The sequence below is a fragment of the Oncorhynchus kisutch genome, linkage group LG2, assembly GCF_002021735.2.
Source record: "Oncorhynchus kisutch isolate 150728-3 linkage group LG2, Okis_V2, whole genome shotgun sequence".
In the NCBI taxonomy this organism is placed as follows: Eukaryota; Metazoa; Chordata; class Actinopteri; order Salmoniformes; family Salmonidae; genus Oncorhynchus; species Oncorhynchus kisutch.
The window spans coordinates 59,078,047-59,148,975 of record NC_034175.2 but is presented as its reverse complement, the minus strand read 5'-3'; the positions used below and the strand labels follow the sequence as shown (position 1 = coordinate 59,148,975).

The 70,929-nt window shown below is 43.5% G+C and overlaps 5 protein-coding genes across 15 annotated transcripts in view; 3 read left to right on the top strand and 2 right to left on the bottom strand.

Moving 5' to 3' along the window:
* insig2 (insulin induced gene 2) overlaps window positions 1-1,969 on the bottom strand; it is a 5,812-nt gene extending 3,843 nt beyond the window's left edge. The window contains exons 1-3 of one of the 4 annotated variants that reach the window (XM_020458926.2): window positions 1,785-1,969; window positions 645-910; window positions 441-534 (exon numbers count right to left, since the gene is read on the bottom strand). In XM_020458926.2, the coding sequence (XP_020314515.1) occupies window positions 441-534; window positions 645-818 (268 nt within the window). In that variant the 5' untranslated portion in view covers window positions 819-910; window positions 1,785-1,969. Of the gene's footprint in view, window positions 1-440; window positions 535-644; window positions 1,073-1,784 lie in introns of those variants that run through there. The other 3 variants (XM_020458934.2, XM_020458940.2, XM_031798698.1) reach the window with 3 other exon arrangements.
* A 10,392-nt stretch (window positions 1,970-12,361) lies between these two features.
* LOC109869064 (coiled-coil domain-containing protein 93) lies at window positions 12,362-21,773 on the top strand. The gene is given in 23 exon segments (XM_020458915.2): window positions 12,362-12,694; window positions 12,874-12,987; window positions 13,100-13,194; window positions 13,291-13,402; window positions 13,498-13,596; window positions 13,739-13,795; window positions 15,775-15,875; window positions 16,538-16,574; window positions 16,795-16,896; window positions 17,008-17,058; window positions 17,155-17,241; window positions 17,367-17,480; window positions 17,614-17,750; window positions 17,871-17,952; window positions 19,600-19,674; window positions 19,779-19,850; window positions 19,993-20,014; window positions 20,017-20,094; window positions 20,179-20,261; window positions 20,560-20,597; window positions 20,711-20,795; window positions 20,949-21,053; window positions 21,251-21,773. Coding segments are annotated over 23 exon segments (1,923 nt in total). The 5' UTR covers window positions 12,362-12,574; the 3' UTR covers window positions 21,308-21,773.
* A 154-nt stretch (window positions 21,774-21,927) lies between these two features.
* On the top strand, window positions 21,928-40,997 carry LOC109869025 (uncharacterized). Its single transcript, XM_020458851.2, has 13 exons — window positions 21,928-22,085; window positions 26,836-26,981; window positions 32,296-32,377; window positions 32,590-32,725; window positions 32,853-33,055; window positions 33,175-33,311; window positions 35,195-35,336; window positions 35,468-35,749; window positions 35,931-37,205; window positions 37,378-38,153; window positions 38,316-38,732; window positions 38,966-39,924; window positions 40,269-40,997. The coding sequence occupies exons 1-13, from the start codon at window positions 21,963-21,965 to the stop codon at window positions 40,271-40,273; spliced, it is 4,683 nt and encodes a 1,560-aa protein (XP_020314440.1). The 5' UTR covers window positions 21,928-21,962; the 3' UTR covers window positions 40,274-40,997.
* A 45-nt stretch (window positions 40,998-41,042) lies between these two features.
* On the bottom strand, window positions 41,043-48,328 carry zgc:152951 (Thioredoxin_like and DUF547 domain-containing protein). 7 transcript variants are annotated; one of them, XM_031798694.1, is made up of 11 exons: window positions 48,209-48,328; window positions 46,008-46,247; window positions 45,688-45,811; window positions 44,814-44,966; window positions 44,531-44,710; window positions 43,974-44,047; window positions 43,685-43,882; window positions 43,462-43,599; window positions 43,218-43,307; window positions 42,966-43,109; window positions 41,043-42,883 (listed from the first exon to the last, which is right to left on the bottom strand). In XM_031798694.1, the coding sequence occupies exons 1-11, from the start codon at window positions 48,239-48,241 to the stop codon at window positions 42,755-42,757; spliced, it is 1,503 nt and encodes a 500-aa protein (XP_031654554.1). In that variant the 5' UTR covers window positions 48,242-48,328; the 3' UTR covers window positions 41,043-42,754. The 7 variants fall into 7 exon arrangements, with proteins under 7 accessions (XP_031654554.1, XP_031654555.1, XP_020314460.1 ...); XM_031798695.1 differs by lacking the exon at window positions 48,209-48,328 and adding an exon at window positions 47,827-48,112; XM_020458871.2 differs by lacking the exon at window positions 48,209-48,328 and adding an exon at window positions 47,164-47,276.
* lg2h3orf38 (linkage group 2 C3orf38 homolog) lies at window positions 47,141-50,617 on the top strand. 2 transcript variants are annotated; one of them, XM_020458891.2, is made up of 4 exons: window positions 47,141-47,310; window positions 48,888-49,063; window positions 49,163-49,401; window positions 49,552-50,617. In XM_020458891.2, exons 1-4 carry the CDS (start codon window positions 47,169-47,171, stop codon window positions 49,916-49,918), a joined length of 924 nt encoding a protein of 307 aa, XP_020314480.1. In that variant the 5' UTR covers window positions 47,141-47,168; the 3' UTR covers window positions 49,919-50,617. The 2 variants fall into 2 exon arrangements, with proteins under 2 accessions (XP_020314480.1, XP_020314489.1); XM_020458900.2 differs by having other exon boundaries at window positions 47,174-47,477.
* The last annotated feature ends 20,312 nt before the right edge of the window (window positions 50,618-70,929 follow it).

Below are 70,929 nucleotides of genomic sequence, written 5' to 3'. Positions count from 1 at the left end.
TAGACCCAGGGGACAACAATTCAATAATGATAGTAGTCAAGTCTGGCAGCAAACACCTGTGTCCCTTCTAGCGCTGACTTTGCTGATAGCTACTTTGAGGAAAAGTGTACTTACTATGCCTGTGATGTGGTTGTCCCACCTAGCTATCTTTTTTTTTAACCCCTTTATTTAACTATGCAAGTCAGTTAAGAACAAATTCTTATTTTCAGTGACAGCCTAGGAACAGTAGGTTAACTGCCTGTTCAGGGGCAGAACAACATATTTGTACCTTGTCAGCTCGGGGATTTGAACTTGCAACCTTTCAGTTACTAGTCCAACACTCTAACCACTAGGCTACCCTGCCGCCCCAAGGCTATCTTAAGATGAATGCACTAACTGTAAGTTACACTTGATAAGAGCGTCTGCTAAATGACTAAAATGTAAATGTGTGTGTGTCCTACCTGAGGCGGTCCCACAGCAGGGCGGCACCCACCAGGCTGATGAGAAGATGCTACTAATGACATCAGGCGGGAACAGAGTGACGTTCCTCTGTACCTGCAGTGAGAGAAAACAAATATTAGCTACTTTAGTACTCTTAGTCATATCTTCCCCTTAAATGTTTCCCCATTCAAGATATGTATCATTAAAATACAAACATAGCTCACCTGCAGCAGGTTGAGCACCAGAGCCAGGAAAACTCCTATAGAGAACAGCATGAACCCACGGATCACCAGGGTGGTGCTTCTGTTGGTGATCACTGCAATGTATGTTCCTCTGGAAGGATTGGTTTGCCCGGACCCAGACCGCTGCTGGTCGCTGACTACTGTGGAGTCGGCCATGGCGGCTGGGGCAATCGTGGACACCAGGACAGAAGGGGAAACGCTAACTCTATCCTCCAGTGATCACGCTGTCCACTGACATCACCAATACCCTAAAACACAGGAACATGTTTAGGTATTCAGATGCGGCTACATGATCATCCAACAAAACAACCACAGCCCAGAGGTGTGAAGTCAGTGGACAAACACAGATGTGTGTCTAGTTCAGGGATGGGCAACCCCAGTCCTGAAGGGCCTGATTGGTGTCACACTTTTGCCCCAGCCCCAGCTAACACACCTGACTCAAACAATCAACTAATCATGATCTTCAGCTGTGTTTGCTAGGAATGGGCAAAAAGTGTGACACCACTCCAGACCCTGAGGACGTCCCTGGTCTAGTTAGTCAATGTTCATGTCTCAGCTTACAAACACTAGTCAAATAATTAAGAGTAGCTAGCTATGCCTAATGTTGATTTCTTTGTCTCAAGAAGAGACAATAACTCTTCAGTCATTTGATCAAACCACGTTATGCTCAGCCTCAGCAAATGAATACATCACATTTGCCAGATGGCTCGCTACTTTTGACCTAGTTAGCTACCTACAGTGACGTTTCATCTACTTCGAGATTGGAAGCTGATATAAGAGCAACCTGTGGCAGTATTGGCACTGCCAGAGCAACGCAACGTTATCGAACTAGCTAGCGAAGGTCATTGAAACCAGCTAAATTAGCTAACGTTAGAAGATAGCCTGCTAGCATAATATCAAGCTAGCATAATAGCCTATATTAATACTTTGAATACACTGTTGGATACAAACAATAGTTACCAAACGTTAGCTAACTATATAGTGTAGTGTTAAATAAAACGATAGTTTTTGTATATATGCTAGCAACCGTTGATTGCTGATAATCAGCAAACACATCTTGTTTATTAGCCTAGCTAGCTAGCACACTTCGTCAGCTGATATTTACAGTAACACGCCATTTACCTTGAATTAATTATTACCTTCCATGTTTATATAGTATTTTTCAAAAATGGTAAAAGACACATTTTGCTTATTTTTTTAGGTAGTAGCAGGAGTTTGAGAACTAGCTTCGAGGGGAAAAAAAAACTCGCCTTCTCGCTAATTTCGGATGAACAGTTTTGGCACTGGCTACGTGGCCAACCAATCGGCTTCCAAAACGTAATCTCATTGCGCAAAACCAACATTTTGCCCAGGTAGAATAAATGCAACATTTTCTTTGATATTAAACATTAGAAAATGCACAGAAGTGGTTAAAATACATTAATTTATAAACATATTGATAAAATGGCTGAGTTGTTTGGCAATTGGTTGTCAAAAGGTATAATTGGATTCTTATTTACAATGACGGCCTAGGAACAACGGGTTAACTGCCTTGTTCAGGAGTAGAACAACATATTTTTAATTTGTCAGATCAGGGATTCATTCTTGCAACCTTTCAGTTACTAATTCAACGCTCTAACCACTAGGCTACCTGCCACCCCGTTATATAAGAATGTCTTTAATGTGGATCACATCTGTCATTAGTGTAGGCCTATTGTAATTTTTGGTCTATCCATTGGATGAAATCCAGAGTTGCTGTAAACATAACAATAAATCCAAATAGGCTGAGAAAGTGTCAATGGTCTGTAAGACTTCGAGAAGGCAAAAGTCTGAATACTGAATACCAAATCAAGTGGAAATGGGAATGGGGATTATCTGTGATCTACTCCACACTGACTGCCTCACCTCCATAGCATAAGCCTATTAGACCACATGCTGGGGCAAAATGAATGTCTTGACTGAACAGTGGTAAGAGACTTAAGGGAAGCAATTCAGCCATCATGATTGAAAGATGACAGGAGAGAGAATGGGATCACATTTTTGTTTGAATATACAGTGAGAAGCAGGACAGGGATATTGAGCAGCTGTACTTTTGAGGGACACAAAAGTTTTTGAATTATTTGGCACAGAGATAGTTGAACTATTAAGGGATATTTCCATTTCTTCTGACATACAGTAGGATGAACTGTCACTAAACTACTTCCCAACACACCAGTGAAAACACCTTAGTATCCATTTACACTGGATGACTAGGACCTAAAATCACATAGCAGAGGAGAAGAAGAATAGTGGTGGTGAAATCATTTAGAACTGTTATCACCTTGGGTTTTTTGGATTCAATCAGGACACTGCAAATCCCATCTACTACAGCAGTACCAACAATCCCCGGGGAGATGTCCTTAACCCTAATAATCAGAGTGATAGAGGGAGCCTGCTAGGTACAGGCAGGATACAGAAGGGGTTTCAATTAGTTGTCAAGGGCTATTTGGAGGCCCCCTGGCGCTAAGAGAAAATGGTCAGGGACCCAATTCATCATCCTGACTGGCTCAATGTTAAGGGCCTTTTCATTACCAGCCCCGTGTTTCCCAGTCAGACAGAACCCTGGTATGTATGTGACTGATGGGGAAGGTGCAGGGTGAGGTGTGTTCTAGTTAAAGTCAACCCCTATTGGCCTGTTACAGGTCTCAGCTCACACATAATAGGTCCCCTGACCTTTCTGTTGTCTCTAATTAACCCCTAAACCCCTCCCCTCTCTGACTCGCCCACCAATCCCCAGACAGGGATAATAGATGCTTTTTGCTGTGCCACTGGAACTCTCCACCTCTCAGAGGTGTTATTTAAAACTAAAAACCACTGAGGGCAACAAAGGAAAATGGCTGAGTATGTGTTTCACTGGGGCTGCCTGTACATCATGACCAATAAATACCTGGAACATTTTTTATGCCGTTGCGTGTCATTTCTGTTGGGGACAACGGTGGTAGTCTTCAATCACTTATAAAGCTGTTGTCTAAATGCCATAGAGAATTAAGAATAGTTTTCTAACATAAACTCATAATATTAATGAAATGCCTTATTTGAAATTCCACCAACGCACATCTGTTTGCACGTTCTAGTGTGCCCCCTGGTCCACAGGGCTCATAGGGTGTATCAGCAGGGCTTGACATATTTATTGTCTCTCTCTGCTTGACTGACATGCTGTGAATCTGCATGAACATCTGTAATGTGTTGTGTTTACAGCAGCAGAGGATGGCCAAGCAGAAGATAAGCCAAGAATTAATAAAGAACCATGCAAGTACCTCCCTCAGAAAGTATATTGGAATTTAATGCAACAATAAAATACCAACAGTCATATTCATGGTATTGCTCAATGAGTAATAATGGAAAGTCAAATGGCCCATAATTGCATGATTAGACATTCCATGTGGTATTTAAGGAGCACAGCATTCAGGCACACAGGGACGCACACTTATGTCTATAATTCAAAATAAATTAGAAAGAAACACTGTATGGACAATAATATATATGCTGGAGCTTTAGAAACAGAGGTTAGTCTACTAGTTCATCATTGTCTATGAAAATTCTTCAGCGTATGAGGTAAAATGCTAATGTAATTTAGCTGGCCACACGGAAGCACCAATACCAGCATGTGTGTGGCATCTTGAATGATAATGACAAAGCACGCCATATCCCTTGTGAGCAAGTCTGTGGAATGCTGATTACAGATTGGCCAGTGTGTCCACACCCCCAAGAGGACCAGGATTCTAATGCTAATCACTGTTGGCTCCCATTGAAATGTATTTTCCCATGTAGCTCTAAAGCAGGGAAATAAAATGGAATACACCATTTACACCATTGTACAGAACGCTGCGTGTTTTGCCATTTTTAGCCCAACTGCATTTTATACCCCACTTGCTCACTGTCAATCTTAACCTATTGCACCATCTACTGGCACCATCATAGAACTAGCCTGGTCAACCTATCAAGTCAAAATTACAAGCTCAGATGTGCTTTATGGAACCCATTGTTTCTAACGGGAGGAAAGAGAAGACAATATATGAGGATGTTTATTCACCCCTACAGTATATTTATCAGTCATCATACAGGTATAATCAGTGCACTCTCAATTTAAAATGGCCTACATAGGATTCATCATCAATTACAAACCGAGAAACACTCATCAAAAAATATCAGTCAGCAGACACTTTATTTTCATTCAGGAAAGAGAAATATGTCGGAGCCGAGCCCAGTGAAACTCAGTTACGCATCCAATATAGGTGAATTGAAAGGAGGGAGATTCAGGGCATGTGTTCTCATTGGCTGCTCCTCTGTAGCAAACTGTCATCTCTTAAACTGCGGCCACGGCTTTCAGTGAGGTGAGACCATTGCTATTCAGGACCAAACAGAAGACAAATCATTTGTACATAATTAGTGCTCAGCAAGGTTACAACTGGCACAAATTTCCATCTTAATTAGGAGGGAAATTTGTTCCATTAATTTAATTTGGTGCGCATGAGCAGGTTAGCACCTAACTACGTTAATCTTACAACTGTCAGTGCGGGCGAGGAGAGGGCTTTGGATCACGGGCAAACAGGAAAGACTTCTATGAAACAGGCTTTATTTCATATGTAGGACACCATTGTGAATGTCTTCTGTTTTCATTACAGTTAAGGTAATAGTATACCAAACGCAACAAAAAAAACAAAGAAACATACCTTTTCAGGACCCTGTCTTTCAAAGATCATTTGTAAAAATCCAAATAACTTCACAGATCTTAATTGTAAAGAGTTTAAACTCTGTTTCCCATGCTTGTTCAATGAACCATAAAGAATGAATGAATATGCACCTGTGGAACGGTTGTTAAGACACTAACAGCTTACAGACGGTACGCAATGAATACTTATGATACTAAAGAGGCCGTTCTACTGACTCTGAAAAACACCAAAAGAAAGAAGCCCAGGTTCCCTGCTCATCTGCGTGAACGTGCCTTAGGCATGCTGCAAGGAGGTATGAGGACTGCAGATGTGGCCAGGGAAATAAATTGCAATGTCCGTACTGTGAGGCGCCTAAGACAGCACTACAGGGAGACAGAACGGACAGCTGATCGTCCTCGCAGTGGCAGACCATGTGTAACATAACCTGCACATGATGGAGGGTCCATCATGGTCTGGGGCAATGTGTCACAGCACAATCGGACTGAGCTTGTTGTTATTGCAGGCAATCTCAATACTGTGTGTTACAGGGAAGACATCCTCCTCCCTCATGTGGTACCCTTCCTGCAGGCTCATCCTGAAATGACCCTCCAGCATGACAATGCCACCAGCCATATTGCTCGTTCTGTGCATGATTTCCTGCAAGACAGGAATGTCAGTGTTCTGCCATGGCCAGCGAAGAGCCCGGATCTCAATCCCATTGAGCACGTCTGGGACCTGTTGGATCGGAGGGTGAGTGCTAGGGCCATTCCCCCCAGAAATGTCTGGGAACTTGCAGGTGCCTTGGTGGAAGAGTGGGGTAACATCTCACAGCAAGAACAGGCAAATCTGGTGCAGTCCATGAGGAGGAGATGCACTGCAGTACTTAATGTAGCTAGTGGCTACACCAGATACTGACTGTTACTTTTGATTTTGACCCCGTTGTTCAGGGACACATTATTCAATTTCTGTTAGTCACATGTCTGTGGAACTTGTTCAGTTTATGTCTCAGTTGTTGAATCTTGTTATGTTCATGCAAAAATGTGCACATGTTAAGTTTGCTGAAAATAAACGCAGTTGACAGTGCGAGGAAGTTTATTTTTTTGCTGAGTTTATAAACATACAGTTGAAGTCGGAAATTTACATACACCTTAAACTGAGCATAAATGTATTTGTCTTTCACAATTCCTGACATTTAATCCTAGTAAACATTCCCTGTCTTAGGTCAGTTAGGATCACCACTTTATTTTAAGAATGTGAATTGTCAGAATAATAGTAGAGAGAATGATTTATTGTAGCTTTTATTTCTTTCATCACATTCCCACTGTGTCAGAAGTTTACATGCACTCAATTAGTATTTGGTAGCATCGCCTTTAAATTGCTTAACTTAGGTCAAACGTTTCAGGTAGCCTTCCACAAGCTCCCCACAATAATTTGGGTGAATTATGGCCCATTCCTCCTGACAGAGCTGGTGTAACTGAGTCAGGTTTGAAGGCCTCCTTGCTCGCACACGCTTTTTTTTAGTTCTGCCCACAAAATTTCTACAGGATTGAGGTCAGGGCTTTGTGATGGCCACTCCAATACCTTGACTTTGTTGTCCTTAAGCCATTTTGCCACAACTTTGGAAGTATGCTTGGGGTCATTGTCCATTTGGAAGACCCATTTGCGACCAAGCTTTAACTTCTTAACTGATGTCTTGAGATATTGCTTCAACATATCCACATACTTTTCCCCCTCATGATGCCATCTATTTTGTGAAGTGAACCAGTCCCTCCTTCAGCAAAGCACCCCCACAACATGATGCTGCCACCCCCGTGCTTCACGTTTGGGATGGTGTTCTTCGGCTTGCAAGCCTCCCCTTTTTCCTCCAAACATAACGATGTTCATTATGGCCGAAGAGTTGTATTTTTGTTTCATCAGACCAGAGGACTTTTCTCCAATAAGTACGATCTTTGTCCCCATGTGCAGTTGCAAACCGTAATCTGGCTTTTTTTACGGCGGTTTCGGAGCAGTGGCTTCTTCTTTTCCTTTCCTGAGCGACCTGTCAGGTTATGACAATATAAGACTAGTTTTACTGTGGATATAGATACATTTGTACCCGCTTCCTCCAGCATCTTCACAAGGTCCTTTGCTGTTGTTCTGGGATTGATTTGCACTTCTCGCACCAAAGTACGTTCATCTCTAGGAGACAGAAAGCGTCTCCTTCCTGAGAGGTCCCATGGTGTTTATACTTGGGTACTATCGTTTGTACAGATGAACTTGGTACCTTCAGGCGTTTGGAAATTGCTCCCAAGGATGAACCAGACTTGTAGAGGTCTGCAATTGTTTTTCTGAGGTCTTTGCTGATTTCTTTTGATTTTCCCATGATGTCAAGCAAAGAGGCACTGAGTTTGAAGGTAGGCATTGAAATAAATCCACAGATACACCTCCAATTGACTCAAATGATGTCAATTAGCCTATCAAAAGCTTCTAAAGCCATGACATAATTTTCTAGAATTTTCCAAGCTGTTTAAAGGCACAGTCAATGTAGTGTATGTAAACTTCTGACCCACTGGAATTGTGATACAGTGAATTATAAGTGAAATAATCTGTCTGTAAGCAATTGTTGGAAAATGTACTTGTATCATGCACAAAGTAGATGTCCTAACCGACTTGCCAAAACTATAGTTGTTAACAAGAAATTTGTGGAGTGGTTGAAAAACGAGGTTTAAAACTTCTTAGGGCTCGGCGTCCCTCTAGAGGGACAACTTCCGGTGAAACTGGAGGGAGCACAATTCAAATAAATAATTATTAAAATTATGGATATTAAACATTTAGGTAAATGTAAGTGTCTTATATCGGTTGAAAGCTTAAATTCTTGTTAATCTAACTGCACTGTCCAATTTACAGTAGCTATTACAGCGAATGCATGCTATTGTTTGATTGTTTGAGGACTGTGCCCCACATCAAAATATTTTTCCACCGGCACAGGTTACATATATTCACAAATAGCGATTCAATATTTACTTACTTTTAGAAAATCTTCCTCTGATTTGTCATCCAAAGGGTCCCAGCTACAAAATGTAGTGTCGTTTTGTTAGATAAAATCCTTCTTTATATCCCAAATAGTCTGTTTAGTTGGCGCCATCGATTTGAGTAATCCACTCGTTCAACATGCAGAGAAAGGAATCCAAAAGATCTACCCCTAAACGTTGTTATATCAAGTCAAATGCATTTCTATATACTCCTCAGATACCCTAAAATGTAATCAAACTATAATATTTCTTACGGAAAGAAGTATGTTCAATAGGAAACCGTTCTTTCTTCATGTCGCGCCAAACACGAATTTCCAAGACTATATCCCTGTACTAAAATTGATATTTCTTCTTTGTTTTCAAAGTTACAAGCCTGAAACCTTGAACATAGACTGCTGACACCCTGTGGAAGCCATAGAAATTGCATCCAGGGAGCTAATTTCCTGTATGCCCTTATACTTTCCATTGTAAGAGCACGGTCTCTCTCAAAAAAATAAGTCTGGTTGGTTTTTCTTTGGATTTTCCTACCATATCTATTGTGTTATATTCTCCTACATTATTTTAACATTTCTACAAACCTGCATATCCTGGCTTCATGGCCTGAACAACAGGCAGTTTACTTTGGGCACGTCATTCAGGCGGAAATTTAGAAAAAAGGGGCCTAGCCCCTGACTCCAACATTAGTGTATATAAACTTCCGACTTCAACTATATATATATATACTATATATATATATATATATTGTATCATTTATGCATACTATATATACTATATATATATATATATATATATATATATATATATAGTATGCATAAATGATACAATAGTGGTCACAGTAAGCTATAATATGGCAATAATAATATTGTAATCACCCTAAGAAAAACCTTCAGCCTATTCTGTTATAAATAACTTGTAATATGGCTTCAATTTATAACAAAAACCTATAGCCCAAAACCCTGTTTTGAGATGGCTTCAGTCTATATACTTGTCAGGTGATGTTCTGTTGTAAGCCTCTTATGCTTGAGTGAGAGCCACTGTGTAATGGTTTCAGCCGGGTGGGCATTGATAAGTCCAAGGACTAGGTCTCTTTTCATTGTTGAGGAGGCCGAGGAGTAGAGAGTTTATGAAGCTGTAGTAATTACCTGAAAGAGGCAGTTCAATACACACTCAGAGAGAGAGATAGGGGAGAGAGAGAGAGTGAGCGAGAGAGAGAATGACTGATTTAGGAACTGTGAGTCTAATGGAATCCTCCACTGCCTCCTGGGTGCTCAACCTGACTACCATTACCTGCACGGATGCATATTCCATTATGGGATCCTCCACTTTAATAGTGTCCATCAAATCAAATTTTATTGGTCACCTACACATGGTTAGCAGATGTCAATGCGAGTGTAGCGAAATGCTTGTGCTTCTAGTTCCGACCGTTCAGTAATATCTAACTTGTAATCTAACAATTTCACAACAACTACCTTATATACACAAGTGTAAAGGAATGAATAAGAATATGTACATATAAATATATGGATGAGTGATGGCTGTGCGGCATTGTCAAGATGCAGTAGATGGTATAGAGTACAGCATATACATATGAGATGAGTAATGTAGGGTATGTAAACATTATATAAAGTGGCATTGTTTAAAGTGACTAGTGACACATTTATTACATCCAATTTTTAATTATTAAAGTGGCTAGAGATTTGAGTCAGTATGTTGGCAGCAGCCACTCAATGTTAGTGATGGCTGTTTAACAGTCTGATGGCCTTGAGATAGAAGCTGTTTTTCAGTCTCTCGGTCCCAGCTGTGATGCACCTGTACTGACCTCGCCTTCTGGATGATAGCGGGGTGAACAGGCAGTGGCTCGGGTGGTTGTTGTCCTTGCTGATTTTTGGGGGGCTTTCCTGTGACATCGGGTGGTGTAGGTGTCCTGGAGGGCAGGTAGTTTGCCCCTGGTGATGCGTTGTACAGACCTCACTACCCTCTGAAGAGCCTTACGGTTGTGGGCGGGGTAGTTGCTGTACCAGGCGGTGATACAGCCCGACAGGATGCTCTCGATTGTGGTTCTGTAAAAGTTTGTGAGTGTTTTCGGTGACAAGCCAAATTTCTTCAGCCTCCTGAGGTTGAAGAGGCGCTGTTGCGCATTCTTCACCATGCTGTCTGTGTGGGTGGACCATTTCAGTTTGTCCGTGATGTGTACGCCGAGGAACTTAAAACTTTCCACCTTCTCCACTATTGTCCCGTCGATGTGGATAGGGGGGTGTTCCCTCTGCTGTTTCCTGAAGTCCACGATCATCTCCTATGTTTTGTTGACATTGAGTGTGAGGTTATTTTCCCGACACCACACTCCGAGGGCCCTCACCTCCTCCCTGTAGGCCGTCTCGTTGTTGTTGGTAATCAAGCCTACCACTGTAGTGTCGTCTGCAAACTTGATGATTGATTCGGAGGTGTGCATGGCCACGCAGTCATGGTTGAACAGGGAGTACAGGAGAGGGCTGAGAACGCACCCTTGTAGGGCCTCAGTGTTGAGGATCAGCAGGGTGGAGATGTTGTTTCCTACCCTCATCACCTGGGGGCGGCCTGTCAGAAAGTCCAGGACCCAGTTGCACAGGGCGGGGTCAAGACCCAGGGTCTCAAGCTTAATGATGGGTTTGGAGGGTACTATGGTGTTCAATGCTCAGCTGTAATCGATGAACAGCATTCTTACATAGGTATTCCTCTTGTCCAGATGGGATAGGGCAGTGTGCAGTGTGGTTGCGATTGCGTCGTCTGTGGACCTATTGGAGAAGTAAGCAAATTGGAGTGGGTCTAGGGTGTCAGCTGGATGGAGGTGATATGATCCTTGACTAGTCTCTCAAAGCACTTCATGATGACGGAAGTGAGTGCTATGGGGCGATAGTCGTTTAGCTCAGTTATCTTAGCGTTCTTCATGTGAAATACAGAGACATCAGGTGCCTGCCAAAGAACTCACACCTATGTGAAGGTCTAACCCCCTCTGTAATGGCTGTTCTTTTACACAATGGCGCAGTATTGCTTATAAATATGGTAAATCTATTCTTTGTAACAAAAAGCATACTGAAGACAAAGGCAGAAGGAATTCAAAAATACAAGTTGTTAAATGGGAGCGTTCTATTGTCTCTCTCTCTCTTTCTCTCTCTCACACACACACACTCCTCTAGCATGCCATCAGCTAAATTATATTTTAAATCCCCCCCAAAATGTATCCTAATAAAAATGGTTAGAAAAATACATCTAGCTAGTTGTGCTAGACATTTATAGATAAAAAGATACCTGGCATATTGTTTTTAAATGTGTGCATGCTTTTCACCCATCTTTGAAAATATATGTTTCAAAGGGTTTGTGGCAGATTTTAAAACTCTTCCATGTAGGATACACTGGAGCATCCTCTGCCAGAAGATGGCAGTCGAGGAGAGGAGCAAACTACTCTCTGTTCACCTATTAACTAATTGACACTCTCCTACATATGGCAACCACTTATCGGTTTTCGGGGTCACGTTGGAAAGGAGGACAGATGAGTTGAGGAGAGGACGCACTTTTGCCCCATTGAGAATATCTCCCCATGACAGATGAACACTGGATCTGAGAGCAGAAGAGGGTTGATGACACACACACACACACACACACACACACACACACACACACACACACACACACACACACACACACACACACACACACACACACACACACACACACACACACACACACAGCAAATAGATTTTACGTTTTGTGTGACAAACTGATGGTTTGCATTATAGGCCTATGGCAGGATCATTGGACAGGATGTGTACTTGATGGTCCTGCTTCCTTACATCACTTCAACAACTGAGGATCATTAATCACAACATGCATGATTTATTTGTTTCCAGGAATACTGACAACCCTGTTCAAACGAAAGATGCAATGATGTTGGAAAGGCTTCAGACCTAGAGAGCTTCATCATGTCAGCCTTTCTATATAATCTTTAGTGGCATTAGAGCTCTATCCAGTGGACGAGAGTGGTATTGCAACGTTTAGAACCGCTGCAGCGGTTACTGCAGCGATTCACATGCTTTTGTTTTTCTAAATGTTAACTCAATACTCACTTTATCGACTCCCATCACTCGACAGTGGCCGTGTTGCAGTCGACATCTAAGTGAGGTTAGCTTACTTTTTGTATAAAAATTACAGCTACATCTTGAACGCACAATTTTTCAAGAATTAAGACCAAAGTCATATGCTTTCGTCATGCGACTACACACCACAGTCCAACATGGCGGCCACGTCTGTTTTCCACAGAGCGAGAACAGGTTCGAAAATAGGAGCTCAATATGATCAAGAGGGAAATCTTATTCAGGTAACATCATTTTTAGTCAGTAATTTTTCCTAATATAGTGCGGTTTCTATCATAATAAAACAACACAACATTGCAATGTAAACATTCCTGGGTTTGCCACTTGGCTAGATAGCTACTGGAGCTAGCGAATTCACAGTTTGCTAAATAAAGCAACTGATGTTAGCAACTGTGGCTTGCAGGTTGAAACAAGGGAGGACGAGGAGCAGAGTGTCAAGCTAGCAGAAATCCTGGAACTTCTTCTTGCTGCTGGATATTTCAGAGCCCGAATAAAAGGACTGGGACCTTTTGACAAGGTGAGAACCAAGTTACATTACAAACCTGAAGATCTGCAGGCTTTTGATTCCTGGTTTACCATCTCATTGCTACCCTTTCTAATTCCATTCACTGAACCATGTCTTTTTATAGGTGGTTGGAGGGATGACATGGTGCATCACAACATGTAACTTTGACATTGATGTGGATCTGCTGTTCCAGGAGAATTCAACTATTGGACAGAAAATGTAAGTAGCTAACATATAGCATCATTTTATTTACTGTTAGTGATGTTGCTGGACCAGTGTAACTGATGTTGGATGAACTTGTGTATCTCTTTGCAGCGCTCTCACAGAGAAGATTGTGTCTGTTCTGCCCAAAATGAAGTGCCCTTATTGCCAGGAGCCTCATCAGATCCAAGGGCTGGATTTCATCCATATATTTCCAGTGATACAGGTGTGTATTCCTAGACATTAGAGTTTTGTAATAGGGTACCACACTTGGTTTGTGACCTCATGTCTGACTCATTGCCGGTGTTGTATGATCTTCAGTGGCTGATGAAGAGGGCCATAGAGACGAGGGAGGAGATGGGAGACTATGTGAGAGCCTATTCTGTCTCTCAGTTCCAGAAGACACACAGCTTCCCTGAGGTGAGTGCTGTTATTGTAGGGTGGCTCCATGGCAGCGATATTCAACTCCAACTCTACTCATTACATTTCTAAGTGCAATGTTCTGAACTTTTCATTGAATAAACCCCTGTCTTATGCACCCTGTATTGGCCCTCCATTTTAGGAAGAAGACTTCCTCCAGAGGAAGGAAAAGGCTGTGAAAGCAGTCCTAGATGTATTGGTGAGTGACTCCCTGACATGAAGCTGACATGCCATGTCTGGGTCAAATTATTCCATGAGCCTTTACAATAAAGATGCCATAAAGATGGTGCTGCAGGGGATAGCAGCCGTTTTACAGGCTTCTGACCAATTCCGCTTCTCCACTGCTCAAAAAAATAAAGGGAACACTTAAACAACACAATGTAACTCCAAGTCAATCACACTTCTGTGAAATCAAACTGTCCACTTAGGAAGCAACACTGATTGACAATACATTTCACATGGAATAGACAACAGCTGGAAATTATAGGCAATTAGCAAGACACCCCAATAAAGGAGTGGTTCTGCAGGTGGTGACCAGACCACTTCTCAGTTCCTATGTTTCCTGGCTGACGTTTTGGTCACTTTTGAATGCTGGCGGTGCTTTCACTCTAGTGGTAGCATGAGACGGAGTCTACAACCCACACAAGTGGCTCAGGTAGTGCAGCTCATCCAGGATGGCACATCAATGCGAGCTGTGGCAAGAAGGTTTGCTGTGTCTGTCAGCGTAGTGTCCAGAGCATGGAGGCGCTACCAGGAGACAGGCCAGTACATCAGGAGACGTAGAGGAGACCGTAGGAGGGCAACAACCCAGCAGCAGGACCGCTACCTCCGCCTTTGTGCTAGGTGGAGCAGGAGGAGCACTGCCAGCAAAATTACCTCCAGCAGGCCACACATGTGCATGTGTCTGCTCAAAGGGTCAGAAACAGACTCCATGAGGGTGGTATGAGGGCCCGATGTCCACAGGTGGGTGTTGTGCTTACAGCCCAACACCGTGCAGGACGTTTGGCATTTGCCAGAGAACACCAAGATTGGCAAATTCGCCACTGGCGCCCTGTGCTCTTCACAGATGAAAGCAGGTTCACACTGAGCACATGTGACAGTCTGGAGACGCCGGGGAGGACGATCTGCTGCCTGCAACATCCTCCAGCATGACCGGTTTGGGGGTGGGTCAGTCATGGTGTGGGGTGGCATTTCTTTGGGTGGCCACACAGCCCTCCATGTGCTCGCCAGAGGTAGCCTGACTGCCATTAGGTACCGAGATGAGATCCTCAGACCCCTTGTGAGACCATATGCTGGTGCGGTTGGCTCTGGGTTCCTCCTAATGCAAGACAATGCTAGACCTCATGTGGCTGGAGTGTGTCAGCAGTTCCTGCAAGAGGAAGGCATTGATGCTATGGACTGGCCCGCCTGTTCCCCAGACCTGAATCCAATTGAGCACATCTGGGACATCATGTCTCGCTCCATCCACCAACGCCACGTTGCACCACAGACTGTCCAGGAGTTGGCGGATGCTTTAGTCCAGGTCTGGGAGGAGATCCCTCAGGAGACCATCCGCCACCTCATCAGGAGCATGCCCAGGCGTTGTAGGGAGGTCATACAGGCACGTGGAGGCCACACACACTACTGAGCCTCATTTGAACTTGTTTTAAGGACATTACATCAAAGTTGGATCAGCCTGTAGTGTGGTTTTCCACTTTCATTTTGAGTGTGACTCCAAATCCAGACCTCCATGGGTTGATAAATTTGATTTCCATTGATAATTTTTGTGTGATTTTGTTGTCAGCACATTCAACTATGTAAAGAAACAAGTATTTAATAAGAATATTTCATTCATTCAGATCTAGGATGTGTTATTTTAGTGTTCCCTTTATTTTTTTGAGCAGTGTATATACATATCTTCTTCAATTACCTCATCGACTCGATACGGTTTGTCTCCAGGCTGTATTACAACCGGCTGTGATTGGGAGTCCCACAGGGCGGGGCACAATTGGCCCAGCATCGTCCGGGTTTGGCCGGTGTAGGCCGTCATTGTAAATAAAAAGTTGTTCTTTAACTGACTTATCTAGTTAAATAAAAATAGACTACACCTGTTGTTTATAAATTTAAAGGCCCCCTTTGTTATAGTATAGAGACTTTAAAACCACACAGCATGTTGTTTTTCTCCTCTGGTATTGACAGGAAGTGTATAAACCTCATAGGAAATACAAGAGACAGGTTGAAGCAGGATCGCTGTTGGACGAGGAGTACAGGGTTCCCTCCACTCTATTGGAGTACGGAAGGTAGGCTACCTGTCTCTCTCGCTCTCTCCATCTCTCCAAATTCAGTCCTCCATATCCAACTTTCTCCACAGTTCATGTTCACATTAAAAAAAATATATATATGTTTTTACCTTTTATTTAACTAAATGGGTCAGTTAAGAATAAATTCTTATTGACAATGACGGCCTAGGAACTGCCTTGTTCGGGCAGAACGACAGATTTTTACCTTGTCATTGAGAATCAGAACCAATGTGATCTCATCCCATTTGACAATTGTGTTCCTTTCATTGTCCTATTATTTTCCTGTGTCTCATCCATCCTTATATTAGAATGTCAGATTACCTTCTGTAAGTATGTAAATGGACTCGTTCACTGCAAGGAGTGAGTACAAATTTCAAACAAGCATGGAGTGGGTGTGTGTACATACATGTGTTATGTGCTCCTTTCATGTACCAGTATCCTAACAGCAGTGGAGGCTGTTGAGGGGAGGACGGCTCATAATAATGGCTGAAACGGAGCAAATGGGATGGCATCAAACACATGGAAGCCATGTGTTTGATGTTGTTGATACCTTTCCACTATTACGCTCCAGCCATTTCCACGTGCCTGTCTTTCCCAATTAAGGTGTAACCAACCTCCTGTGCCTAACAGTGATTTAAGTACTTATTACACCTGTGTTTTAGACAGTATGGATTCAGCAAGCAGACAAAACAGGACCAGGTAATTTATTGAAATTACTGTCATATTTGTAAAGTTAATTGTAGCATTATATGAATTCAAAGCCTATAACTACAGAATGATGAAGACAGGGACAGGAGGTTGATCATTACAAACAATATTACAGGGATGGAGACTTGTGGATCATAGGTATTCTGTGAACTGTAGCTTTAGTAGAAAGTGAAACCACGATGAAAGATGGTAATCCCCCTGTTCCCTACAGGCAGAGGAACGGAAAGCCTTGTTAATGCCAGGCTCTCAGGCCACACCCCCAGGGATTACAGAGGGGTCGCAGGAGGAGGAGGACCTGCAGGCAGCGGAGGAGGTGAGGTCACATCACATGTGTATCGCTCTAAAACCAACCGCTGTCCAATACTACAGAAATGCATCCCTCTTTGTGATGATGTCCCTGACTCCCTGTGATATATCCTCTCAGCTGCGCATCAAAACACTGATGCCCAGCATGGCTGCCATGGTGACTGAGGAGGTAGGCATGGCTTTAGTTCTTCTCTTTGCCAGCGCCTTTACTGTGTGGTTGATTACTGTGTAAAGTTGTTTTATTTAATATGTAACATCAATACAGGGGAGGCTAACGGCTAGCACAGTGGGACAGATGGTTGGGCTGCAGTCTGAGGAGATTAAACAGATAGCATCTGAGTATGCTGAGAAGGTGAGCGACTCCCACAGCAGGGTTAAATGGTTAACTGCAATCATAAAATATTTGTCATATTTTAAAGAATAAGTCAATGCCACAGTGTGTAGTTAAATGTGTTTCCACATACACATTTCCATCAGTTGGAGAGGTCTGCAGAGGACCGTCCAGAGCGGTACGGGCCAATCCAGCAGCACCGTAGGATATTGACCTCTCTGAACAAACAGATCCAACAGAAGACCAAGCAGTTGGAGGAGGTGACGACTGGACTTTCTGAATTTCACAGAACGTTGTGTAAATTAGCCATGCATTTTTAAAATGGAAGGATACAATGCACTTTAACTTCCTGTCAGAAGTAACTAAAAGTATGTGTATTTGGTGTGTTTTCAGCTACAAGCCAAACACTTGGGTGTAAAATCAGGGTGTGTGGAAGCTAAGAGCAAACTGTTGGGGGCCACAGAGCAGACCGAGAGACTGGAGAAAGAGCTGAGTGCCCTGGAAGAGGCTGAGGGCCAGGCTGATACTGGGTGAATGCTGCACATACAGACCAATCTATTAAGGCATTAATTCAGTGGTTGTTAGTATATAAACCCCTAAAATTATACAGGTGTTTTGGACTTTTCTCATCCTCCCTGTGTGTGCCACAGACTGTTGGAGAAGCTGAGGGCTCTGGTAGGCATGAATGAGAACCCGAAGCACCAAGAGCAGGAGTTCCGGACACATTGTAGAGTGAGTCTGCATATTTTCAAATCAAATGTTATTTGTCACATGCATATGCATGCACATACAACAGGTGTAGACCTTACAGTAAAACGCTTAGTAACAAGCCCTTAGACTTCTTGAAGCATTGTTGGTTAAGAAAAATAAATGTTAAGTAAAAAAAAATTGAAGATAAAAATAACAAATAATAAAACAGCAGCAGTAAAATAACAATAGCGAGGTTGTACTGGTACAGAGTCAATGTACAAGGGCACCGGTTAGTCAAGTTAATTGAGGTAATATGAACATGTAGGTAGAGTTAAAGTGACTATGCTTAGATAACCAGAGAGCAGCAGCAGCGTAAAACAGGGGTCTCGGTAGCCCTTTGATTAGCTGTTTAGGAGTCTTATGGCTTGGGGGTAGAAGCTGTTAAGAAGCCTTTTGGACCTAGACTTGGTGCTCCGGTACCGTGCGGTAGCAGAGAGAACAGTCTATGACTAGGGTGGCTGGAGTCTTTTACAATTTTTAGGGCCTTCCTCTGACACCACCTGGTATAGAGATCCTGGATGGCAGGAACCTTGGCCCCGGTGATGTACTCGGCCGTACGCACTACCCTCTGTAGTGCCTTGTGGTCGGAGGCCGAGCAGTTGCCATACCAGGCAGTGATGGTGTAGCTATAGAACCTTTTGAGGATCTGAGGACCCATGCCAAATCTTTTCAGTCTCCTGAGGGGGAATAGGTTTTTTTCATGCCCTCTTCACAACTGTCTTAGTGTGTTTGGACCATGATAGTTTGTTGGTGATGTGGACACCAAGGAACTTGGAACTCATCACCTGCTCCACTACAGCCCTGGCGATAAGAATGGGGGTGTGCTCGGTCCTCCTTTTCCTGTAGTCCACAATCATCTCTTTTGTCTTGATCACGTTGAGGGAGAGGTTGTTGTCCTGGCACCAGACGGCCAAGTCTCTGATGACCTCCCCATAGGCTGTCTTGTTGTCAGTAATCAGGCTTACCACCGTTGTGTCATCAGCAAACTTGATGATGGTGTTGGAGTCGTACCTGGACATGCAGTCATGAGTGAACAGGGAGTACAGGAGGTAACTGAGCACAATAGAGAGTGCAATAGTGATTGCATCATCTGTGGATCTGTTGGGGCGGTATGCAAATTGGAGTGGGGCTAGGGTTTCTGGGGTAATGGTGTTGTGAGCCATGACCAGCCTTTCAAAGCACTTCATTGCTACAGGTCGGTAGTCATTTAGGCTGGTTACCTTAGTGTTATTGGGCACATTGACTATGGTGGTCTGCTTGAAACATGTTGGTTTTACAGACTCACTCAGGGACAGGTAAAAAATGTCAGTGAAGACACTTGCCAATTGGTCAGCACATTACGTCCTGGTAATGCGTCTGGCCCTGCGGCCTTGACCTGTTTTTAAGGTCTTACTCACATCAGCTACGGAGAGCGTGATCACACAGTCGTCCGGAACAGCTGATGCTTTCATGCATGTTTCAGTGTTACTTGCCTCGAAGCGAGCATAGAAGTAATTTAGCTCGTCTGTCATATATGACTTGTTAGATTTAAGTTTGAAATGGACCTACTTCACAGGTGTATTTGTGATGTAATTCCCTTATTTCCTGGTAAGAGCAAAACAACTAACATGGAGCGCAAATTTTTTCCAGGAGTAGATGGTTCGCCTGCAGCAGAACATTGAGGACCTGAAGATGGAGTCAGGAGATGATACGGAGGACGAGAAGGTAACACACTCCCAAGACCAGCTAACTCTTTTTTTTGTCTATGTTTAATAAATGTTACACTGTGAGTGACTTTCTTTCCCCCTCTTTCTCACTCTCTCCCTGAGGAGAGGAGTCAGCTAATCGACAAGCAGTACAACACAGACAGAGATAAGCTACAGAAGATCAGACTGATGATGGTAAAATGCACAATGCTGGAGCAGGATTCATTCCTGCTTAATCAATTTGAATTCACTTAGGCATTCTGTTTGGAGCATGCAAATAGTGGTCCTCTTACCAAGTCCTTTATTTGCTCATGACCTGAGGGCTACTCTCTGATAGGCTTGGAGGAACCGTGAGATAGCCAGAGGAAGATAGACGAGGTGCCGAGCAGGGCAGAACTGAACCAGTATCAGAAGAGGTTCATTGAGCTCTATGGCCAAGGTAGGTATCTTAGCCTCAACCACTTATTGATTTGTTAACAAATTCTTATATCAAAGAACCATTACTTTTGTGTGTGTCCCCTAGTTTCAGCAACACATAAAGAGACCAAGCAGTTCTTCACCTTGTATTACACATTAGATGACAAGAAGGTGTACCTGGAGGAGGTGGTAAGAGAAGAGGAGAGGGGATCAATTTCATAGAGCCATTACAGCTGAAATCAGCTTGTTTACTCATGGTAATCATCTTCTGTGTTTTTTAAAATTTAACTAGGCAAGTCAGTTATTAAGAACACATTCTTATTTAAAATGATGGCCTAGGAACACTGGGTTAACTGCCTTGTTCAGGGGAAGAACGACAGATGTTTACCAAGTCAGCTTGGGGATTCGATCTAGCAACCTTTCGGTTACTGGCTCATTGCTCTAACCACTAGGCTATCTGCCACCCCGTGTTGATCTGTTTCTGTAGGTGAACTTGCTGAATTCCATCCATGACAACTTCCAACAGTGAGTATTTTCACAATTTACCCTTTATAAACCTATCCTGCTTTTTGTATTATGGGTAATGGAGTCCAGCAGGTTTACCTCCTGTCTAAGCCGTGGTCTTCTGTCTTGCTCAGGGCGATGGCGTCTTTGGGGGCCAAGGGGCAGTTCTTGAGACAGATGGAGCAGATAGTGGTGGGAATCAAACAAAGCCGCATTAAGGTGAGTACGGTAACTAACCATCTCTCTTATCTTCACTGTCCGCTGCCTAATGACAGCTTGAGCTGAAGGAAGACGCCAGGTGCTTTCCTCCTGGCCCTAGTGAAAAACACTTAAATATGAGTGTTGTGTGATGCATATTGGTGATGTCTACAGATGGAGAAGAAGAAGCAGGAGAATAAGATGAGGAGAAACCAGCTGAATGATGAGCTGCTGGACAAACAGAGGCTCTACTTCAAAACTGTCAAGGACTTCAAAGAGGTGAGGCCTGAGAGAGAATCGCATTCTGGTTATGTATGGTAAAACATGACGGAACTAGTTAACTGTTTTATGAATGTGTTCTACCATAGTCTCCCAGAGCTGATTTAATTTTTTAAAAATTTATTTGTATTTTCCCTTCTAAACTGATAAAGTGAATCACTGACGTTGTTTTACTAATTCAATACTCTTTCTTACAGGAGTGTCGTAAGAATGACATTCTGCTATCCAAGCTGAGAGACAAGGGTGCTTCGTAACCCAAATCACTGTCTCCAAAATAAGTTCTCACTGTTATATAAAAAATTATCTCATCAATCAACGACTGTATGTCTTGCTGTCTGGCAATACTTGCATTGTATTGCCTTATTCTGCCTATTGTATTGTGCTTTGACATTCCACGTTGCTTTGCAGTATGTGGGTAGTGATGCCACTACTGGCAGGGCAGAGATTCTTGAGGGACATCAACTGCCCTTTGCACGGTGACATGAGGAATGTTCTCTACATACCATTTATATTTAGGTACAGGAACTCTATACTTTGGAGCTAATATTCTAGGAGATGCAGGAACTCCAGCAGAAGAACATTTGAGGTGCTGGTACTCAGTTCGTGAGCTCCTGCCCAAGTCAAGCACTGGCTTTACCCATGTGTATTGATCTCTGTTGTCTACCCATTCCAGCAGTTTATCATCACTTTGGCACTTAATAAAATAAACCATGCACAGTCCGTAAGATTTCCTGCTGTTTAATGCCTGGTCATAAAAATGTTACAAAGCATTACCAGCAACTGCCTTGCTTTCTCATAACCCTTCATATTGATGTAGTTGTTATCCAATCTAGATCCAGGATATTAGTTGTTGTAGTTTGTCAACCTATCCGCTAGAAGTCCCTTTATGTGCAAGGTAAACGAGCCAGTATGGCGGAGGGGGAAAGTGATTTGGAAACAGACAGGCTAGAATTGGAACTGGAGACTTTATACATATACTCTAACGACAACTGTTCAGTACAAAGCAAAGAATATTGCTCCGAGTTTTGTAAGGTAAGCTAAATCACGCCAATTCCTGGTTTTAGTTGGGAGAGAGGCGAGTTCTTACGCCAAGCTTGCTAGCTACGAAGTAGCCAGTTGCTTGCAGTACGAAGCAAGGCTGTTCAGCTACTGTAGATGGCTAGTAAAGTAATTTATTTGCTAACGTTACGTAGCATCGCATTAATTAGCTAGCTAGCATTCATCGCAAATTCAGTCAACCCATACTGGCCTAGTTAGTTATAACGTTACCCCACAGAGCTTTTATTTCTCTTTGACTTGGCTAGCTAGCCAACTTTAGCTACCACTATGTGACGTTACACGCTAACTATGGGTGCGTTCGTAAATTCACTCTAGCCATCCACTCCGAATTCATAGCACTCTCGAAGAATGAGGAATTTACGAACGCGCAACATCCGTTGAATATGACCGGTGTCAGTACTGTAAACGTCATGCTAGCAGCACAGTCACCACCGCTCTAAATAACATGAAAACAGCCTAACCAGTTATGCTGGGGGTGATTAAAATGGCTAGAGTGAGGTGTTCTCTCACTTGTGTCTGGAAGTAGCTTGTTAGCAAGCTCATTTAGCTTGGGTGCTTGACTGTTGTTGTGAGGCCAGAACGCTCTGATCAACCCTACTCCTCAGCATCCAGTGTACGCTCCGGGGAGCGTAACCAAAGTTAGACCTGTCGTTTCCAATGGGAGCAAATAAATCCTAGTGGGCAGAACAAGCAAAGAGATGGCAAAGCCAAGAACGAGCTAGCGGGATCCAATTGGCGCGTTATAGCATTTATTTCCGTTAGGGAACGCTTACTCTGATGTGCGTATTAACTCGATTCGCCCTTGCGCTCCTAAACACCATTTAGAATTGTATATATATATTGCAAATGGTGAAGTCTACAAAACGCAGTCCACTGTTTGTTACAGATTACATTTCTGAACTGTATGGAGATCAAATGTTTCATCGATGAGAAAATGTGCAGAATGTCAGCCAAAATCCATCTTCTCCCCACTGCCTACTACTGGGTTTCGTCTCGGCAGGATATTTGGTAGTGTGTGGAAACACCAACCAGATGCTTCACATTTATACATCCGGTAAAAAAATCTGTCTCATCTGTGGCGAAACGCTCTGAATTTACGAACACTACCTAGGATTGCTAATGTAACTTCACACCGTCCCCTCGCCCATACCCGGGCGCGAACCAGGGGCCCTCTGCACACATCAACAACAGTCACCCACGAAGCATCGTTACCCATCGCTCCACAAAAGCCGCGGCCCTTGCAGAGCAAGGGGAACCACTACTTCAAGGTCTCAGAGCAAGTGACGTCGCCGATTGAAACGCTATAACTGTCTACCTATCACTGTGAAGAAGCCTAACGTTACTGATTGTGTCCACAAGTTTAGCTAAAATGACAATAAGCTGACATGTAAGCTAGCTGTGCTGTTATGTTAGTGTTTACATTTAGCCAGTTGGCTAATGATACGCTAGCTAAAGCTGTCACATAGTTATGTCTCTTGGCAAAAATCTAGGGTGACCACATTTAAAAAAAATAAAAAAAATACATATGGGGGACAACAGGATGATTGTGGGACAGTGTAGCCTGCATAATAAAATTTAAAAAAACGGCAGCGCCCTCTATTTTTAATACCCCCAAACACCAAGTAAGACATACCTAGTTTCAAAATGGGCCATCGCTGTTAATCATGAATGACAATTCTTCACGTGAAACGTCCAAATTGCATCTGCATGTCAATCACTTGATCTCAAATCAGTTTCATGGGAATATGCATTTAGATCTTCATTTTTTTGTGAACAAATTACAGCAGATTGTGTTAATTAGGCAATAAGGCCCGAGGGGGTGTGGTATATGACCACACCCCCTCGGGTGTGACCACGCCCCCTTATATATGTGGTATAACAAACCCCAGAGGTGCCTTATTGCTATTATAAACTAGTTATCAATGTAATTAGAGCAGTACAAATACATGTTTTGTCATTGATTCAGCAGCTTTGATCTGACTTTAAATGAGCACCATTGTGAGAAGCGCTCCACTACAGTCTTGCTCCTGCGGCACTGAACGAGCTAATAGAAACACACGTAGCCTACTTTTTTGCCTGACGCAGAATTTGGTGATGCAGAAACGAGAGTCCACATGTGTGGCTGTTTTATAATCTGTTTTATATTTTTTATTATTATTTGGGAATATTTGGCCAATAAATAATTTCTGGTTGGTCTCAGGGAATGGAAAACATAAGAAGGGAGTCTTTTAAAACGGGACTGATTGAAGTAGCAGCAAATATGTTGAATGAGCAACTAGTGAGCCTCAAATTGTATGAAATTACCTTAAATGTTAAGGTACCTTACTTCGTCAGAAGCACGCATTTTGTAAGTAGTTAGGCCACCCTCCCCCGGGCACATCTTCACACTTTTGAATGTGATAAATAAAAGTATTATCTGAGGTTTTTTAATCCCCTGACTCCCGAAGTCCTCCTTGCTAGTTAGCGGGATCGACACTGGTAGACAGTGGCCTTTTCTTCTGCCTGCGGAACAGAAATGCTGGAAAACAGTGCCCAACAGGCAGTGGCGAAGGACAGTCTACCGGTCGCTCCCGCAAGAACATCAGGTTGGAGCGATAGTATGTGTTAGTTAGCGACACCGTGTTCTAGATTGCCCTCATCGTATTTAACAGGACTTTGGGAAAACAGTGCCTGATAGGCGGGGACGAAGGACACTGTTTACCGGTAGCAACCGCCTCCCACTCGAATAGCAGGCTGGGGCGATACCGTGTGCTAGCTAACTAGGTACCACTGCTGGCTTGTTTCTGAAGCTAAGCAGGGTTGGTCCTGGTCAGTTCCTGGATGGGAGACCAGATGCTGCTGGAAGTGGTGTTGGAGGGCCAGTAGGAGGCACTCTTTCCTCTGGTCTAAAAAAATATCCCAATGCCCCATGGCAGTGATTGGGGACACTGCCCTGTGTAGGGTGCCGTCTTTCGGATGGGACGTTAAACGGGTGTCCTGACTCTCAGGTTATTAAAGATCCCATGGCACTTATCGTAAGAGTAGGGGTGTTAACCCCGGTGTCCTGGCTGAATTCCCAATCTGGACCTCAAACCATCCCCAGTTTACAATTGGCTCATTCATCCCCTGTAACTCTTCCCCAGGTCGTTGCTCGGGAATACTTACCTGGTAAAATAACGGATAAATAAATAAAATAAAGTAGCGAAACCATGTGTTTGTTAGCTAGCGTACATAGCTAGTTAGCACACAGTTAGCACACGGCCTGCTGTGTACCGGACTAGTGGAGTTTATCTGCGGCTGATATCCAACATTGTGCATTAACACCACGTACTGCACTGGAGCGCTCCCGCCTGTCCTATCTTAATAAACATGTACCAATATAAGTATAAAGGGGTTCCTGCAGATGCAGGGTCGCTGTGAACTGCAGGCTGCACTTGCACCCTCCTCCCAATTTTTGCTGGAATTTAGCCCCAAAGTATTTGAGAAATGTGGTTGATTGATGATATGCATGTCTCATCTTGCGCTACACAGAATCAGATCTCAACGACTGGATACGCGTAGTTGAGATCAGCCCCAATTTCGGCCCCTCCAAGAAAAATAAAATAATGCATTAAGGTGAGAAGTTGTGGGTGGGGGGAATTGCTCATAAATATTCGTTTAGGGGTGGGTAATTGTACCTGATCCCAACACTTTCTCAGTAAAGCATACTTACCAGAAGTCCACTGGCACACTCATAATAAAATAATGGCCATCGCTTACAAATGTGGTTCTGGACAGTTACCTCACAGTGGTAAGGTGCTCAGTTCCTGAAATCTATTGCCACTTGCTGTGTAACATGCTGACCACAACGCCTGCAAAATAAATGTACACATGCATGTTATTCAATAATTTCATCCAAACTGCTCGCGTGTGTCAACAAGCATTTACATAACCAGGCGTTAAAATAGAATTTGGTTCTATTTTAGACGCATGTTGCGCTGCAAGTCCCGCCTCTCCCATCTCAGTTGTTTTTAGGAGGATATACCCACGTGGGTGAATGACAGACGAATGAGGTCCACACTCCAGTCCAGTTGGTTGATGCAATTTAAAGTTGCTTGCCAAATGCCATATAAAATCCAAAGAAGAAGACTGAACTAGGAGAGATTACTAGAAACTAACTAGAGCTGTGTTCGAATACTCATACTAACCCGCACTGATTATATAGTATGCTTATTGGTCATAGTATGGATGTAGTGAGTATGCCAAAAGTTCCTGCATACTAAATTTGCCAAAATATGAAGTATACACACATTCTTCAGGAAATGGGCATGGCGTCACAACGTCAGTAAGTCTAGTCAAAGAGAGGATCATGCAAAAAATATATTGGCTCACTCCACTTGCCAAAAACCATTGACAAATAAGGTGTGCTGTCACTTGATTTTATAGTAAGTCTTGAGGTGGTACTACCTAGCACATCTAACGAGCAATGAAACCCAATTTGAGCTAGCTACTGTAAAACATTTCAGATGAGCAGCACTCTTCTCTGAAGCATTCCCTTGCCACATGGTCTAAAATCTAGATTGCTAGCCAGCTACACAAGTTTCGACTGCAGAGATGCTGAGATCTCTACAATACCTCAACTGAAAAAAGGTTTTAATATTTCAGAATTCAGAAACCACAACAACACATGACATACGGATCCAATAATCTGCACTGGCCTGTGTATCTCAATCACAGCCCCTGTTTCTCTGTCTCCCTGTAAAAGCTGGTAGAGGTGCACACAGGGAGATGGCAGGTGCCGCTGCCCCAGCTGAAGGTGCTGCGGACGGCTCTGACCTGCTTCACCAGAGCCACTGTTGCCTACCCCGATGACTGTCAGCACGTCAATTATGCTCTCAGCAGCTTGGCTTTGTAAGTACTTGTTTGGTTTTCATCATGTAATGCTGACCCACACTGTAGAAAGCTGACTTGAATATTCTCTTTCTACAATGCGCTATCCAGCACGACTGTTCTCTGAAACTGTATATATATATATATGTGTATATATATATATAGATATGTGTGTATATATATACATATACATATATATATACACACACATATATATATATATATATATATATATACATACAGACATATATACACATATATATACATATATACACATATATATATATGTATGTATATATGTGGATATATATATATACACACATATATATATATACACATATATATATATACACATATATACATACATATATATATATGTGTATATATGTATATATATGTGTATATATATGTATGTATGTATATATATATATGTGTGTATATATATATATATGTGTGTATATATGTGTATATATATATATATGTGTAATAATATATATGTGTGTATATATATATATATGTGTGTATATATGTGTATATATATATGTGTGTATATGTATATATATGTGTGTGTGTATATATATATATATATATATATATATATATATATATATATATATATATATATATATGTATACAATTTTGTTTCTGGTGTCCTTTGACAGCTCTTTGGTCTTGGCCAAACGTTGTGGACAGGTGTCTTTTATACTGATAACAAGTTCAAACAGGTGCCATTAATACAGGTAACGAGTAGAGGACAGAGGAGCCTTTAAAGAAGAAGTTACAGGTCTGTGAGAGCCAGAAATCTTGCTTGTTTGTAGGTGACCAAATACTTATTTTCCACCATAATTTGCAAATAAATTCATAAAAAATCCTACAATGAGATTTTCTGGATTTTTTTCCCTAATTTTGTCTGTCATAGTTGAAGTGTACCTATGATGAAAATTACAGGCCTCTCTCATCTTTTTAAGTGGGAGAACTTGAAGAATTGGTGGCTGACTAAATACTTTTTTGCTCCACTGTATGTGTATGTGTGTGTTTGTATATGTATGTGTGTGTATATATACACAGTTTTTTTTACAGACATATTATTTCACTTATAATTCACTGTATCACAATTCCAGTGGATCAGAAGTTTACATTCACTAAGTTGACTGTGCATTTAAACAACTTGGAAAATTCCAGAAAATTATGTCATGGCTTTAGAAGCTTCTGATAGGCTTATTGACATCATTAGAGTCAATTGGAGGTGTACCTGTGGATGTATTTGAAGACCTACCTTCAAACTCAGTGCCTCTTTGCTTGACATCATGAGCAAATCAAAAGAGATCATCCAATACCTCAGAAAAACGCCTGAAGGTACCACGTTCATCTGTACAAACAATAGTACGCAAGTATAAACACCATGGGACCTCGCATCTGTCATACTGCTCAGGAAGGAGATATGTTCTGTCTCTTAGAGATGAACGCACTTTGGTGCAGAAAGTGCAAATCAATCCCAGAACAACAGCAAAGGACCCTGTGTAGATGCTAGAGGAAAAAGGTACAAAAGTATCTATATCCACAGTAAAACGAGTCCTATATCGACATAACCTGAAAGGCCGCTCAGCAAGGAAGAAGCCACTGCTCCAAAACCACCATAAAAAAGACTGACTACGGTTTGCAACTGCACATGGGGACAAAGATAGCACTTTTTGGAGAAATGTCCTCTGGTCTGATGAAACAAAAATAGAACTGTTTGGCCATAATTACCATCGTTATGAAGAACACCATCCCGAAGAACACCATCCCAAAGTGAAGCATGGGGGTGGCAGCATCATGTTCTGGTGGTGCTTTGCTTCAGGAGGGACTGGTGCACTTCACAAATTAGATGGCATCATGAGGGAGGAGAATTATGTGGATATATTGAAGCAACATCTCAAGACATCAGCCAGGAAGTTAAAGCTTAAAGATCCTTACATGGAACCCAAACCGGCTGCGCGCATACATTTATTTTGTCCCCCCACACCAAACGCGATCACGACACTCAGGTTAAAATATCAAAACAAACTCTGAACCAATTACATTAATATGGAGACAAGTCGAAAAGCATTCAACCTTTATGGTAATTTAGCTAGCTAGCTTGCACTTGCTAGCAAAGTTATCCTATTTAGCGAGCTTGCTGTTGCTAGCTAATTTGTCCTGGAATATAAACATTGAGTTGTTATTTTACCTGAAATGCACAAGGTCCTCTACTCCTGCAATTAATCCACACATAAAACAGTCAACCAAATCGTCTCTAGTCATCTCTCTTCCTTCCAGGCTTTTTCTTCTCTTGACTTTATTGGCAACTTTCATAAATTAGGTGCATTACCGCCACTGACCTTGTTTGTCTTTCAGTCACCCACGTGGGTATAACCAATGAGGAGATGGCACGTCGGTACCTGCTTCTATAAACCAATGAGATGGGAGAGGCAGGACTTGCAGCGCAATCTGCGTCAGAAATGGAACTGATTTCTATTTTAGCCCTTGGCAACGCAGACACTCGTTGGCGCGCACAATAATTTAATAACATAGATTTCTAAATTTATTTTGCAATGCTTGCGCACACGAGCGGTGTGGTCAGCCTGTAACTGACCTAAGACAGTGATTTTTTTACTAGGATTAAATGTCAGGAATTGTGAACAACTGAGTTTAAATGTATTTGGCTAAGGTGCATGTAAACTTCCAACTTCAACTGTGTGTATATATAGATAGTACCAGTCAAAAGTTTGGACACACCTACTCATTCAAGGGTTTTTCTTTATTTGGACTATTTTCTACATTGTAGAATAACAGTGAAGGCATCAAAACTATGAAATAACACATATGGAATCACGTAGTAACCAAAAAAGTGTTAAACAAATCAAAATATATTTTATATTTGCGATTCTTCAAAGTAGCCACCATTATCCTTGATGACAGCTTTGCACATCCTTGGCATTCTCTCAAGCAGCTTCACCTGTATTGCTTTTCCAACAGTCTTGAAGAGTTCCCACATATGCTGAGCACTTGTTGGCTGCTTTTCCTTCTCTCTGCGGTCCAACTCATTCCAAACCATCTCAATTGGGTTGAGGTCGGGTGATTGTGGAGGCCAGGTCATCTGATGCAGCACCATCACTCTCCTTCTTGGTCAAATAGCCCTTACGCAGCTTGGAGGTGTGTTTTGGGTAATTGTCCTGTTGAAATACAAATGATAGTCCCACTAAGCACAAACCAGATGGGATGGCGTATCGGTGTGGTAGCCATGCAGATTAAGTGTGCCTTGTATTCTAAATATATCACTGACAGTGTCACCAGCAAAGCAACCCCACACCATCACACCACCTCCTCCATGCTTCATGGTGGAAACCACACATGCGGAGATCATCTGTTCACCTATTCTGGTTCTCACAAAGACACGGCGGTTGGAACCCAAAATCTCAAATTTGGACTCATGAGACCAAAGGACAGATTTCCACCGGTCTACTGTCCATTGCTCGTGTTTCTTGGCCCAAGGAAGTCTCTTCTTCTTATTGGTGTCCTTTAATAGTGGTTTCTTTGCAGCAATTTGACCATGAAGCACTGATTCACGCAGTCCCCTCTGAACAGTTGATGTTGAGATGTGTCTGTTACTTAAACTCTGTGAAGCATTTATTTGGGTTGCAATTTCTGGGGCTGGTTACTCTAATGAACTTATCCTCTGCAGCAGAGGTAACTCTGGGTCTTCCTTTCCTGTGGCGGTCCTCATGAGAGCCAGTTTTGTCATAGCGCTTGATGGATTTGCGACTGCACTTGAAGAAACTTTAAAAGTTCTTGATATTTTCCAGATTGACTGATCTTCATGTCTTAATGTAATAATGGACTGTTGTTTCTCTTTGCTTATTTGAGTTGTTCTTGACAATATGGACTTGGTCTTTTACCAAATAGGGCTATCTTCTCTATACCACCCATCCCATGTCACAACACAACTGATTGGCTCAAACGCATTAAGAAGGAAAGAAATTCCACAAATGAACTTTTAACAAGGCACACCTGTTAATTAAAATGCATTCCAGGTGACTACCTCGTGAAGCTGGTTGAGAGAATGCCAAGAGTTTGCAAAGCTGTCATCAAGGCAAAGGGTGACTTTTCGAAGAATCGCAAATATAAAAATATTTTGATTTGTTAAAGACTTTTTTGTTTTGTTTACGACATGATTCCATATGTGTTATTTCATAGTTTTGATGTCTTCACTATTATTCTACATTGTAGAAAATAGTCAAAATATAGAAAACCCAGGAATGAGTAGGTGTGTCTAAACTTTTGACTGATACTGTGTGTGTATACATAGTTCCAGAAGCACAACCATCTCTGCAGCACTCCACCAATCAGGCATTTATGGTAGAGTTGCCAGACGTAAGCCACTCCTCAGTAAAAAGCACATGACAGCCCATTTGGAGGCACCTAAAGGACTCTCAGACTACAGGAAACAAGATTCTCTGGTCTAATGAAACCAATATTGAACACTTTGGCCTAAATGCCAAGTGTCACGTCTGGAGGAAACCTGGCACCATCCCTACGGTCAGTGAAGTGTGGTGGTGGAGAGCGCTTATAGCCAGAGCGCTCAGGACCTCAGAATGGGGCAAAGGTTCACCTTCCAACGATCCTAAGCACACAGCCAAGACAATGCAGGACAAGTCGCTGAAGGACCTTGTGAGTGGCCCGGACTTTAACCCAGATCGAATATCTCTGGAGAGACCTGAAAGTAGCTGTGCAGCGATGCTACCCATCCAACCTGACAGAGCTTCAGAGGATCTGAAATGTTTTGGTACCCTTCCCCAGATCTGTGCCTCGACATAATCCTGTCCTTGATCAAGGCCCTTCTCCCCTGATTGCTCAGTTTGGCAGGGCGGCCAGCTCTAGGAAGAGTGTTGGTGGTACCAAACTTCTTTCATTTAAGAATGATGGAGGCCACTGTGTTCTTGGGAACCTTCAATGCTGCAGAATATCTTTGGTGTCCTTCCCCAGATCTGTGCCTTGACACAATCCTGTCTCGGAGCTCTATGGACAATTCCTTTGACCTGATGGCTTGGTTTTTGCTCTGCCATGCACTGTCAACAATGGTCTGAATACTTATGTAAATAAAGTATCTGTTTTTAAATGCAATTCATTTGGAAAAATGTCTAAAAACCTATTTTCGCTTTGTCATTATGGGCTATTGTGTGTAGATTGAGTAAAAAAATGTATTTAATCAAATTTAGAATAATGCTGTAACGTAACAAAATGTGGAAAAGGGGAATGGGTCTGAATACTTTCCAAATGCACTGTGTGTGTGTGTGTGTGTAAATGTAATTTTCAGGAGCTTCTTTGAGCTGATGTTGTTCTTCGGGAAAGAGGAGTTCCTAGAGGCCCCCCTGAGGGACATATTAGCCTCTTTTCAGGTGAGGCAAAAAAGTGTTATGTTTTTATTCTCACTGAGTGCAATCATCATGATGATCCATGTAAATAGTGTTAATGTGAGTCCCATTTCCTCCTCTTTGACCCTGAAGAAGGCACAGTGATGCCGAAACATTGGTGATTTACCCAATAAGTTACTGGGAGTTTATATATAGAGTGTGTGACTATCTTTTATTTTTTTATTACTCCTCTGTAGGCCTGTCATCGCCGCCTGCTGAGACACAGGAACGTGTACCTGCTGCAGGTGAGGCAGATCATCAAAGATGGCGGTCCCTGGGAGAGACCCGCTCTGCAATCCATCCTGAAAGACATAGCCCTCACACAGACAGAAGGTACATATACATTCTCTGTTTGTTTTTTTTGTTTGAGGTTCCTATGCATTTCTTATTGTCTTTTATCTCCTCTCCCCCTCTTCCTTTTTTCCTCTATTCCTTCTCTCACTCTCTCTCCCTGTTAAAGTGGAGAAGTATTTGAGCTCAGAGAAGCCAATGTTCTTTGAGCTGCGTGTGCGGTACCTGCAGGCCTGTGAGCGCGTGCAGGAGGCCATGGCCCTGGCTAAGTGCTGCCTGGAGCACCCAGAGGTGTGGAGGCACCTGTTCTTCCACCAGGCCTACCTCACATGCCTGTACAAGGCTTCACTACATCAACACCTGCACGAGGAGGTACAGAAACCATCTATAACTACCTTTCACTCTATCTTTAGACAGTCTCTCTAATCAGAGTAGGTTGATGGACAATGAGCATCATCAGCATGGACTCATGGTTTTGTTTCCTCCCTCAGATGGCTGAGATAGATGGCAGAGACGCAGTAGAGATAATCTGTAATGCAGAGAGCCAGGAGAAAGATGAGCTGCTGCTGTCTCTGTGCAAAGCCTTCCTCAGCCAACGGCTACACAACGGAGACATGTACTACATCTGGTCAGTAACACTGTGATATATATATACTTCATGTACTACATCTGGTCAGTAACACTGTGATATATATACTTCATGTACTACATCTGGTCAGTAACACTGTGATATATATATATACTTAATGTACTACATCTAGTCAGTAACACTGTGATGTATATAATTCATGTACTACATCTGGTCAGTAACACTGTGATATATATATATACTTAATGTACTACATCTAGTCAGTAACACTGTGATATATATATATACTTAATGTACTACATCTAGTCAGTAACACTGTGATGTATACTTCATGTACAGTCATGGCCAAAAGTTTTGAGAATGACACAAATATTAATTTCCACAAAGTTTGCTGCTTCAGTGTCTTTAGATATTTTTGTCAGATGTTACTATGGAATACTGAAGTATTATTACAAGCATTTCACAAGTGTTATTATTACAAGCATTTCATAAGCTTTTATTGACAATTACATGAAGTTTATGCAAAGAGTCAATATTTGCAGTGTTGACTCTTCTTTTTCAAGACCTCTGCAATCCGCCCTGGCATGCTGTCAATTAACTTCTGGGCCACCTGGCAGCCCATTCTTGCATAATCAATGCTTGGAGTTTGTCAGAATTTGTGGGCTTTTGTTTGTCCACCCGCCTCTTGAGGATTGACCACAAGTTCTCAATGGGATTCAGGTCTGGGGAGTTTCCTGGCCATGGACCCAAAATATTGATGTTTTGTTCCCCGAGCCACGTAGTTATCACTTTTGCCTTATGGCAAGGTGCTCCATCATGCTGGAAAAGGCATTGTTTGTCACCAAACTGTTCCTGGATGGTTGGGAGAAGTTGCTCTCGGAGGATGTGTTGGTACCATTCTTTATTCACGGCTGTGTTCTGAGAAGCAACCCCACACATGAATGGTCTCAGGATGCTTTACTGTTGGCACACAGGACTGATGGTAGCGCTCACCTTGTCTTCTCCGGACAAGCTTTTTTCTGGATGCCCCAAACAATCGGAAAGGGGATTCATCACAGAAAATGACTTTACCCCAGTCCTCAGCAGTCCAATCCCTGTACCTTTTGCAGAATATCAGTCTGTCTCTGATGTTTTTCCTGTAGAGAAGTGGCTTCTTTGCTGCCCTTCTTGACACCAGGCCATCCTCCAAAAGCCTTTGCCTCACTGTGTGTGCACTCACACCTGCCTGCTGCCATTCCTGAGCAAGCTCTGTACTGGTGGTGCCCCGATCCCGCAGCTGAATTAACTTTAGGAGACGGTCCTGGCGCTTGCTAGACCTTCTTGGGCGCCCTGAAGCCTTCTTCACAACAATTGAACCGCTCTCCTTGAAGTTCTTGATGTTTCGATAAATGGTTGATTTAGGTGCAATCTTACTGGCAGCAATATCCTTGCCTGTGAAGCCCTTTTTGTGCAAAGCCATGATGACGGCATGTGTTTCCTTGCAGGTAACCATGTTTGACAGAGGAAGAACAATGATTCCAAGCACCACCCTCCTTTTGAAGCTTCCAGTCTGTTATTCGAACTCAATCAGCATGACAGTCTCCAGCCTTGTCCTCGTCAACACTCACACCTGTGTTATTGAGAGAATCACTGACATGATGTCAGCTGGTCCTTTTGTGGCAGGGCTGAAATGCAGTGGAAATGTTTTTGGGGGATTCAGTTAATTTGCATGGCAAAGAGGGACTTTGCAATTAATTGCAATTCATCTGATCACTCTTCATAACATTCTGGAGTATATGCAAATTGTCATCATACAAACTGAGGCAGCAGACTTTGTGAAAATTAACATTTGTTTCATTCTCAAAATGTTTGGCCACGACTGTACTAAATCTGGTCAGTAATAATACAGTAATGTAACATAATAGAATGTGGCGTTCATACAGGGATCTGGTGTTCTTGTGGAGCAGACTGTACCTCAGGGCCCATCCCTCTAAGCAGGGATTCCTGTCTGAGTGTCGCCAGCTGATGCTCTCCGCCATCAACGCCAGCGCCATCTTCCCCTTCATCAAAGTCATCACAGCAGAGGTGGGTGTACAGCCAACCACCAACAAATCTGACACTCTTGTTTGCTTAGTTTACCCTGACTTAGAAATCAACTTTGTTGTTCTGCTATTTACATAATTAAATGTAAAACTTTGTTCCTATTTCTTTGCCAGATGGGTAGTGAGGGAGTGCCATTGTGTGTGGAGCTTTGTGCTACAGCGTTACAGACAGACCTCCAGTCTGACCCTGTAACACGCTGTCTACTGTGTAAGACCATCGCCTTCCTGCTCCCCAGGGACCTGGAGGTATGTCGCCTCTGTGCCCTGCTGGTGTTCTGTCTGGAACGTAGCATGGAGGCCTACAAGACCATGTATCTGCTCTACACATACCCCGATGAGGAGCCACACCCCCAGCACACCCATGTCAGAACCAACATCCGCTTCTATATCCTACAGGTCAGAGACGGGCACCGGGGAGTACGTTTGTCAAAAGTGTTTCATTGTACAGTATGGCATTTGAAAGCCCATTGGGCTATGTATTTCTTTTCTATGTAAGAACATTTGGGATTTCCTCATTGAGGATACATGTTGTAATAATAATGTAATACTTAGAATTGAAAACTCTGTCCTGGTCCAGGTGCTGAAGGAAGGTCTGTTCTTTGACCCAGAGTTCTGGAATCTGCTGACCCTGAGAACCCACTGTCTGGAGCTGATGACTGACAAGGCCATGAGGGATGCTCTAAATGAGCTGAAGGAGGAAGAGGAGTTGGAGCAGGTGGAGGAGGAGTGGATACCAAGCTACTGGATGGAGGAGGAGACATGCAGAATACACACCGATGCCTCCCACCTCCACCCACACACTAACACAGCACTGGAGAGCTCTGACACTGTAGGTCAGGAACCCGAAGAGGTATTGAATGGGGATGCTCCTGAGTCACAGACAGAGGACTTCCCTGTGAGGAGGAGGAGGAGGAGGAAGAGGAGGTGGAGGAGAAGAAAGTGTAGGTCAGATATTGAGTATGCTGACGACCCAGACATTAAGTACTCCCTCATTCACAATCTCAGTTCTGAAAGCTCCACCAAGCTACCGGCCAATCGGCAGAGAGAATACCTGGCCAGACATGTGAAGAACAAGATCCTGAAGAGACGCAGCAGGAAACCAAGATGGCTGCTCCTGGAGATGACCAGACAGACGGAGAACATATCCCCAGGGGGAATGAGGGAGAAGCGACGGGAGGGAATGAGAGGAGAGGATAAGAGACAGAGAGGGGAGGGGAAAGAGAGGGGGCATGAAAAGGAAAATAAGAGAGAGATGAGGCAGGGAAGGGAGAGTAAGAGAACTTACCGTCGGACTATATCTGGCATGGAGCTGTCCTTCCCTGAAAATGAAGTGCCTGTTGACCGGGAAGTGGTAGAGAGTCATCTAGAACCCAGTGTTCGTATTAAACAACAGCACAGTGAGTCTGAGAAATATGTTAACATGGGACTGGCTAATGGTGTATATGGTGAGAGACCGTTTAAGTATAAACCAGAGTCAGACGTGGAGACTTCGGCGGTGGAGACTTCGGCGGTGGAGACTTTAAAAGTGGAACCTTTAGAAGTGGAGCCTTCAGAGGTAGACCCTTCAGATGCAAAGCCTTTAGACTCCAAACGTTCAGTAGTAGAGCCTTCTGACATAGAGCCTTTAGAAATAGAGCCTTTAGAAGTAGAGCCTTCAGATGTGAAGGTTTTAGAAGGTCCCAGTGAGCAGACTGACCCAGAGTTGGATGGTCCAGCCTTGGAGATGGAGGAGTGTCCACTGAAACTGTTCCACATCTACGCCAATCTTTCCAAAGGGACAGCTGCTAAGGAACTACTTTCTAGAGAAAGTGAATTCACAGTGACAGAGGCGGGACCAGACTCAAACACTCAGGTTAGTGTTATCTGGAGAGAAAAAAATCTAGTGATTCATTCATCTATAATGTTAATATATAATGTTTTTTTAACCTTCCTCCAGAGTTCTTTAGTGTTTATCTAGTACACCCGGTTCTGTGAATATCACCTCTCCACTTTGACAGCATAACAGCTTGTTTCTGCACCTGCAGGGTGAACAGACCAAGCCAGGCAAGGCTCCAGTACGCTCCAAACACCTGCGCTTCCACTGCAGCCACTGCCAGAAACTCTTCAAGGGAGGCAATGTGGTGAGACACACCCTGGCCCACCTGAAGCTGAGAAAGACCAGGCTCAGCTGTGTCTTTTGCGGCAAACACTTCCAAAGGTACAACCGCGCCAGGGAACACGTTCTAGAGCACATAGAGGAACTGAGAACTTCCACAGCCAACATTAAGATCAAACCCACTGTCAATGGGGAGACATATCCCTCAAAGAATATTAATCAAGCTTCAGAGAACGAAGCGAAATCTGTTGAGAACGTGACTGAGCCCTCGACTTCGACGGACCAGCCTCAGAAACCCAAACGTGTTAAAGCCAAGCCGGTGGTGAGCAAGCAGAGTAGAATCATCCAGAACCTGAGAAACCTGATCAGAAAGACCCAGAACCAGAAGTGTAAAATGGACATGGACAACCTGAAGTCTGTGGAAGTGACTGATGAACAGGTGACTGTGAAAGACAAAGTGGTGATCGTGAGAGAGGTGGTGCCTTGGAAGGAGACAGAGGGAGGAGAGGACAAGGAGAGCGAGGGAGGAGAGGAGGAGGGGAAGCAGAAGCAGTACCACCTGTGTCCTTCAGAGGGCTGTGACAGCATCTTTATGAAGATCGGCCCATCGCTGCTGAGACACGCTGTCACCTACCACATGGAGGATGCAGCTGTCCTGGACAAGACCTTCCAGTGGGGGAAGGGGAAGTGCCAGATCTGCCAGAGGTAAGAAGGGTCTTTCCCCACAGATTATTTCCCAGGTCAGATGCAAAGGCACAGAAAAATATGTAGGCTCCAACTAGACCAAAATGTATCTAGGTGGGGCGGGGGTTCCAACTTTACTATGGTGTCACTTATGTCTCCATCTTTTTTGTTGTTGTGCCCCAGGCTCTTGTTGGTGATTGAGCACTACAGAGACCACATGAAGCTCCACGATGCTCCTCTAAAACATGCGTGTCTCCACACGAACTGTGACCAACGCTTCAAGACTGCCCAGGAGCTCAAAGACCACATAGACACCCACCGCCCTCTCCAGGCCCCCTGTGGGTACTCCGGCTGTAGGGAGATCTTCTTTACCCTCCCCTCTCTCCACGACCACGAGTGGAGGCACTATACCCAGCCCCAGTCTAAAGACGAGCTGGAGCAGGGCGCTACCACAGAGCTGAGCCCTGAGGGCGAGGCCCCCTGGAAACAGAGGGCGAAGAGCCAGGATGTGACAGTGCACGGGTGGAGGGGGCAGAGGGAAACGCCTACTCCCAAAAGCAGGCGCTCTGATCCTCATGAGAAGTGCCTACACTGTAACAGGTGAAAAGAGGGACACACTGCTGTCAAATTATTTCTATCAAAACAACATTTCAACCTTGAGGTGTTCTTCAGGCCAGGCTTGAGACACGACTTGCAGAAGCCAGTGAGAACACCAAATCTACTGCTCTCCATGATTAGGCTGGGGAACCAGCCCATAGATGGTTGAGCCGGTAAAACAGGCCATAGCTTGTTCAAAATGGTGTTGCTTATGTCTCTATTCTTTTCTGTTCCAGGTACCTGTGGAACCACCAGCACTTCCTAGAACACATGAAGATCCATGATGCTCCTCTGAAACAGGTGTGTCTCCACCTGAACTGTGGCCAGCGCTTCTACAGAACCCACTTACTCTGGGAGCACATGGATACGCACCTGCCTCTCCAGGCCCCCTGTGGGTACTCCGGCTGTGGGCTGATCTTCTCCCGTCTCCCCTCTCTTCACGACCACGAGTGGAGGCATTACATCCAGGGCCAGTCTAATGACGAGCTGACAGAGGAGCAGAGCGCATCCAAAGAGGAGGGGCAGACTCCGGAGTCAGACACCAATGGTAATGACTATGACGGCCCAATGGAGACTCCAGGCAGTGTTCATGGTGCTGTCACCACACCTCCTAATCATTGCACACTGAAACTCATCAACGGCCATGATGAAAAGGATAAGAAAGACAAAGGCCCCGAGACAGCCGTCCCTGCCACCACTACCACCTCTCCCACACCCCCATCCCAAACCACCACATCCACACACCCCCATCCCAGAATCCTCCAAAACATCACTGAGCCAATGACCATGAGGGACGTGGACAATATCGTCAGTTTGGCTCAGGTGGTGCCTGGCGGAGAGGAACCGGTTATCGCGGAACACAAGACCTTCAAACAAGAGGATCCTTCCTACCTACCACTGGCCAAAGCTCCCCTCATCCGCCCACCCCCCTCTACATACCTGACCGAGGCAGCCCTCAGCATGCGCAAGCGCAGGAAGCCCAGCGAGGTCACTTCCTGCGGGCCTGGCAAAAAGAGTAAGGCTGCGGTAAAGAGGAGTGTGGTGGGGAAGAAGGAGGTGGTGGCTGAGAAGGAGGCCCCTCAAAGACAGCGCTGCTCCAAGTGTTTCTCCTCCTTCACTAGCACCGAGGAACTGGAGAAACACCTCTCCCAAAATACCTGCTCCTCCCTCTTCAGCTTCGACTCCGATGACGACAGTGAGTAGCGTACGTGGGAGTTTCTGTTCACTGAATTTGTCAAACGGGGAGCTAGGGCTGTGAGCATTATTACATTTGGGGTAACGATTGTCATGCAAATATCCACTTATCATAATTGTAATTTGTTGAAACATGTTTTGAGCTTGTAATGTATCTAAATGCATGTTTGAAAATGAGCTTTGATACACCTAATGAATAGAGCACAGATTTATATCAAAAGGGAGAGAATGTTTTGAAACATGAACTTGGTCAACAGTTTTTCTATCGTATACAAAAAGCATTTGCATAGTAATGTGACAACTGTTTTGTAAAGCAAATATACATTTTGTTCTATTCCTTCCCAGGTTAGTGGTGAAGGGGAGTGAAATGCTCTTCATGTTCAAGCACTACAGAGACCATATGAAGCGCCACAATGCTCCTATCAGACAGGTGTCTCCACTTCTGTGTTATATCTGTACTCTCTGAACTGGGCCTAATACAGGCACTACTAGCAGACAGTCGGCTCTGAGAGCTGTAGGGCCAGACTCTTGTGGCCTGAAGTTTGCCGGGCACTAAAAATCCAACACACACAACCCTCTGGAATCAGTGTTACTGCTACATTTCCCTGTACATGTGGACCGAACAGTACTGCCTTTGTCATTACACTTCTTTGTTAAATTCTTATTTGCTTTAAAATCAATATGAAGAATCACACAGTAGGTATGGTGCTTCAAAAGTCATTCTAATTGTATTGTTAGGCATAAGTTTTAGTTGGCACATAAAATACTGAACTAAAATATAGATTTTAACTGATTTTGTTCTGACAAATTAAACTGTTTCACAATGTATTAGAAATTGATAATCTATGCATTTAATTTAAATATTTTGTAAAAGTGATTCCAAAATTCATTTGAGAATAAAAATCACTGTTGAAGAGCCCATAATGGGATGAATATGGTGATGTGCACTTACCTGCATTGGTTGTTTATATGTACAAATGTTATAAGTTTGTACTCAATGAAAATATACTCAATTCAACTCTATTTTTCTTAAAGAAAAGTCACTTGTTTTCAATAAACAATTTACAGTATGAACCAAAATAGTGCTTTACTGCAATGGGTCAAGAAGGGAGAGCACAATCAGTGAACTATAAGATATTTATTTCAGATGACAAATTGCATCATTTCCATCATAAAAAGTATTGCTTCAGAGTTAGGTCATAGTTGGATCCAGGCAAAAGCCACGACAGTGTTGTTCTCTACAGGTTTGCATCACATTTTTGCCCCTGACAAATACAAAGAGAGATGAGGTAAGTTTAGGGAAGTACAGTAGTCGTCAGAGCAGACTGAGCTCCAACTTTTAGGGTATCATTCAGAGTACAAGCCCCTACTGTTGCAGATGCATGAAACCTTACTAAAGCAGTGTTCATTACTGGTCCCGGAGCTAATCAAGGTCTGAAACAGGTATGTTAGTGCAGGGCTGGAACAAAAGCTTGCACATACTGTGGCTATCCAGGACCAGGAGTAAAGAACACTGCCCAACTGGAATCTTCCGGCAACATGTCTACCAGTGTAGTACTTACTAGTAGTTATAACTCTGTTAATATGGAATACTGGTGCCTGTTGTTGGCAGTAGGGGTTAGGAGCAGTTGTAATAGGAGTACTAGCTATAGATGGGGCCAGGGTCTGAGGTACTCTCTCTCTCTCTCTCATGCAGGGTTAGAAGGCACTGGCTAGAGAACAGGGTCATATATTCTAACTACAGGCTTCAGGATGAGAGGATTCAGCATCCCAAGCATACAGTAGTACATGCATCAAACAAACTAACGCATTCCAGTCATTGTAACATGCATTTCAGTGAGTGAATGAGACAGTAAAAATAGTAATGCCTAGTAATACTTCTAAACAGTATCTAAGGTTGGCTTTGCCTTCAGAGCAGGAGAGTTATTCCTCTCACTGGAGAATCTGCTTCACTAGAGGTACAGCAAGCCTCACAGAAACCCAACAAAAAAAGCCAAACATCAGAGTGGGAGACAGAGCAAATGGTTAAGCTACATCAGGATTTGACAGAAATAGTACAGTACACTACAGGTATATGAATGATACAGATATTACATGTTTTAGTGATATGACAACAGTTTTCCAGATTTTGTTCATACAAGAAGTCCTACCATTGCATCATGGGGCAGCTGACCTGAGATAAACACACAAGTGATTTGTGGGTAAAGAGGGAGACATACCCCTCCGTTGTCATACCGTGGGAGAGTTCTAAAAACAGATGGGCTAGAACAGACTCAGTGTGCTACACAGTACAAAGCTCTTTCTGGAGAACAATGTACTGGTACCTGGCTATACAGAGACCAGCACAATGTGGTGTGCATAAAGCAGATGAACAAACCATTTGGGATAAAAGTTTTACTAAACAGTTTTAGATCTTTTTTTAAAAATGTATAAATAGTTAACTTTTTATTTTGTTAGAAAAAGTACAAATGTGTCCTTTAAATGTTGAATTGGATCATAAACATGCATGGAATTAATCAAGCCTTCCTAACATATACAGTATCAATAAATATATTTATAATCAATGATAAAACTAATTTATAATAAGTAGATGCGTGCTAAAATGCAGCATTAGCACTTCCAAGGCTGAAAATGGAAGACCCAGTAAGAAGAGGAAGTAAAACCAGGTTATACTATAGGTTCACATGCTGTGGGAGAGTAGGGAAGCAGATTGAAAGAAAGGGTTAGACACACAGACCTCTTTACTGAGGATAGACATGTCTGCAGGCTGAGCTGTGTGTTTCTCTGTGTTGTAGACAGAACAGTGTGTTCCTATGGCTTGTTACTCTGCCTCAGTGAGAGCTGTTGGTGCTCCAGTCGTAGGGCATGTAGCTGACTTTGATCTTCCCAGAGGAGAGGACACTCTGCAGGCTGGACCTCTTGGGAGAGTCCCCCATGTGCTCCAGGATCCAGTTCAACAGCTGAAGGAGAGACCGGGCAAGGCTGTGTTAGGACAGGAGACCATACTCTTCAGTTAAAGGTGAAAGGTCAGTTTTGAGATACCTTCTCATCTGTGCCTCCGAAGTCTGCCTTGTACCACTTAAATATTTGGCTGAGACGGACCTCCCCCTTCTCAGAATCCACCACACAGCCATCATCGTTCTCCAGGAAGGACTCGGCCGCCGTGCGCAGCTGACTATCGATGTCCTGATTGGTCAGAGAGGACAAATCACGTGACTTTACACATCTCCAGATTCATAAAATACCGTGTCACTACCTGTGTAGTATTTTCAGTGTAAAAACCCAGTGTGTTACCTGTGGAGTGTATGTTTTGATGGGTGGACAGCCCATAGCTCCACAGTTCAGCGCAAAATGGATGAGAGGCTCAGCGTCTGGGAGAGCCACCTGGTGGACAAACAGAGAACATCCACTATCACCACTGCCACAGATTGTGCAACATTTCAGATAAAAACATACATTTTCACCAGTAAATCAGAAATGTGAATAAAAAAAACGATAATAAGTTGAATAGTTTTCCCGGTCCAGCGGAGTAGTGTACCTGCAGACGAGGGTCAGTCTTAGAGAAGGGCTTGAGAAGCTGTGCGACGCCCTTTCTGTTCCCTCTCAGAACTCCGTTCTCTATGTCCTGCAGAGTGAACACCTCTCCTCCAATCAGGTAGCTCACGTAGTTAAAGAACTGCAAACACACAGGAACAAAGTAATATCATTGCTAAACAGACTATTACTTGTTGTCTTTCCACAATCCTAGATGGTGCTCTTACCTTGTATCTCTGCCACGTGTTGGTTGGGGCTCCCATCCGGACGTTTCCGTGGATGACCAGAGCGTTGTAGGTGTTGATGAAGAAGGCTAGTTTCTCCTCTCTGGTCAGCGACAGCAGCTCCACTCTTTGTAGCTGAACAGCCAGCTCACAGTAGCGCTCAAACACTGGGCTCAGGGACATGGCCTTGTAGTCCACACACTGTAAGGAAACACACATATTGTAATACAACTGTCATGTCATAATATATATACTGTAGTGGAGGGTGCAGTTAGTTCAGTGTGACTGTTACCTTTCCATCAGAAGAGAGGTACTCAGAGAACAACTTCAGGATCATATTCCTTAGAATGGCAGACAACTCAGCAGCTGAGAGAGAGGGAGAAAGAGAGAATATAGACACATTACATAATTAATCATCTATTTTTAACAGATAATGAGCAGATGTCCTAACTAGGAAAGACATTCTGATTAAGGTTACTTCTTATGCAAGACAACAAGAGGCATGCAGAAAAGCTAAACTTATGCAATGACAGAGACTCACACACACGTTTGCACGAACACAGACAGATCAGCTGCTTTTAAGGACACCTACTGCAATCCCAGTTAATCGTATCAGGGAATTAATGTAATAGCCCACACCAGGTGTGGATTGCCTCTTACACTTGTGTGTTTAACTAGCAGAAAGAGAAGCTCCATGCATGAAAGCCCACACCTACACAGTGTGATTTATCTGAAAGTGCCTAAACCACCCAAAGAGCAAGCAGAGGCGACAGTGGCAAGGAAAGGCTCACTAGCAAGAAGAAACTTTGAGAAGAACCAGACTCAGAAAAGAGAGTCCTCCCTACCTACCCTGTAAAGGAGAGCATGCAGCAGTCTGTCCTGCGTTCAGGGCCGAGTGAGGGTTGCGTTCCATCAGCCTGTACAGCCTGTCACTCACTCCAAACCCCTCCCCCTTCCCTGCCCCAGCCACGCCCACCATGTACTTCCTGTCCAGTAACATCTGCCCAGTCTCACATGCCTTAGTCATCTCTGCCAGAATCCGAGAATTTGAATCAGTTAGAATCATAGAATAGAACAATAGAATTAGTACGTAGAATTTAGGAATATCTGTTTACTCATTCTCATTCCTTACCCATGCCCCTCTCTTTCTGCAGCCAGCCAACCAGCTGTGCTCCTGTGAAGCTGTTTCTGCACATGCTCAGTCCCCTCCACTGAAATCCAATCACATCGCTCTGCTTGAGATCCTCTACCACGTCCGCTAACGCATGCCTCTCACACTTAAACTCTGCAGAGAATGCACACAGGGCTTGACAATCATCTAATGTGTGAATGGATGCCACTCACCAGACATCAACACTATAGGAATGTGTAAGAGAAAATGGTTGAAGCAATTGACAATATTTATCTCTTACTGTAGTCCATATGAATGTATTTTATGGACCTGAGTGGTAGCAGAGGAGACTAGAACTCAGACACATACTGTGGCTGGGCAGAGAGGCCAGGTGCTGGCTATCAGGTAACACTGATCCATTGTCTCTGCTTCTGCTGTGGTGACAGGAGATGGGTGCACACACACACACACACACACACACATAGAGAGCTGTGGCTGCTGAAACAAAACCACAAAACCAGCCTGTCTCTCATGCAGCAGACGCCAACATTCCACACTGACAAGACAGACACTTCTTCCCCAGGTCTTATGATACTGATATTATAGCTAGTATTCAAACAGTAGCATGTCCAGTAATATCAGTATCATATCCAAATAACCCTGTCGAATCAGAGCTCATGTTTATAACTAGGGGAAGACTAGATTAGCCACAGGAGGTCTGTCTTAACTGCAATAGGCAAAAATGGTTAATAAACACATTTGACTGAATGTGTCTTTGCAGCCATTCCAGTCTACCCATTCCAGTTCTAAGGTGCAAACATTTCTATAGAGCAGGGCCAAACTCTAAATTGACCGTAATCTAATCAGGCACAGGGCTTCTTGTGTGTCCACTGACCTCCATCAGCCTCCTCAGCTGTGTCTGAGCCATCTGATTGGTTCTCCTCGGGCAGGGGCAGGGCTTCTGACAAGACAGGCTCCTCCCTCACCAAACGCACTAGACGCTCCAACTCCTCTGGAAGCTTCAGAGAGTAGTGTTTATTTAACCTTTATTTAGCCAGGTAAGGCATTCAGAAGCAAGCCTCTACTTACTACAATAGCAAACCCACCTTTTGTACATTTTTTGGTAAAGAACCTAAAGTTCACTTAACTGAATGACTGAATATAGAGCAGTCAAAGAGACAATGTATCCATCCATCTGAGAGACAGTGTTCTCACCAGTTTCTGCAGGTCATCATTCCCCCCGATGTGGACACTGTTGAAGAAGATCTGAGGAACTGTGCTCCGTCCGGTCAGCTCCTTCACACTGTCCCGGAGCTCTGGGTGCTTTCCCATGTCTACATCACACACAGGCAGACCCAGACGGCCAAGGCTTGTCTTAGCCTGCACGCAGTGGGGACAGCCCAGCACAGAGTACACCGTCACCCTGCCCAGCACCCTGCCCTCAGTCTCCCCCATCTGAACAGCCACCGGAGAGAATAAACAGAGAAGAGACAGAGGTTTAGTAAGCAGCATTGTTGGGTGGTAGTGGTGAAATTAAGTGTTTTGACAAACACTTCCTTGAGGAGGTGTAGCAATAATTATGTACCAAGTTCCTTGTGGGGAATGACAGTGATATGCAATATAGGTTCATTGGGTTGATGAAATCATCGTACACTATCAACTTCCTCCTCAAAACATGCTTACCTGCAGAGTTCATCAATACTGGAAAAAGTATATTTTTACCTCTATGATGACATTTAACACACTGTTGAAGGACTCTGTGGTTTAAACATTGCCTACAACTTCCTGTTAATAAATCTGACAAGATAGAGCAATCACGAGAAAGAAAAAAAAAACTTGGCTACTGATGACATCCACTTTGTCCAATCTTCTGCAAAGAGGTTCATCCTCTCTGGTAATAGGGTTAGTTTAGGGTTGGGGTTGTTTGGGTTACTAGGGTTATTAACGTACCGTTAGCTAGGAACACCCTTAGCTAATTAACGTAATCATACTGTGCTGGCAAGACCTATATAGCTAGCTACTGAATCGCTAAATGATTGCGAAGCCCAGCAGTACAGTAGTGTATTATCAACTGGCCAACATTAAGCTAATATATAAAATGCAGATGCTTGACATAGCTAGCTAATGATACTCACCATAGTATAGTCTAGGTAACCTTAGCTAGCTAGTTATCATCATTGCCTACCTTGTTTTGGGACGGCGTCGGACACCCTAACGTTACTTGCAATACGCCACAACCGTTATCGACAAATCTCAGAGATGCACGGAATAAATGATGTTCTTCTGTCGCGATAATAATGCCTTAGTATGCATTATTAAGAAGAAGAAAAAATTGTACCTAGTACATGCTGAAAATGATTAGTTAACTCACTGTAGATGGCACTGTCACTTCTGCTTCTGTCTACAGGCAGCGTGCAAATACTTGCGGAACCTTTGAGGGATGCCGTGTTTCCTCCCGGACGTTCCCTTTGGTACCATCGAGTGGTGGATGACGGAAGTACAACCACAGCCATTGCAGGTGTTTACTGGGTTAAAAGTTGTATACTATCGTTTTAAATATGCCTGTATTGTCCGATACGGAGCGTAAGGGCTGTAAAAATATGTTGGGTATCATGTCAAGGGGCGACATACTTTCGCTTAGCGATACAGTCACCAACAAAATGATTGCAGTGGAAAACATTACAGGTGAGCACTTAGCGGCTAATGTTAACTAGGCTAGCCCAATAATAATGGACTAAAGGAGCCGAACGTAGCTGCTTTTCAGTCCAAAGACCATATGTTCTGTTTAAATGCGAATTGGCTTTGGATACAAGAACAGACAAATACTCAATCTAAACGTGAATCTATTGTCAATTGCGGTTCGGCTGTAGAATCCTAAATCCCTTTACTTTCATATCCCAATTTGTATTTTTTAAATAAATGTAACCTTTATTTATCTAGGCAAGTCAGTTAAGAACAAATTCTTATTTTCAATGACGGCCTAGGAACAGTGGGTTAACTGCCATGTCCAGGGGCAGAACGACAGATTTTTTACCTTGTCAGCTCGGGGATTCGATCTTGCAACCTTTCGGTTACTAGTCCAACGCTCTAACCACTATGCGACCTGCCGCCCCCCACTTCGAAATAATGTCTCAAATGCAAAATACACACTGCCTGTACATTGTTTTAATACAGTCGCAGCCCGCAGTATTGTTCAGTGTCAACATGTTTTTGGCGTCCGTCTACGGTTTGGTTACACACAGGTGTTCGGAGACGCAGATATCTAATTAGCACATGTAACTAGTCCAACCACTGTCTAACGTATTTTTCCGCTAACAAGCGCTGTAACATGGACATATGTGTTGGAACCCGAACCCTATAAATATGTGTATCAATATAACCTCTTATGATTTCTCCCAGATATGAAAGATAAGAACCTTTCTTGCATCCGAAACCAAACCCCAAGCCATGCTGTTAATGTTCAGACCGAAAGTCGGGACTCTTAACAAAACACCCCCATACAGAAGACGCCTTCATCCAATGATCAAGGGGTAGCTAACCCACGCATAACTACCTCTAGCGCATATTGATGATAGTGTCTTCTGGCCAGGGTATTTTGTTAAGAGCCCCGACGCTTGTTATGAACGTTAAAACGCATCGCTTGTGGTATGATTTTAGAAACAATGCTTGAACATCTTTCATATAATCGAGATTTTTTTTTTTTTAAACAAAAGGTTAAATTATTACACACCTTTGTTAAGGTTCCCACAAGGCAATATTTCCAAGTTACAGCACTGTTGGCTGCAACTGTGTTAAAACAGTGTACAGTGTATATTTTTCATTTGTGAAATTATTTTGTGATATGAAAGTAAAGGGCTTTTTGATTCTAGAACTATACCTCAATTGAGAATCGATTCATATTTAGATGGAGTATTTGGCTGACAGCCAATTCGCCTCTAAACAGAACATGTAAGGTCCTTGGACTATAAGGAGTAACATTAGGCTCCTTTAGTCCATTATTGGGCTAGCTAACTAGCTAGCTGCCAACCATTGCAAGTTTTGATCTGTAAATGGTATACCATAGTAAAATCTTGGGGTCGTCTCTGTCTGTTACAGAAGCAGTTGAGGCCATTCTTTCATACACCAAGGATACGGAGGAGCTGCTAAAACGAAAAAAGGTCCACCGTGACGTTATATTCAAGTACCTGGCAAAGGAGGGGGTGGTGATGCCCCCCAACAGTGAGAAACACCAGCTAGTGAAGCGGACTCTAGAGTTTTGGTCTACTGGGAAGGTATAGACACATTCGTGTTTCTGTGTTTCATAGAGGCTGAATTTGGCAAGAACATTTTAACATGCTTTTGTCACTTAATGTCTGTGGTCTTGTTTGTAGGCATTGGACTATCAAACCCCAGCAGTTGAGACCAGCCTAAGTCTGAGACCAGCTGAGAGTGTCTCTGTTTCCTCTGAGGCAGGGTACAGTCCTGGTTTTGACCACCTGGCCTTGGCCAGACAGTTCTGTCAGTGGTTCTTCCAGCTTCTCAACAGTCAGAACCCCTCCCTGCACCAGCCTCCTAAGGACTGGGGACCACAACACTTCTGGGAGGATGTCCGTCTGCGTCTCTTCTCCAGGTAAAAATCTGGACACAAATTATATAGTTTTTAGTCTCTTAGGGACTAAGCATTGATTTGGACTAACTTACCATTTTCTTTTGTATTGACCATACAGTATTAAATACCATATTAATTCATAGGACCTCTCTCTCTCACTCTCTGTCTCAGTGCTGTTGGCCAACAAATGGAAGAATTCCATGGCTCTGAGCTGACTAGCCTGCGTCTCCTGGCCCTGGCGAGGGACGAGAGGCTCCTGTTGAGCCCCAACCTTGACCCTCCTGGCCTGAAGGTCCTGTCCTCCCCCCACGGCCTGGTGTTGGTGGCTGTGGCAGGGACCATTCACAGAGATGATGTCTGCCTAGGAGTATATGAACAGGTGTTTGGCCTCATCCGCTCACCGCTGGAACAGAACAGCTGGAAGATCAAGTTTGTCAACCTGAAGATCAAGGGGCAGGACGCCCTGGGAGGAGCAGAGGAGCTGGCCTCTCCTGCACTGACCTGCAGCTCCTCTGAACTACAGCTGCTCTGCAGATGAGGGAACTGAGGTTCATCCCAATAGTCTAAAGGGGTTCCTCTCCTTGCTTCCTTTCCCTTATCTGCACTTGTGAAAAACATGGACAGGTGAAAGTAAATTCCCAATGTCACCATCCACCATATTGTTTTCACCTATCTTGGGTTCTCAGGTCAGTGCAGATAAAGGAGAGAAGAAGAGAGAGACACACTTCAGATGATTGAAATTCACACTTGGTGTCACTAAGAGAAGAGGACTGCTCTGTAGACCATAAGGGAGCAGTGGTTAGAGATATGCCTGTGAGAATGAAAGACAGAGTGCATTCAATACATTATGCAAGGAATTTAATTGTCATGATGGGGTAAACATACATTTCATGGTCTGTTTTCCTCAATACTATATAGTTAGCTATTATTTACTGCTGTATCAAGAAGAAAAATGTAACATTTTTGCTATTAATACTATATTCCAGGATATGTTTAGGTTTACTCTCCATGTAATGGGAAAAGGTCTTGGTTGGTGTATGAATGGGTGGTTTTCACGATTCTTCTGTTCTCTCATTTGAGGCATTTTCCCTTAAATGACCTGTGATCTGTGCCTTATGTAGAATAGTCTATAAGCAGAAGCATGCCTCTATCATCGGTAACGGTATATGGCTAAAACTTGTAAGTATATTATATTGTAAATATGTATCATACCAGTACTAAAAATAATTTAAACCTTTGCCTGTGTACTGTTTGCTTCGCTCTGTGTCATCCTGTTTGGCTAATATTATATTAACTGTATTGATATTGATCAGGTATGTGACTTACAGTGCATTCGGAAAGTATTCAGAACCCTTGACTTTTTCCACATTGTTATGTTAGCCTTATTCTAATATATATATATATATATATATATATATACACTGCTCAAAAAAATAAAGGGAACACTAAAATAACATCCTAGATCTAAATTAATGAAATATTTTTATTAAATACTTTTTTCTTTACATAGTTGAATGTGCTGTCAACAAAATCACACACAAATTATCAATGGGAATCAAATTTATCAACCCATGGAGGTCTGGATTTGGAGTCACACTCAAAATTAAGGTGGAAAACTACACTACAGGTTGATCCAACTTTGATGTAATGTCCTTAAAACAAGTCAAAATGAGGCTAAGTAGTGTGTGTGGCCTCCACGTGCCTGTATGACCTCCCTACAATGCCTGGGCATGCTCCTGATGAGGTGGCGGATGGTCTCCTGAGGGATCTTCTCCCAGACCTGGACTAAAGCATCAGCCAACTCCTGGACAGTGTGGTGCAACGTGGCGTTGGTGGATGGAGCGAGACATGATTTCCCAGATGTGCTCAATTGGATTCAGGTCTGTGGAACGGGCGGGCCAGTCCATAGCATCAATGCCTTCCTCTTGCAGGAACTGCTGACACAATAGCCACATGAGGTCTAGCATTGTCTTGCATTAGGAGGAACCCAGGACCAACCGCACCAGCATATGGTCTCACAAGGGGTCTGAGGATCTCATGTCGGTACCTAATGGCAGTCAGGCTACCTCTGGCGAGCACATGGAGGGCTGTGCGGCCCCCCAAAGAAATGCCACCGCACACCATGACTGACCTACCGCCAAACCGGTCATGCTGGAGGATGTTGCAGGCAGCAGAACGTTCTCCACGGCGTCTCCAGACTGTCACATGCTCAGTGTGAACCTGCTTTCATCTGTGAAGAGCACAGGGCACCAGTGGCGAATTTGCCAATTTTGGTGTTCTCTGGCAAATGCCAAACGTCCTGCACGGTGTTGGGCTGTAAGCCCTCATACCACCCTCATGGAGTCTTTTTCTGACCGTTTGAGCAGACACATGCACATTTGTGGCCTGCTGGAGGTCATTTTGCAGGGCTCTGGCAGTGCTCCTCCTGCTCCTCCTTGCACAAAGGCGGAGGTAGCGTTCCTGCTGCTGGGTTGTTGCCCTCCTACGGCCTCCTCCACGTCTCCTGATGTACTGACCTGTCTCCTGGTTGCGCCTCCATGCTCTGGACACTACGCTGACAGACACAGAAAACCTTGCCACAGCTCGCATTGATGTGCCATCCTGGATGAGCTGCACTACCTGAGCCACTTGTGTGGGTTGTAGACTCCGTCTCATGCTACCACTAGAGTGAAAGCACCGCCAGCATTCAAAAGTGACCAAAACATCAGCCAGGAAGAATAGGAACTGAGAAGTGTTCTGTAGTCACCACCTGCAGAACCACTCCTTTATTGGGGGTGTCTTGCTAATTGCCTATAATTTCCACCTGTTGTCTATTCCATTTGCACAACAGCATGTGAAATGTATTGTCAATCAGTGTTGCTTCCTAAGTGGACAGTTTGATTTCACAGAAGTGTGATTGACTTGGAGTTACATTGTGTTGTTTAAGTGTTCCCTTTATTTTTTTGAGCAGTGTATATATATATATATATATATATATATATATATAATAAATTTAAAAAATACAATCTACACACAATACCCCCATAATGACAAATCCAAAACAGGTTTAAAAGTGTTTGCACATTTATTAAAAATAAACTTAAATATTACATTTACATAAGACCCTTTACTCAGTACTTTGTTGAAGCAACTTTGGCAGCGATTACAGCCTCGAGTCTTCTTGGGTATGATGCTACAAGCTTGGCACCTGTATTTGGGGAGTTTCTTCCATTCTCTGCAGATCCTTTCAAGCTCTGTCAGTTTGGATGTGTAATGTCACTCCACAGCTATTTTCAGGTCTCTCCAGAGATGTTCGATCGGGTTCAAGTCCGGGCTCTGGCTGGGCCACTCAACGACATTCAAAGACTTGTCCTGAAGCTACTCCTGCGTTGTCTTGGCTGTGTGCTTTTGTCGTTGTCCTGTTGGAAGGTGAACCTTCGCCCCTGTCTGAGGTACTGAACAGGTTTTCATCAATAATCTCTGTACTTTGCTCCATTCATCTTTCCCTCAATCCTGACTAGTCTTCCAGTCCCTGCCACTGAAAACATCCCTACAGCATGACGCTGCCACCACCATGCTTCACTGTGAAGCTTGGTATTCAGGCCAAAGAGTTAAATCTTGGTTTCATCAGACTAGAGAATCTTGTTTCCCATGGTCGGAGAGTCCTTTAGATGACAGTCCTTTAGTTTCTCCCTTCTCCACAGAAGGTCCCCAACATGTTCTTGGGGACCTTCAAAGACACAATCCTGTCTCGGAGCTCTATGGACAATTCCTTCGATCTCGTGGCTTGGTTTATGCTCTGACAAGCACTTCCAACTGTGGGACCTTATATAGACAGGTGTGTGCCTTTCCAAATCATGTCCAATCAATTGAATTTACAGGAGTCCAGTCAAGTTCTAAATACATCTCAAGGATGATCAGTGGAAACAGCATGCACCTGAGCTCAATTTTGAGTCTCATAACAAAGGTTCTGAATACTTATGAAAATAAGGTATTGCTGTTTAGTTTTTCATAAATGTGCAAAAATGTCTAAAATCCTGTTTTCACTTTGTCATTATGAGATATTGTGTGTAGATTGATGAGGGAAAAAAGCAATTTAATCAATTTTAGAAAAAGGCTGTAACATATCAAAATGTGGAAAAAGTCAGGGGGTCTGAAAACTTTCTGAATGCACTGCATTTACCTAGTCCAACAATATATGTTCTCTTTCGACCTGTGCTTTATGCATTCTTATAATTCACTGAATTTGCATTACTTTTCAATGTTTTGCACAATCATTTTGCAATAGACCATCAATACATTGGTTAATGAACCAAATGTTTAGCAGTTAATTAGATTTTTTATTGAGGTTACAAAGGTTTCTATTTTGCGTAATTGAAATCAAAAGCTCCCAGATATGCTCTGCTGAAATGGAACTGGTTAAATTGGCATATATTGCTGGCATAATCTGACATCAAGTTACTATGAAAAGTTTCAGCACACGTTTCTGATTTTAAATGAGCTCTTTGTAGTTTTTAAAATGTCAGGATTTAATTACAACGAGCGTTATGGTTGCAGAGAGTTGGAGAAGATGGATGACATCCTCACTTCCCAACAATGCAGAGAGAAAGAAAATAGAGAAATAATAGAAAATGAAGACATGTAATAATAAATACACAATGAGTCATGATAACTTGGCTATATGCACAGGCTACCAGTACCGAGTCGATGTGCAAGGTAGTTGAGGTAGATACTATATGTACATGTAGGAATAAGTGAAAGTGAAAGATAATAAATAGTAGCAGCAGTGCATGTGATGAGTCAAAGTTAGTGCAAAAAGGGTCAATGTAGATAGACCAGGTAGCTACAGTGCCTTCAGAAAGTACTCACATTGTTTTGTGTTACAGCCTGAATTTGAAATGGATTGAATTGAGATTGTTTTGTCACCGCTATAGACACAATACCTCATAATGTCAACGTCGGATTATGATTTTCAACATTTAATCATTCATAAAAAAACAAAAGGTGACATTTCTTGAGTCAATAAGCATTCAGTTCCTTTGTTATGGCAAGTCTAAATAAGTTCAGGAGTAAAAAAGTATTTAACAAGTCACATAAATTACACTCTGTGTGCAATAATAGTCTTTAAAATTATTTTTTGAATGACTGTATCTCACCTCTGTACCACACCGATACAATTATCTGTAAGGTCCCTCAGTCAAGCAATGAATTTCTAACAAAAAACCTGGCAGGTTTTCTATTGCCTCACAAAGAAGGGAACCTGTTGGTAGAAAATAAGCAGGCAATGAATATTCCTTAGAGTATAGTGAAGTTATTACTTATACTTTGGATGGTAAAATCCCTGGGGAAGCCAATGCTCAACCCCCCCGGAAGCAATTCCATAAGTGGAAAACAGGAGCTGCCTCCACCATTTCAACTTCAACATTTCAACATCATCAAATCACTTCTGCTTGGTCTAATACAGTGACATCTAAAAGACCAGAGTGATGGCCAAATCCAAGCTGGCTTCCGGTGAAACTTTTTTTTGGTGTGACAGGACCATTCACACTTGAGCTTGCTAAGTTTAGAACAACGCTGATTTGTGAAGGAAGGCCAGATGCTCGCTGGCTTCCCTTGCCTTCAATGCCAGTATACTCATTTGGACGAGACAGACTAGACAGCAACTAGACAGACAGAGGGGGGTTGTTTTGCTCGCTCGGATGCTTTCTCCTGTGAGATACATTCAGCTTCTTGCGAATTGTAGTAAAATTATGAAACACAGAGATATCCATGAATACACGCCACTGTGGATCAACAGCACTGTTTTTACTCCACAATACTAACCTTAATTACATAATGAAAAGAAGGAAGCGTGTACAGCTAACAAACATTCCAAAACATGCATACTGTTTACAATAAGGCACTAAATAATAGTGCAAAAAACAAGACTCTCACAGCCTCACGTCAGAATTAGATGTTCATCCATGTTTCTCAAATGTCAAATTTCTAAGTTTTTGGTTACTTCTCTTTATCCTTCCAATGTTAAGTTTAGGCATTAACTCCAAATGGTTAATGTAAAGGTTAAGGTTTGGTATTAACTCCAAATGGTTAATGTAAAGGTTAAGGTTTGGTATTAACTCCAAATGGTTAATGTAAAGGTTAAGGTTTGGTATTAACTCCAAATGGTTAATGTAAAGGTTAAGGTTTGGCATTAACTCCAAATGGTTAATGTAAAGGTTAAGGTTTGGCATTAACTCCAAATGGTTAATGTAAAGGTTAACGTTTGGCATTAACTTCAAATGGTTAATGTAAAGGTTAAGGTTTGGTATTAACTCCAAATGGTTAATGTAAAGGTTAAGGTTTGGCATTAACTCCAAATGGTTAATGTAAAGGTTAAGGTTTGGCATTAACTCCAAATGGTTAATGTAAAGGTTAAGGTTTGGTATTAACTCCAAATGGTTAATGTAAAGGTTAAGGTTTGGCATTAACTCCAAATGGTTAATGTAAAGGTTAAGGTTTGGTATTAACTCCAAATGGTTAATGTAAAGGTTAAGGTTTGGCATTAACTCCAAATGGTTAATGTAAAGGTTAAGGTTTGGCATTAACTCCAAATGGTTAATGTAAAGGTTAAGGTTTGGCATTAACTCCAAATGGTTAATGTAAAGGTTAAGGTTTGGCATTAACTCCAAATGGTTAATGTAAAGGTTAAGGTTTGGTATTAACTCCAAATGGTTCATGTAAATGTTAAGGTTTGGTATTAACTCTGAATGGTTAATATAAAGGTTAAGGTTTGGTATTAACTCCAAATGGTTAATGTAAAGGTTAAGGTTTGGCATTAACTCCAAATGGTTAATGTAAAGGTTAAGGGTTGGCATTAACTCCAAATGGTTAATGTAAAGGTTAAGGTTTGGTATTAACTCCAAATGGTTAATGTAAAGGTTAAGGTTTGGTATTAACTCCAAATGGTTAATGTAAAGGTTAAGGTTTGGCATTAACTCCAAATGGTTAATGCAAAGGTTAAGGTTTGGCATTAACTCCAAATGGTTAATGTAAAGGTTAAGGTTTGGTATTAACTCCAAATGGTTAATGTAAAGGTTAAGGTTTGGCATTAACTCCAAATGGTTAATGTAAAGGTTAAGGTTTGGTATTAACTCCAAATGGTTAATGTAAAGGTTAAGGTTTGGCATTAACTCCAAATGTTAATGTAAAGGTTAAGGTTTGGCATTAACTCCAAATGGTTAATGTAAAGGTTAAGGTTTGGCATTAACTCCAAATGGTTAATGTAAAGGTTAAGGTTTGGCATTAACTCCAAATGGTTAATGTAAAGGTTAAGGTTTGGCATTAACACCAAATGGTTAATGTAAAGGTTAAGGTTTGGCATTAACTCCAAATGGTTAATGTAAAGGTTAAGGTTTGGCATTAACTCCAAATGGTTAATGTAAAGGTTAAGGTTTGGCATTAACTCCAAATGGTTAATGTAAAGGTTAAGGTTTGGCATTAACTCCAAATGGTTAATGTAAAGGTTAAGGTTTGGCATTAACTCCAAATGGTTAATGTAAAGGTTAAGGTTTGGCATTAACTCCAAATGGTTAATGTAAAGGTTAAGGTTTGGTATTAACTCTGAATGGTTAATATAAAGGTAAAGGTTTGGTATTAACTCCAAATGGTTAATGTAAAGGTTAAGGTTTGGCATTAACTCCAAATGGTTAATGTAAAGGTTAAGGTTTGGCATTAACTCCAGATGGTTAATGTAAAGGTTAAGGTTTGGCATTAACTCCAAATGGTTAATGTAAAGGTTAAGGTTTGGCATTAACTCTGAATGGTTAATATAAAGGTTACGGTTTGGTATTAACTCCAAATGGTTAATGTAAAGGTTAAGGTTTGGTATTAACTCCAAATGGTTAATGTAAAGGTTAAGGTTTGGTATTAACTCCAAATGGTTAATGTAAAGGTTAAGGTTTGGCATTAACTCCAAATGGTTAATGTAAAGGTTAAGGTTTGGCATTAACTCCAAATGGTTCATGTAAAGGTTAATGTTTGGTATTAACTCTGAATGGTTAATATAAAGGTTAAGGTTTGGCATTAACTCCAAATGGTTAATGTAAAGGTTAAGGTTTGGTATTAACTCTGAATGGTTAATATAAAGGTTAAGGTTTGGTATTAACTCCAAATGGTTAATGTAAAGGTTAAGGTTTGGCATTAACTCCAAATGGTTAATGTAAAGGTTAAGGTTTGGCATTAACTCCAAATGGTTAATGTAAAGGTTACGGTTTGGCATTCACTCCAAATGGTTAATGTAAAGGTTAAGGTTTGGCATTAACTCCAAATGGTTAATGTAAAGGTTAAGGTTTGGCATTAACTCTGAATGGTTAATATAAAGGTTAAGGTTTGGTATTAACTCAAAATGGTTAATGTAAAGGTTAAGGTTTGGTATCAACTCCAAATGGTTAATGTAAAGGTTAAGGTTTGGTATTAACTCCAAATGGTTAATGTAAAGGTTAAGGTTTGGCATTAACTCCAAATGGTTAATGTAAAGGTTAAGGTTTGGTATTAACTCTGAATGGTTAATGTAAAGGTTAAGGTTTGGTATTAACTCCAAATGGTTAATGTAAAGGTTAAGGTTTGGCATTAACTCCAAATGGTTAATGTAAAGGTTAAGGTTTGGTATTAACTCCAAATGGTTAATGTAAAGGTTAAGGTTTGGCATTAACTCCAAATGGTTAATGTAAAGGTTAAGGTTTGGCATTAACTCCAAATGGTTAATGTAAAGGTTAAGGTTTGGGATAGGTTTAAAACCCAAATATCAAAAACAACTTTCTATTACTGGATTCCTACATTCAACCAGAGGCAGACGCTTACACCCATCCACCACCACTATCAACAACACCTTAACATAACCAAAACCTACTTGAAGGTAACAGTGCTCACTGTTGCCCCTAGTGACTGGTTTCCACGTCATCTCCCGACGTTCTCAGACATGAGTGGAAGTCGAATACTGACTTGTATCACAGGTGACCTGTCTGGAAAATGTTGAATGTTCCTGAGTGGCCTAGTTACAGTTTTGATTAAAACTTCAAAATGGCTGCCTAGCAATGACCAACAACCAATTTGACAGAACTTGTAGAATTTGAAAAAAATAATGGGCAAATATTGTACAATCCCAGGTTTGCAAAGCTCGTACTTTCAGTTGAATGCATTCAGTTATACAACTGACTAGGTATCCCCTTTTCTTAGAGACTTACCCAGAAAGACTTACAGCTGTCATCGCTGCCAACGGTGATTCTAACATGCAATTAAATATATTTTAATCCCAATGTGTAACACAACAAAATGTGGAAAAGGTCAAGAGGTGTGAACACTTTCTGAAGGCACTGTATGTACTTTCATAAAGACAATTTCATGACAGACATGATATGTGTCCACTCCCTTTTTCACTGGTTTTGTCTCACCCTCAATCTCTCTCTCTGTCACTCTCTCCTCTCTCACTCTGTGTGAATATAGCCTATAGGCCTGGCTCTGTGTGGTGGGGTAGAGAATGCAGCAGTGACTCTGTGGTTTTGGTGGGAAATGTTACATGTGGGAAATTATTCTTGGCATTCGCTTCAAAGGAACTGAGCTAGTTAATATCTGTCTCTGTCGGCTGGGGCTCTGTACTTTACTGGGCCATAGTTGTGGCAGAGGAAACCACCACGGCCATTGATCTCTGGCTGTTCACCTCACAGAAAGAATAATAACAAGTTGCCAGCCTCCTGCCTTTATGGCACTTGGCTTTCCTCTGTTTAATAAGTGGTTTGGCCCATGGCACGGCTCTGACGCACAGCTTCAAAAATACGACTCACTGGCGTCTGAGCGTGTGTGTGTATGTTTGGCGTCTCCTGATCCCGGTGACTGGAGTTTTTCTTTAATGAAGAAGTGTGTTTCTCATAAAGGAAATGTTCAACTCTAAACTCTGGATCTCTGGAGCTTTGAAATAGCTTTCGGGTGGGGAACCCGAAAGCTTTAATTGCCAAGTAGTTTTGTTTTTGCACTTCAGTTTGATTTGACGGTTCTAATTACGTTACACAGTTGCTTTTGTATAGAGATGAATGAGCATATTAATGAGAGAAGAAGTTGATGAAATTCTGTATGGTGGAACCATCATCCCTTCTCAGACACTCTCTGACAAAAATGATGGGTTTACTGGTGCATTGTAAACCCAGATTTTCCCCTTAGATGGAGTTAAATGTATCCTGTCTGTTTTTGAACTGGGTTACTGTTTCATGATGGTATAATATATGAAATAATAAAATGTTATATACCGGATAATTATGCCCTATTTAAAAAAATAATCTCATACTGAAAGAATGATACTGATCTTTTTTCCCCATTTCAAGTCTAGATGACTTTCAAAGTGACATTGTCCCATCATTCCACAAGGGGGCAGGCATGCTACATCAGGGAGCAGTGATATTTTGATCCTTGGCCAAATAAAAAGCTTTTAAAGCAATTATGTGAGGAAAGTTGTCAACTCCTAAGCACAGCCTGGGCTACTTTATGTAAGCTGGCAGTTTCTTGTAGCTTAGGTCATGAACGAAACAGTAAATTTTTTAGTTTACTGTGAATTGTCTGCCATTAAATTAATAGGGTTCTAAAAGAGTGGCACATTAAACTATTCCCTTTCAAAGGTATGAAAACACATATTTCACTAGTTATGGAAGTGGCAGTAATTTATGGATGCACATGAAGGCGACAGAGACAGCATTGGCTGCTACGGAAGAAAGACAATAAAAACTGGATTTATGTTTGGCAGCTATAATCAATCAATAGGCAATAATATTTCTCCTCAAAATTGACTGACAACTCAAATTAAGAGGTAAATTCAATCAATGTGATTGGAATCTCAGAAGTGCTATTCAGTCAGAGAGTTTCTAATACATACAAATTGTTACAAACTTTAGTTGAGTAGACTTATCTAAAAGAATATATAGAAAAAGTTGTGTAAGAAAATTGAGGGTGATGGTAAACTAGATTCTGGACAAGGTCTCTATCGATTGACAAATGATGTCACCTTCTCTCTTCCTTCCTTCCCTTTACGTCAGCTAAATGCATCTATTTACAGCTGACATCATTGTTCCATTTCAGGCTAAATTGATGTGGACTGGAGAGGCAGGATTCAGAGGTTCTGACAGTGCTCTGTGCTCCGGCCTGGTGTAGTTTTACACTCACATAATTACCTCATATAAACATTGGAAACGTTATACCACAGGGGAATACCCAGGATCCCAGGAAACAAACAGGCAGAGCGTGAGAGGATCCTGTGGCTGTGACAGTCTAGTTTAACATCAATTAACCCAAACAACAACCAGAACACTTTCTGTATTTATACAAGGGAAAACACAGGGATAAGAACACCTAAATACATGAAGCCAACTAGGATGTTTCAATCAGAAGAGCTTAAAATAAACCAGGAAACAATCACTGCTCTCCATCATCCTATACAGTAGTTGACATGGGGTGGAAGGGGCTGGTACACTGACCCAGTAACTCAGATTTTCTATTGCTTGAATGCCAGCTCAAAACAGGTTCATCCACAATACATATCATGGGAGTATTAAAGATAGAGTGAGCAACTTGATTTTTCAAACACACATAAACACACAGCCCTTTAGAACGTCTGTAGAGTTCTATAAACACACAGCCCTTTAGAACATCTGTGGAGTTCTATAAACACACAGCCCTTTAGAACATCTGTAGAGTTCTATAAACACACAGCCCTTTAGAACATCTGTAGAGTTCTATAAACACACAGCCCTTTAGAACATCTGTAGAGTTCTATAAACACACAGCCCTTTAGAACGTCTGTAGAGTTCTATAAACACACAGCCCTTTAGAACATCTGTAGAGTTCTATAAACACACAGCCCTTTAGAACGTCTGTAGAGTTCTATAAACACACAGCCCTTTAGAACATCTGTAGAGTTCTATAAACACACAGCCCTTTAGAACATCTGTAGAGTTCTATAAACACACAGCCCTTTAGAACATCTGTAGAGTTCTATAAACACACAGCCCTTTAGAACGTCTGTAGAGTTCTATAAACACACAGCCCTTTAGGACATCTGTAGAGTTCTATAAACACACAGCCCTTTAGAACATCTGTGGAGTTCTATAAACACACAGCCCTTTAGAACGTCTGTAGAGTTCTATAAACACACAGCCCTTTAGAACATCTGTAGAGTTCTATAAACACACAGCCCTTTAGAACGTCTGTAGAGTTCTATAAACACACAGCCCTTTAGAACATCTGTGGAGTTCTATAAACACACAGCCCTTTAGAACATCTGTAGAGTTCTATAAACACACAGCCCTTTAGAACATCTGTAGAGTTCTATAAACAAACAGCCCTTTAGAACATCTGCAGAGTTCTATAAACACACAGCCCTCTAGAACATCTGTAGAGTTCTATAAACACACAGCCCTTTAGAACATCTGTAGAGTTCTATAAACACACAGCCCTTTAGAACATCTGTGGAGTTCTGTAAATACACAGCCAATGTTCCCTGTAATGTTTTTCGGCACTGAGCAAATTTCAGGTCTGCTGAGCGCAAACTTGAGCTTTGTGAAAATTCTGTGCAACTTCCAGCGCAACTTCTTACTTTGAACACTGAGGCGGTCCCAACTTTAACTTACAGTTTAAAGAGTGGCCATGTAGGCTACTGTGGCTATTTGATCATAATGTGCAGTACATGTGGAAAGTATTCAGACCCCACATTTTGTTACGTTACAGCCTTGTTCTAAAATTGAAAAAATATTCCCCCCCCCTCCACCATAATTTGCAAATAAATTCATTAAAAATCCTACAATGTGATTTTCTGGATTTTTTTTCTAATTTTGTCTGTCATAGTTGAAGTATACCTATGATGAAAATGACAGGCCTCTCTCATCTTTGTAAGTGGGAGAACTTGCACAATTGGTGGCTGACTAAATACTTTTTTATATATAAAAAGTATATCCTTGATGAAATATATCCTTGATGAAAACCTGCTCCAGAGTGCTCAGGATCTCAGACTGAGGCTAAGGTTCACCATCCAACAGGGCAAAGACCCTAAGCACTCAGCCTGTCACACCCTGATCTGTTTCAACTGTCTTTGTGATATTCTCACCCCCCCCCCCCCCCCGCCCCCTCCAGGTGTCGCCCATCTTCCTCATTATCCCCTGTGTATTTATACCTATGTTCTCTGTTTGTCTTTTGCCAGTTCGTCTTGTTTGTTCAAGTCAAGCAGCGTCTTGTGTCTCAGCTCCTGCTTTTTCCAGTCTCTCTTTTCTCGCCCTCCTGGTTTTAACCCTTGCCTGTCCTGACTCCGAGCCCGCCTGCCTGACCACTCTGCCTGCCTGACCACTCTGCCTGCCTTTGACCCTGAGCCTGCCTGTCGACCTGTACCTTTTCCCCCCTCTGGATTACCGAGCTCTGCCTTGACCTGTCTATCGCCTGCCCCTGTTGAATTACTAAACTATTGTTTATTCGACGTTGTCTGCATCTGGTTCTTACCTTCATACCTGATAGTACGAACTGACCATGACTGACCGAGCAGACCTGGACCAGCTGCGCAACACCATCTCCTCCCAAGGAGTCTCAATTGGTAGGCACAAGGAATTGCTTCGTGGGCTGATGGAGGGGACAAAACGTTGGCTGAGCGCCATGACCGGGCATTGGACATGCTGCTGGAGCAATTCGGCAGGTCGTCTGGGGAGCAGCCTGCCTCGGTGGTAACCCCACCGCCCCTCAGAAACTCAGCGGTTAGCAACGCAGCCCCACCGGCCACTCCACCTTCCCGGGAGCCCCGGGTTACCTCCTCCAGAATACTTTCATGGAGCGCTGAGCACCTGTCGGGCATTTTTAGCTCAGTGTGCCCTCAATTGTGAGCTTCAGCCATCCTCCTTCCCCTCGGATCGCTCCAAAATTGCCTACCTAATCCCACTGATGTCTGGTAGGGCTCTCACCTGGGCTACAGCCGTATGGGAACAGCAGCCAGCCATATGCGCGAGCCTGGAGGGGTTCGTGAGAGAGGTGAGGAAGGTTTTTGATGCCCTGTTCTCTGGGAGTGAAGCTGCCCGGAAGCTAATCTAGCTCCGGCAGAACTTCCACACTGTGGGCGGACTATGCGGTGGAGTTCTGTACGTTGGCAGCGGAGAGTGCGTGGAACCCAGAAGCACTGTTTGACATGTTCCTGCACAGCGTCTCAGAGGAGGTTAAGGACGAGCTTGCGGCTTGGAAGTTACCCACAGATTTTGACTCCCTCATCGCTATGACCATCCACATTGATGGGTGATTGTAGGAATGACGGATGGAGAGGAAATTCAATTTCACTCGCATGTCCAGGGATTCCACATTGCCTCCGAGTCATCCCAGAAGTCCCCGGCGGTCCCGTGGCCAAGAGCACCTGAGATTTCCCGACCTTCTTCGAGAGTCACTGACGAGGGCCGAGGCACTATTTCCCGAGCCCATGCAACTAAGCAGGGCTGGGCTGTCGCCAGTGGAGCAGCAAAACCGGATCAGCACAAGGAGCTGCCTGTATTGCGGGACATTTGGTCATTTTGTGTCCTCGTGCCCGGTATAAGACCAGGCTCACCGGTAGGAGCGAGTACTCTGATGGGCCATATGGGGAATTTTTCCACTTCCCTTACCCCTTTTCATGTCATTCTGCTGTGCGGAAAACAGTCCAAATCTCTCCGTGTCCTCATTGACTCTGGGGCCAATGAGAGCTTTTTGGACACCGCACTGGATTCCGAGCTGAACATCCCCACTCAGCCCCGCTCCATTCCCGTGGATGTTAGAGTGTAGGACAGGCGCTCTATCGGTCAGATCACCCATAACACCACTCCCATCAACCTACGTGTGTCAGGGAATCACAGCGAGACCATTCAGTTCCTGCTCATCAAGCCCCCCCCCCAGATTCCTGTGGTTTTGGGCAAGACTCCAGTGACACAACCCACTCATCAACTGGTCTACGGATGCCATCATGGGCTAGAGTCCGTTCTGCCACGCCCATTGTCTAAAGTTGGCGCAACCTGCCCCGGGACGTCTTCCTGTGTCCTCGGATCTCTCTGCCATTCCCGCGGAGTTCCAGGATCTCCGGGAGGTGTTCAGCAAGTCCCGGGCCACTTCCCTTCTGCCGCATCTCCCCTATGACTGCAGGAATGAACTTCTCTCTAGCACCATGCTGCCCCGGGGACATCTGTACTCACTGTCTGGAACTGAAACCAAGGCTATGGAGGCCTACATTGGGGACTCCCTAGCTACTGGATTTATCCGTCCCTCTTCCTCTCCCCCTGGCACAAGGACAAGACCCTGTGCCCGTGCATTGACTACCGGGGACTCAATGACATCATTGTTAAGAAACATTATCTGCTACCACTAATTTCCTAGGCCTTCCAGCCGCTCCAGGGGGCCACTGTGTTCTCCAAGCTGGATCTACAAAACGCCTACCACCTGGTGTGGATACGAGAGGGGGACGAGCGGAAGACCCCCTTCAACAAGGCAAGTGGCCACTACGAATATCTGATAATGCCCTTTGGCCTCACCAACGCCCCTGCCATATTCCAGGCTCTAGTGATTGACGTTCTCCGCGTCATGCTGAATCGGTTCATGGTCCAGCACATCTTCCGGATCCATGGACTGCCCGTGGACATTGTCTCCGACCGTGGTCCTCAGTTCTCGTCCCGGTTCTGGAAGGCGTTCTGCACCCTCATTGGGTTATTGTTCAGCCTGTGCCCCGGGTTCCACCCCCTGTCCAATGGCCAATCAGATCGAGCCAACCAAGACCTCGAGACCACCCTGCGCTGCCTGGTCTCCGCCAACCCCACCACCTGGAGCCAGCAGCTGGTGTGGGTGGAATACACCTGCAACATCCTTCCCTGCTCTACCACGGGCCTATCACCGCTTGAGTGTTCCCTGAGGAATCAGCCCCGCTCTTCCCTGAGCAGGAAGAGGAGGTCGACATACCTTCTGCCCAGATGTTTGTCCGCCGCTGTCGTCGTACCTGAAGGAGAGCCCGGTTCGGCCCTCCTCAAGACCACCTACAGGAAACGATGAGAAGTGGATCGCCATCGGACCCCAGCTCCCCGGTATCTTCTCGGACAGAAGGTATGGCTGTCCACCCGGTATCTGCCCCTCCTGGTGGAATCCCGCAAACTCTCTCCCCAGTTTATCGGCCCGTTGCATAGCTTGTTTTGTTTTGGTATATTGCTTTGAAAGTGACTAATATTGCGTCATTCGATCACAATTGCCACAGTAAAGGGAAACGTTGATAGTGTTAACAGGGAAAACTCTAGAACAGTGGTCACCAATCTTTTCTGAGTCAAGATCACATGTACGCCAATATCTACCACTCATATATTTTTTTAACATGATGTAAAAAACATAAGCCTATGCAACATTAATCAATTAAAAACAGTACTGTAGCAATGAGATTGGTGGAGTCAGCTATAGGCCCAATACATTATCACCGCATATTGGCATTGCTGGAAATGCCATGCCAATGCATTGCTGGAAATGCCATGCCAATGCATTGCTGGAAATGCCATGCCAATGCATTGCTGGAAATGCCATGCCAATGCATTGCTGGAAATGCCATGCCAATGCATTGCTGGAAATGCCATGCCAATGCATTGTTGTTCGGGCCATTTTTCTTTACTAAAAAAGCTGTATGATCACACTGGTAATAGATCCATTGTTGTATTACCTATAAAGCACAGCTGAGTGAGCATACATTTAAATACATGTGCTTTTTATTTTTATTTTACTGGGCTGATGGTGCCTGCATCTGATGGTCAGTCTCAGCGGAGGGAGAGAGGAACAGACTGAGGGTCTGCCTCTCAACATCCCTCCGCTCTCCCTTTCCTCCACTGACACTGACCAAAAAGGGACACCGTCTTGCAGATGATGGCGAAACTCAAGTTGCACCGCATTATTTCGGTCACATGCTCAAATTCATGTTGTTACTCCTATGAACAGAGAAAGTGAAATATTCCTCAATATTAAAAAAGACCCAAGCCGCTAATAATAACAATAACGCCTGCTTATAGATCCACTTTCCAACTCATTCATTACTGATGCAGTGTGCCTTTTAGCGCTGAGGGGAAATAGGAAGAAGACACCTTTTATGGTTTATAAAAGTGTTGAATACAGTGCTGAGGAAGAACTTAAATATGAACTCACTCTTTTTTTTCTGCATTCATTGAGTCTCTCTCTAGTCATGGTTTTAAACATCTTGAAATCTCACAGTATCAACGTTCTTTTAGGCCTGCTACATTCCTACAGACACAGTCATCTGAGCCATCCAATTGGCCAGTGGTTTTATTTTATCAAGGTAAGTTGACTGAGAACACATTCTCATTTACAGCAACGACATGGAGAATAGTTACAGGGGAGAGGAGGGAGGATGAATGAGCCAATTGTAAGCTGGGGATGATATGAGGGCCAGATTGGGAATTTAGCCAGGACATCAGGGTTAACACCCCTACTCTTACAATATGTCCCATGGGATCTTTAGTGAGTCAGGACACCCGTTTAATTACCCATCCAAAATACAGCATCCTACACAAGGCAATGTCCCCAATCACTGCCCTGGGGCATTAGGATATTTAGACCAGCTGCACCTGGTCTCCCATCCAGGACCAACCCTGCTTAGCTTCAGAAGCAAGCCAGCAGTGGGATACAGGGTGGTATGCTGCTGGCAAAGTGGTAGGCCTATAGTGCACTTGATTTGCTCTCTGGGCCTGCTGGGAAGGCAGAGTTTGTACCTTCAGACACATGAAATGGTTAAAATTGGCAACAGTTCGCCTAACCGGCATGCAGGGCAGCTGAATCTGGTGCACCTTCTACCAACAGCTGAGACAATATTTTTTTATAGGAACATAAGGCCTTATCGTTGGGCATTTTACAGAAATGTCTAGGAATGCCATGGATTGACCGGTTGGTGACCACTACTTGAGAAAGTTGAGTGAAGTTCAATCTCGTGCTTCTCCCTGTGGGCTGATGTTTGTACGCAGAAGAGTTCTATAAACAACAGCAGAGTTCTATAAACACACAGCCATTTAAAACAACAGCACAGATCTATAAACACACAGCCATTTAAAACAACAGAACAGTTCTATAAACACACAGCCATTTAAAACAACAGAACAGTTCTATAAACACACAGCACTTTAAAACAACAGCTGAGTTCTATAAACACACAGCCCTTTAGAACATCTGTAAAGTTCTATAAACACACAGCCAGTTAAAACAACAGCACAGTTCAATAAACACACAGCCCTTTAGAACAACAGCTGAGTTCTATAAACACACAGCCCTTTAGAACATCTGCAGAGTTCTATAAACACACAGCCCTTTAGAACAACAGCTGAGTTCTATAAACACACAGCCCTTTAGAACATCTGTTGAGTTCTATAAACACACAGCCCTTTAGAACATCTGTTGAGTTCTATAAACACACAGCCCTTTAGAACATCTGTAGAGTTCTATAAACACACAGCCCTTTAGAACGTCTGTGGAGTTCTATAAACACACAGCCCTTTAGAACATCTGTAGAGTTCTATAAACACACAGCCCTTTAGAACGTCTGTAGAGTTCTATAAACACACAGCCCTTTAGAACATCTGTAGAGTTCTATAAACACACAGCCCTTTAGAACATCTGTTGAGTTCTATAAACACACAGCCCTTTAGAACATCTGTAGAGTTCTATAAACACACAGCCCTTTAGAACAACAGCAGAGTTCTATAAACACACAGCCCTTTAGAACAACAGCAGAGTTCTATAAACACACAGCCCTTTAGAACAACAGCAGAGTTCTATTAACATACACACTGTATAGCCTCCATACTGAGTGTTACTCTGATATAGCCAGGCCTTCACCAAGCAGCCCAGGGCCCTGACTACTCTCTCAGCTTGGCTCTAAATAGAGATCATCACGTTATCAGAACGTTGCCAGGAGGTTGTCAGCTCGCGTTGGGCCTGCTGGCTGCCTCGACCAGAGCGTCCGGTTGGCGGATGTGTGTTGGTGCCAGCCTCCCAGCACCCGTCCTCCAGGACATCTGCTGCTGAGAGCTGCCTGTCTGTCCACGCTGCATCTTAATCCCCGTCTCTCTCCAGCCTCCAGCCCTCAGCCCACTGCCCGCCTGTTTGTATTAATTGCCCTTGCTTTGCTCGCTGTTTGCTTCTGATTACACTCATTAATTTCAATTCCCAGGGAACCCAGCCGCTGCCACTTCACACACACACACACACACACACACACACACACACAAAATGACATCAGTGCCTGGACATTTGGATGCTATTAATAGCTCTTAATAGCAGCAATGTCCACTCCCCACCTCTATCCATCTGTCTGGAAGTGGACTGCCAGTTTGAAGGGTAAAGATGTGGGTACTGATCCTATGACCTTATGTCCCTTTGCCTATAGCCCAGCCTCTAGATACCCAGCAGGTGGATCAGATCTTGTCCCATGTTTCATCTAGATTACTTTGAGAGATATTCACTGTAAAGCCATCAGAAGTGTTATAGCTTTCTCTCTCCCTCTCCCTCTCCCTCCAGCTCTCTTTCTCTCTTTCAGTGCCCTATGAAGAGACTAAACCCAGAAAGCATCAGCTCTCTCCTGCTGAGTAGAGGAGAGATTTAGACAACAGGAACACTTTGAAGGTTTTAACAAATAACTTAGCTGAAAGTTATAAAAGTTATGATACATTGACGTGTTTGATACCGTTCCATTTATTCTGTTCCAGGCATTACTATGAGCCTGTCCTCCCCAATTAAGGTGCCACCAGTTGCCTCAGGTGTGGGGGTAGGTGCTGTCCTTCTACAGTTGACTTGCCTTGCTACCTCTACTACTGTACCGTCAACTGCTGAACTCTTCAACTACTGGCCCTGTTCTGCTAAGCCTACCTGTGGAACCTCACTTACTGTATTTTGCCTACCAGACGGGCAGTGGAAGACTCAACTCCCACCCACCCAGCTGCTGCTCCTCTCCCTCTCACTCAGTCCTCTTACAGCCTAGTGTCACGATTGTCGTAAGAAGCGGACCAAAGCGCAGCGTGGTGTGAATGCATTATTTAATAGATGACGAAAAACACAAAGTAAACTGTACAAAAACAATAAACAAATAACGACCATGAAGCTGTCATAAGAACTGTGCTGACACAAGCAACTAACATAGACAATCACCCACCACCCACAATGACAAAACAGGCTACCTAAATATGGTTCCCAATCAGAGACAACGACTAACACCTGCCTCTGATTGAGAACCATATCAGGCCAAACACAGAAACAGACAAACTAGACATCCAACATAGAATGCCCACCCAGCTCACGTCCTGACCAACACTAAAACAAGGAAAACACAAAAGAACTATGGTCAGAACGTGACAGTACCCCCCCCCCCAAGAAGGTGCGGACTCCGACCGCACAACCTAAACCTATAGGGGGAGGGTCTGGGTGGGCATCTGTCCGCGGTGGCGGCTCTGGCGCTGGACATAGACCCCACTCCATCATTGTCTTTGTCCACCTCCTTAGCGTCCTTTGAGTGGCGAACCTCGCCGCCGACCTTGGCCTAGGAACCCTAACAAAGGGCCCCACTGGACTGAGGGGCAGCTCCGGACTGAGGGACAGCTCAGGACTGAGGGGTAGCTCAGGACTGAGGGGTAGCTCAGGCTGACTGGCGGCTCTGGCAGATCCTGGCTGAATGGCGGCTCTGGCAGATCCTGGCTGAATGGCAGCTCTGGCAGATCCTGGCTGACTGGCGGCTCCATGCTGACTGGCGGCTCTGGCGGCTCCATGCTGACTGGCGGCTCTGGCAGGCTCCATGCTGACTGGCGGCTCTGGCGACTCCATGCTGACTGGCAGCTCTGGCGGCTCATGACAGACTGGCGGCTCTGGCGGCTCATGACAGACTGGCGGCTCTGGCGGCTCTGGACAGACGGGAGACTCTAGCAGCTCTGGACAGACGGGAGACTCTGTTGGCGCTGGGCAGACGGGCAGCTCAGGCGGCGCTGGGCAGATGGCCAGCTCAGACGGCGCTGGGTAGACAGCCAGCTCAGGCGGCGCTGGGCAGACGGCCAGCTCAGGCGGCGCTGGGCAGACTGGAGACTCCGGCAACGCTGGAGAGGAGGAAGGCTCTGGCAGCGCTGGACGGAGGAGCTCTGGCAGCGCTGGACAGGCGGGAGCACCTGTATGGATGAGACGGAGAGACAGCCGGGTGCGGGGGGGCTGCCACCGGAGGGCTGGTGCGTGGAGGTGGTACTGGATAGACCGGACCGTGCAGGCGCACTGGAGCTCTTGAGCACCGAGCCTGCCCAACCTTACCTGGTTGAATGCTCCCGGTCGCCCTGCCAGTGCTGCGAGGTGGAATAGCCCGCACTGGGCTGTGCAGGCGAACCGGGGACACCATGCGTAAGGCTGGTGCCATGTACGCCAGCCCAAGGAGACGCACTGGAGACCAGATGCGTAGAGCCGGCTTCCTCATACCAGCGCCTCTCCGCCTTCGCTGCCTCCAGCTCTTCTTTGGGGTGGCGATAATCTCCTGGCTGTGCCCAGGGTCCTTTACCGTCC

Bases quoted from the DNA above. Each gene is read 5' to 3' on its own strand.
- LOC109869025 (XM_020458851.2), top strand. From the start codon at position 21,963: ATGGCGGAGGGGGAAAGTGATTTGGAAACAGACAGGCTAGAATTGGAA. The intron at 32,378-32,589 runs GTGAGGCAAAAA...ACTCCTCTGTAG, and splicing joins ACATATTAGCCTCTTTTCAG to GCCTGTCATCGCCGCCTGCT. The intron at 33,312-35,194 runs GTCAGTAACACT...GCGTTCATACAG, and splicing joins GGAGACATGTACTACATCTG to GGATCTGGTGTTCTTGTGGA.
- lg2h3orf38 (XM_020458891.2), top strand. From the start codon at position 47,169: ATGGCACTGTCACTTCTGCTTCTGTCTACAGGCAGCGTGCAAATACTT. The intron at 47,311-48,887 runs GTGTTTACTGGG...TGTCTGTTACAG, and splicing joins TACAACCACAGCCATTGCAG to AAGCAGTTGAGGCCATTCTT. The intron at 49,402-49,551 runs GTAAAAATCTGG...TCTCTGTCTCAG, and splicing joins CGTCTGCGTCTCTTCTCCAG to TGCTGTTGGCCAACAAATGG.
- zgc:152951 (XM_031798694.1), bottom strand. From the start codon at position 48,241: ATGGCTTGGGGTTTGGTTTCGGATGCAAGAAAG. The intron at 44,967-45,687 runs GTCAGTGGACAC...CATTCTCTGCAG, and splicing joins AGCTGAGGAGGCTGATGGAG to AGTTTAAGTGTGAGAGGCAT. The intron at 42,884-42,965 runs GTATCTCAAAAC...TCTCTCCTTCAG, and splicing joins TCGGAGGCACAGATGAGAAG to CTGTTGAACTGGATCCTGGA.